Here is a 72089-nt window from a genome sequence, read left to right as displayed (position 1 = left end):
TAAACGATCTACAAGAAAAAAATTGTTGTTAAACAAGGACATTACATTCCCTCATGACTCCCAACAAAGCAAGCCCTTACTCTCAGCGACACCGTCAATTAAAGAATTTTTAGGGCAAGACATAATAATCGCACATTGGAAAACGATGAAACGGTTTCCGCTAGTTTACCTTTGGAGGCGCCGCTGTCTTCTTCCGCTCTGTGTTCCTTCTCCTCCTTCAATCTCTTCTCGGCCTTTTTTCTCTCCTCCGTAGCTTTGAGTTCCTCCCTTTTCTTCTTCTCCGCCTTCTCCCTCTCTTCGGAGGCCTTGAGCTGGTCTCTCCTCTTCTTACCGGCAGCGCGCACCAGCGACACTACCTGCTTCTCGGCGGCCTCCGTGCCCAGAAAGTCACTCTGTTCGGAGACAAATTCAAATACTTTCTGGAGGAAAGCGATGGGGTTTGATCGGTCGAAAGGGGAAGTGAAGGATGTAGAAGAAGAAGATGAAGAGGATTGGGATTGCGAGGAGCGGGTGGGTTTCTGCTCTTCTTCGTTGAAATCGGAGATGATAGCCATTGGAGAGTTGAGAGAAGAGTGTTTGCCGCTGTTGAATGGATCCCCTCTTTATTCTGAAACTTTGAAATCGAACTTTCCAGTTCCCTAAGTATTTATACAATTTTAAAATATGGGCCTTTGTTGGGCCATGCCAAAAATGTAGAAATCAAATTTTACAATTGCATTTCGGAAGTTGCTCCCTCCACCGTTCCAAGTCCTTCTGCACCTCTTCACTATTTTTTTTATTCCAAAAATATTCTATACTTTCTCATTATTATTTTTTATTCCAAAAGTATCCTCCCTTCCCTACTATCTTCAACAATCTTTCTCTTTCTCTCTGCATTAATGGAGCATTCATATGGCTTAGATTTAAACTTTGATATATTGCAAAATATAAAATTTAGAGGAAACTTCAATATTAGTGATTCTACCACTTTCATTTTATAAACTTAAAAATTAGATGCAAATACAAAATAATAAACATAATAATATTAATAATAACTTTATAATGACAAAAGAACTAAATAAATTCCAAATCTTTAACAAATAACTTTTCTTTTATATTTCAAGTATTTAATAATATTTTTATATTATTTATCTAATAAATTAAATACTTTATTCAAGTTATTTGAGTCAAACATGTCGATAAGTTAAAACATAATATAATGTTAAAAATTATAGATATTAAATGTAAAAAAAACACACATATACATAAACATTTTTCTAGAAATTTAGAACAAAATTTTACCATTTATTAAGTAATTTGAAGAAAAAAAAATATTGAACAGTGAAAATAAGATTAAATCAAACTTATTTAAGGGAAAGTGTAAATAAAATTTTGCAATATATTACAAATTTAAATCTGAGCCATGTGAATTGCTCCATTAATGTGGAGAGAGAAAGAGAAAGATAATTGAATATAGTGGGGAGGTGTAGGGTATTTTTGGAATAAAAAAAAATAGTGGGGAAGTGTAGAGTATTTTTGGAATAAAAAAAATAGTGGAGAGATGCAGAAACACTTGGGGTGGTGGATGGAGCAACACCCTTACATTTGATATTAAAAGATAAAGCTATTTACTAAAAACTTACTCATTAAAAATATAATTATTTTATTTAATATATTGAACTCAACTTTTTAATTTTTATCATATAATTTAAAAATATTGACCATATGAATTTAATATATTCTAACAAAAATAGAAATCAAGAGTAAACATGATTAACGTTATTATGATATTAAATCTTCTAAATATAACATTGATCGAATTCACCTTAATCTTAAATCTTTGTCAGAATATGTTAACTTAATTTTGTAAAAGACTTTTCTTAAAATAAAAAATTATTAACTTTGCAGATAATAAGTATAAATATATAAGTATTAATTATGGCAATTAAAACTACTATTTGTCTAATAAAGAAAAAGGTACGAGTATTTATTTTTCAGATATAAATATTATGTTGAATATTTAATTTATCTACCCATTATCCACATGTGTTGGTATCAAAGATAAAAAAAAAGTTATTCTCAATTTTGGTTTCAAATTTATTTGGAAAATTTTAATAAATTTATTATTTTTATTTGGTGTAATTAAATTCTTTAATTTTAAAAAATATTTAATTAGGTCATTCTATTTAATTTTATATTTGTACATATCAATCAATTTGTAATATTTTTATTTTTCAATTTAAAAAAAGGTCAAATTATTTTTATACAGTGTCAATAATATATTTATATAATGTCACGTGTCAATATTATTGTAAATTGAAAATATTTTAATTTAATCTAGTCATAATATTTAAAATTTTGAGTTAATTTAGTATAAATTTGTATAAAAATGAAACAATATTATCTTTCTATGAGTAGTAAAAGAAAATGGTAAATTATTGTTATATCTTGGAATTTGATGAGTTTTTGAGGCATGTATTTGTTTTCTCTTCTTAAGTGGTGACTTTGAATTCATGAAAAACCATTATTCTTTTAGTCAAGCCAAGCTTCAATCTTAGAAAGATCTTTTGACCTAATCAATTGTTTGTGAAGTGTGTGAGCTAGATGATGTGCAAAAGCTGATGAAATTCTATGATAAGGGTTTCAGTAGGGTTGAAATCCTTAATTCAAAACATTTAAAGTTGTCCACTCCATCATGCAGGTTGTGTTATTCTCTCTCTTCTTCTTGTTCTAGCCATGGGGGAGGGTGCTTGTAGAAGACACTCTGACGCTCAAGTCAGTGACTTTGTGTAATAATCTTGAAATAAAGATTAGTAATTAGAGTTAATTACCTGTCTTCTTTGTAAGACATATATTTATAAATATTATAATGAGCTTACCATTAGGTCTGACTCATTAATCACCAATAAATAGTTATTATTCTCCTTAACCATTAATTGCTATTATTACCCAGATTAATTACCAGTTAATGATTGTTGTGGACCGGTAAGTTCCTTGTTGGATGGTCGACCGCTTGGTTCTTTGGTTGACCGAGTGGTCATACAGTACACAAGCCCCCAAGCCCGAACACGATATAATGTGCGAAGGGTTTTTAGGTAGTATGCTTCCGATGCGGATTAATTTTACCTTCGACACGTGTCTTTGTGTGTTGTTGTACGTTTGACCAAGATTCTGAACCTCTTGACCACTCGTTAAGTAAGGCAGGAGTTGAAAAAGTTCTTTGACCACTTTTGAGTGACTGGACAGGAGTTAAAAAACATTCCCGTCAGTTGGTTGAAGGTAAGTCAAGAGTTGAAAAACGTTCCCTAACCACCTATGAAGGGTTCAACAAGAGTTGAAAAGCGTTCCCTATCAGCTGGTTGAAGGTAAGTCAGGAGTTGAAAACCGTTCCCTAACCACCTATGAAGGGCTCGACAAGAGCTGAAAAATGTTCCCTGCCAGCTGGTTGAAGGTAAGTTAGGAGTTAAAAAACATTCCCTGTTGGCCAGTTGCTCAAAGTTGGCCAAGTGATTTATATGCGGGAGTCCTCTCATTTGCACTTAAAAAAAATAACAATTCAATTTTAAACGTTCAGAAAAATGTAGCTAATAAAATTAAGCTATAGCTAATAAAATTAAGCTAGTTTAAGTTATAAGGTCAGATGGCCAGATAAGGGAGACCATTCAGTGGTTTTCGGTTAAACGTTTGAAGATAAAAATGAGCTATCCATATTAAGATGTGCCATGACTGAGATTAGTGCCTAATGCCTTGTGACCTACAGCATCGTGACTTGTATGGAGGTTCACCTCCGCTGATACTATCAGATTGCCGATAACCTCTTGAAGCAGACAAGTATAATATCATCAAGATTATCATGCTCTGTTGCCCAATAAAAGAGCAACTTATAAGAAGAGATCACGACGACCTGTATTGGATGATCTTAAATCTTTGAAGCCCAAGTTTGAATGTCGAGTGGAAAAATTAAAAGACTTGCATGTAAAAACTTCACTGCCCGAGGAAAATGGCTTCAATAAAGCTTTGCAGAGTTCTGTAAATTCATCTTTGGAGTGGCCGATTGTCACTAAAAGTAATAACTTGAGTGTTTATTTTAAACAGCCTTCTGGCTTCGATTCACACTCTTCATGGAGTTATAATAGTATGTCATCATCATATTCCAAGCCTATTGATAAGGAGACTTTGTCCAGGCACTCATTTTTAGGACCAAATGGCCTGCGCGGTCCCTGGCTTGGACCTAGTGTAGAAATAAAGGTTTAGAGACAATCAAATGGGCTTTGTAACTCTGAACGACCACAGTCGCGCCGCAAGCTGATCAGACCATGGTAGTCCACGTTGGAGTTGTCTCCCAAAGCTACCCTCTGTTTCAGTTCTTGAATCTTCGTGGTGAGGGCATAGAGTTTCCTAGGAATTTCTCTAGCGCACATTTTTGTGCTTCCAGGCAGGACTAACGAGTTTGCAATCGTGCAAGATGGTGTTGTGGAGGAGTTTGAGGTCGTGGAGTGCATCTAGGGAGCAACAAATGGATTCTAGAAGAGAGACTCGGGCTTCCAAAGCTTGGATGAAGGTGGGATCCAAGGCGAGGGTTTTGTTACCATCAACGATAGAATCAGCGATTCGGCCGGCGGATTCGTGAGCGAAGGCCCTACGCTCTCCTTTTATATATATATATATATATATATATATATATATATATATATTTATTTATTTTATAGAACGAAGGAGGAATGGATGATGCCCTTGGAGAAAAGTTTTTCTTCACCCTCTATAAGTGAAGCTAAGAGCCCCTATGTGGGAATGATCTGTTTACGACACTCCATCTCCTCACGCACGACTTTCTCATGATGGGGGTGCAATGAGTTTTCATTCTCATGGCCTTTGAAATTTGAATTTCTATCAAATGGTGGTGATTTCATAATATCCCATCCATTGGACTTATTGATCTCGACGAACTCTACAACCTATTATGTTGTTTGCGCAAAGTATTAGAACCTAAAGCGACAATGTTGGGGTCAGGTGGCTAGGTGATTGTTTTTCATTGTACCACTCGTCTGGTTATTCGTGGCTACATGGGGATGTCTCTCAATCCCACGGTGGACGTCAAAATGTTTCTACTGAAATGAGACGAGGATACTTTCGTGCGGTACTCCTGCTTTGGATGAACGTGCGTTTCTTGTGCTCTTGGTGATCAATCGGTTTAAGGGGATTGACCTGCAGATGATACTCTGACGCTCAAGTCAGAATTTTTCTCTAGAGGTCTATAGTAAATCAATTATGGAAAACAGTGTCTTTACCTTGACTTTAACCCTCTATTTATAGAGTTTACAGAATCTAACAAATTAATTTACCTCATAATGGTCATTAATGTCAGCCTTAACCCATCATCAATGGTAGTTACCGTATTGATTGCGCTTTAACTCTGCTCAACTATTGTCTTGACCAAATGGCTACGAAGTCCTCCTTCAAAATCCAATTGTCCGGTCCATTCGACTTAGCGCGCAATCATGCCTGACCGGTCGAGTCTAACCCTATAGTAACAATGATTATTATTATAATATAATAATAATAATATAATATAATAATAATAATGACAATAAAATAAATTCATTATTTGTGAAAACACATTTTGTAAGAATATAGAAAATAGTGTATTAGAGTTGGTAGGTGTATTAAAATAGTGAGACCGAGTATTTTATTATAAAGTAACTTTATAATATAAAAACAATTTTTTAAACTTGTCTCATTACTTAAAAATACTCTATCTCTCTAAAACTATTTTTCTTCGTTTTCTCTCACTTCTTTTTAAGTGTTCTTGTTCTCAAGTCATCTATTTGACGATTAGGAGGTGCCTAGACGATCACGACGTCAAGGTATGCCTATTTGCCCGATCAATTTGTGGTTTAGAGCAAGTAAGTTTTCATCTCTTTTTCTTGGTATTTTCTTCATCCTTGGCCATGCAAAGAAAATCTGTTTGCATGTGTCAAGCTTCTTCCTTCTTTAATTCTTGACTCAACTTAGGTTCTAAAATTTGTCTCCAATAATCAATTTGTGATTTGTAGATGTTTTTAAAAGTTCCTTGCGGTGTAAGCAATGGTCGAGGAATCATATAACTGTAAAAGTTTTCTAGAGGTAAGGGGAGCTAAAATTTTCTTTTATTGATATTGGTTGTGCAAATCTGATGATTTCATGAGTATTGAATTGTTGAGCAAAATTTTTGTTGATGAATTTGATAATTCACTTGATTTTGGGGTATTTGGGTATGTAATGATAACCTGCTGTTATGAATATTATTGTATGCTGATTTGAAGTGGAATTGAATGTTGATATGTTAAATTTTTTGTTTGGAATGTGTATGAGGAAGTTGAGAGATTAAAGAGTTGAAAACTAGAATTTTAATTGGGTTTTAAAGCAAAATATGAGGTCTAAGGTAGTGAAATGGTGAGAAAGGGATGGTGAACTGGTTTAATGCAATTTTGGTCAGTTATGAAGTGTTTTGTGAGTTGTTCAAGTCTATAAAATGAAAGAAATATGTGATAAGAATGTATGGTGATAGATATGTATAATTTACCTTAGTTTAGAACTAGCTTTTGGGGAAGTGGACTAGTGAAAACTTGAATTAGGAGTTCTGTGAAAAATTGGTCAGTTTGGTTGGTGTTCATAGGTCTTTTAGGACTTGTTGGAGTCCCTAACTTGTTTAAAAACAAGCTAGAAGTAGTGGAATTCAATTTGAGTCCATAAAGTGAGCTTTGAAAGATTTTGGAGTTGAATCTTGTGAGTAAACACTTTAAAATGAGTTTAGGATGGTCTAGATACAATTGTTTAAGTTTAATTGAGTGTATAACACGATCTAGGAGTGTTAGAAGTTGGGAAAAATATATCAAATTAGTCATGAGTGGTTGAGAGTGCAAATTCTACAGTTTTGGTGTTGTAGAATTATGCAAACTCGTTGGGCGACTCCACTCACTCAGCGAGAGGTTAAAGGTCTGGACCACTATCTTCGTATTTGCACAGCGAGTTAAGTCGTTGAGCGAGAGATTGGGAGGTCTGGATCACTGTCTTTAGACTGCACAGGGAGCTGGGTCGCTGAGCGAGAGGTTAAGGGTTTTGTACCTCTGTTTGTGTATTCACCTAGTGAGCTTGATCGCTGAGCAAGAGATTGAGGGGTCTGGACCATTATATGTGCATTCGCCTAGCGAATTAGGTCATTGAGCGAGAGGTTGGGGATCTTGATCACTGTTAGTTTCTTCGCACAACGAGCTAAGTCGCTGAGCGAGAGAACTCGGTGGTCGCCTAGTGAGCTTGGTCGTTGAGCGACTAGTCTATGTTTTGTTTTATTCTTTCCATCCTTGTTTCTTGATAGCTTGAAGTTATGTTTTCATTGTGAATGATGTATAAGTATTTATGAGATTATATGATTATCAAAGTTATGTGTTGTGATTCAAAGTGCAAGTATGTGGTTTCAAAGTATGGTTTCAAAGTAATGAAAGTAGTTCCAAAGTGGAACCTCTTGGTGAGTTTTAAGTATGTTCAGAATGAATGCATGAGCTTAGTCTTGAGAGTCATTCTAAAACTCTAATGTCTTTCATTCTCAAGTAGAGATGATTGATCCATGTCGTGAATGAGTAGTAGGATGTCTTAGTCTTGGATGCTTCCAGTATGATCCAAGGCGTGGAATAGACTAACCTTGTGAGTGTGGTAGGGTGAAACCCATTGACAATGGCTTTGCAAAGCAGTAGAAGCCACCACAAGTGCACAACCCGCCATAGCTCGACAATCATTCTAAGTCCGGACAGTCCATTCATTTTAGTGTCATGCATAAAGTGTTTTATGATGGTGAATTACTATATATGTCGCCTGTAATGTAGTTGATGAGTTCTATTGATTGTCCTTTTATTTTAAACTAGCTTACCCTTTTGTTTGTACTTGTGTTTTGTATGTGACTATGTTATTTGATTGGCTATGATCATCCTATGGGTGTGAGCAGAGGGAGATGAAGTTTCACTGGAGTAGGCTCTTGATAGAGGGGATGCTGCCGTTTAGTTTCGTTTAGACTAGCATTGTATATAGTTTTGTTGATTCCGTATGTATATAAAGTTCAAAATTTATAGTTGTTTTTGGATAATCATAAGTTTATACTATATATTAAAGTCTATAACTGATCTATCATTGATGAATCATTATTTTCTCCACTTCACTTAGTTTATTGTACTAGAATTAATCAGGGAATTGTGCTTAATTGTCCAGTATTTTCCCGTTTTTACTAATTATGCTTAAATTGATCAGTAATTCTTATTTTAATTAATTTGAATTATCTGAAACTAATTATTTACATTGTTGAGCGCAGGAAAATTTTGGAAACATATTTTAGGACATTTGAAAGAATATTCATTTGCATATTGTGTTTTTCTTGAAGAAACTACACCTCTTAGAATTTTTAAAGTAATACTGGTTTGGAAATCATGTACACCACACGTATATTTGTTTGATTGGGAGAAGCATGTTTAATTGTTTTATGGCTAATTTGATGACCCATTCCACGTGGAAGAAAGAATGTTGGAAAATCATTTCATTCTTATTGCTAAATTAATTTAATTATGGGCGTGACTTATTGCACAAAGAACAATCAATTCTCATCCAATACATCACACAACCCATCTTTTGGTGAAAGGAATTTGGAATAAAACAAAGGAAGGGACCACCACTTTTTGGCAACAACACGTGATTGCTTGGAAAGAAGAAATGAATTTAATTTCTTCATACTGCACTCCACGGTCAGCATCCACTCCATTCTACAATAACAATCTTCTTTTAAGAGACAAGGGACCACGTTCATGATACACCACCTAAGATGGGAAGCATCACGGTAAGTTTACTCACAGCCTTGGCCTCGGAGAAAGAGCACCCAGCATCTGCAGCTACCGAGATAAGGAGTGGAAGCTCACGGCTGGTCCAGACAGCAGCAACTCCATTCCAGCAGCATGAGAGAAGAATCCAGCAAGCTTTCTTCCATCCAACTCCAGTTCAGCTTCTCACGTCTATCCAGCTTTGGCCTACAACATACCACACCACCCGCTCCATGTTGTTCAATCCAGCAAACCAGCAACAACACCATCCATGAAGCAACATCACAGCAGCTCCACACGTTCAGCAATGAGAAGATGCGTTCCAGCCAGTAGCCAACACGTTTCCAGTAGCTTGAGACGCACATAGTAGCAAAATGGAGAATGGGCAGCAGCTTGGAGTGGCGTTCACGTTCCAGCTGAAGAAGATTTCATGGATGGAACAAGCATAGAGGCAGCCACCCTTGAGAAGTGAAGAGCTGCCACACTCATGTACAGTCCACCTACTTCGAGCAGCATGCAACTCATCATCCAGGAAGCATGGGAGGTGTCAGCGTTCAAGTCTTTACACGTCCCTTGGGAGAAAGAAACCTTCATTTTGGGAGGAGGAGGCTGGAATGGGAAGCACAGTCACAGCTGGAATAACGTACAGCACTTCACCACAATTGAGCAGCAACCCTTCACGGCCAACCTCCACGACCAACAGTAGCTGCATAGAGCCCACACAAAGTGAATCATTTGTTTATTTGGTATGGAGTGTTTTGTTTTGTCTGCACATAGGAAATGGGGTGCAACTTTCGTTTGATTTTAGAAAGTGGATAACCCTTATTCATTATTGGAAAACAAGAGACAAAAACAAGTCACGGGAAAGGAAATCAAAAATGATGAATTGAGGAAGGATGTTCAGATTTTTGGTTATAAAACCAGCAGCAGCAGCAGAGAATGGGTATCAGATTTTAGGAATAGATTAGGAAGCACCATTTACGTTTCTGTTCTGAAGTTCATTTTCCCCTCCCATTGGGAGGTTTAGGGGTTTTGGTAATGAATTTGGTTTTATTTCAGTGAAGAATTTTATTTGATGGACTCTGCGTTTCTTAGTTGATGTTGTTGATTTTCATCTGTAAATTAGCTTCTGTTTACAATTCCATTGCATGTTTAAATCTTGAATCCAATCTCTGCCATTTTCCAATTCACTGCAAATATCATTTTTGCTCATTTAATTCAACCAATTTCCTGATCGGTTTTCAAGTTGCAAATTTTAATTCTGCCAAAATATTTCATTTTCAATTTACGTTTTCAATTTGTGATTGATGTTTCTCAGCTTTATTTTTTACTGCACTAGTTAATTTACGTTCAGCTTTATTTTTACTGCCTTAGTGATTTACGTTCTCTTGTGATGTTTAAAAAAATAGACAAATTGCGTTTTTACTTTTATAGTTTGTTAATTTTATTGTCTTCAGTTTTTAATTCTGTTTGCTGTTTTTAAAATTTCACTTTTAATTTAAATTTTATTTTTCTGCAACAAATAACAAAACAATCACAAACCCCCCACCATTCGTGTTTAAAAATCTAAAACTGAACCCACAATATTGGTCCTTGAGAGACGACCTAGGAGTCACATCCTAGACTATACTGCATATTTTCGTGCACATCAAATTTGTATGACCGCGACAGTCGTATCAAATTTTGGCGCCGTTGCCGGGGACCAATCAATAACGGTTCGGTTTTAGATTCTTGTTGTGTAAATTTTTGTTCTGTTAATATGTTTGTTTTTTTTTGTGTTTTGCCTTGTATATTTTTGTAGGCGACAACGACACCTTCAGCAAATTTTGACGGCGTTGTCACTTCAGTCCAGGTTCTTGTTTTAGATTTTTACTGTTTTTGTTTTATTACGTGGTTGTAATATATGTTTTGTCTTTTATATTTTTATTGTGTTGTGTTTTGTATTATGTCTGTTAAATAAAAAAATAAAAAAAAAATTAAAAAGAAAAAAAAAATTATTATGTTCTGTCTTTTGTGTGCGTGTAACATGTATAAATGTGTTGTGTTTAGTGGTTGTTTTTGGAAATTTCAATTGATGTAAATATTGGTTTTCCCCATGTTATGTTTCTATATGTTTGGCTTAATCTTTGTTGATGAGGAAGTCCAAGTCTGAGACATGTTTTGCACTACACTAGAGGAGATGACAGATTCTCAAGACTGGATGTATGATTTAGTCAAGTGTCTTCCCAAATTCCTTGGGTTGGCACATGAAGATCCATACAGGCACCTCAAGGAGTTTAGCTTGGTGTGTTTGTCTATGAGGCCTGCTGGTGTTTCAAAGGAAACAGTGTTGATAAAAATGTTTCCCATGTCCCTTCAAGATGAAGCAAGAGACTGGTTCATATACCAGTATCCTTTTAATAGTTGGCAGGAAACACAACAAAAATTCTTCGACAAGTTCTTTCCAGCAGCAAAGGTGACCAGCATTAGGATGAAGATCACTGCCATTGAGCAGTTTCAAGAAGAAAGCCTGGCAGATTATTGGGAGAGGTTTAACAGGCTCTGCACAACTTGTCCAAACCACCAAATTCCAGAGCATTTGCTCTTGACTTATTTTTATGAAGGGCTCCTGGACAATGAAAGGATACTTGTGGATGCAGCTATTGGTGGATGTTGGATGGATATAACCCCAACAGAAGCGAGGAAGTTGCTCTGCAAGCTGGCTGGTGAAAGTCCAATTGAGGTAGCAAAGGAAGAACCTGAGCAGCTTGTTCTGGATTCTGACACTGATAGCCCTGAGGATGCAGCTGATAACTTGGAGTTTGGTAAGAAACTTCTCAGTGAGCAAAAACAGGTTTATTCTGAACCTGAGATTCCAATTTTACCTGATTTGCCTACACATTCAAATGCATGTGATTTGACGCACATTGATTCTACAGGGTTTATGACTGATACTGATACAAATTCGATTGATCATTCTAAAATTTTTAATTCAGTGTCAGCCATTGAACCCATTGGTCAAAGTCACGTCAATATTGATTTTGAAAGAGAAATTGTGCAATCTGATGATTTTATAGAGTTAGGACTAAACTTTGATTTAACACAGTTTTCTGAAAATTTTGAATGTGATTGCGAATCTGGTTCTTGCTCCATTTGTGCTTAAATTGATTATGCATTACAGCCAAACTCTAAGTTTATTACCGATGCTATTAATTGTGAGTTTGATGACAAGGATGCAGAGTTCAAAAAGAATGCAGGTGATGACATTAAGGAATGCATGATTAATGAAGAAGAGATATTCCTGCAACAGTTTGCTATGAGAAGAAAGAAGAAACATCCTGCTATGGATGATAAAGCTATACTGATGAAGCAGTTCCTCTTAACATTTTCTCTGCTGAATCATGTGATGGAAAGCATATCCCTGATTGTCCAAATTTGGCAACTGCCACCATAACCAGGGAAGTTTTCCTATTCCTTCTTCCCTTTATTTTCTTAGTTTATGAATTAGGGGAGAATTCTGATTTTCTTAGTTTACGACTTGTTATTTTTTTTTTATTTAAAAAAAAACAAAATTTAAAAAAAAAATGTATGTTCTCTTTCACGTGTGTTATTTTCTTAATGTATGTATTGTAAATATGTGTTTTGTCTGTTGTTTTTACATTTGCGTTTTATGTGTTTTAATTTTTTGTGTTCGATATTAGGTCTTTTGTTTTGTTAAATTATGTGTTCTGTTTTTATTTATTTATTTAGTTTTTTTTTTGTTATAATAAAAAAAATCGGAGAGTAAAATTGCAGTAAAAGGCAGAGAGGTGTAGTTTGAGCAAATTTAATCTGAGTGCATTTATTGAAAATAACCAAATACGCCGATAACATTCTGTCTTACACTACTAATAATAAAAATAAAATGCATAAAAACTTAATAAAAAGATGTTCGAGGTTCGATCATTTCTGATCGTTAAATATTACAGACCATATAAAAACATAAAAAATAAAAACATAAAAAAAAAATTTAAGTGTTCATATTACAGTCATCATTAATATTTTGGCCACACTCGGCCAGCAAAAACATTAAAAAAAAAAAACAAACATAAAAATTTAAAATTGGAAGAATTCTCGAGCTGGTTGTGGTGGTCTAAGGGAGAGCTCCGTTGAGGGAGCTCTGGTTCGGAATGTGAGAAGCATGGGTGGAGGGATTTGTCTCTCATCTCTATCATCGTCAATGATGATCGGAACGGGGAACAGATTCAGCAGCCTCGGTGCCCTCATTATCACCCAGTCGTATTCTTTCAACAAAAAAAAAAATTGTGTGTTAATAATAGAAGAGGAAAGGGAATATTTCAATAAAATGGAGATTTGATCAGAGTCTTACTGTACATATATAGCGGCAGTTGTGAAAACTGAGTGCCAGTGGGGTCTATCTCCGCTTGCCAGCGCCTGACCCGATTGCCGTGGTTGTTGAACCAGCAGTGCACGTTGTATTCGCTGGCATCTCCGAAGATCCTTAGTCGAGACGTGATCTCGACAACTTGCGCTCTACTTGGGTGTGTGACCCCAAAGTTGTAGATTCTGGTCATCATCTGGGTCTGATCTTCGGTAGGACGCCACCGCTGACTGGTGTATCTCTCTGATTCTATCTCACTCATCATTCCTCTCGATAAATTCTAAATAAAAAAAATATAAAAATAAAAAGAACAAAAACATAAAAAAAGAAAAAAAAAACAAAACTTAAAAATAAAATAAAATAAAAAAAAACATAAAAAAAAGAAGCATAAATATAATTAGATTCTTAGTTGAGTGTTTTCTTTATTTGTTCTTGTTTCCTTTTACATTTATTTGTCCTGTCTGTCTTTGATTGTTTCAGTGTCTGGTCTCAGATCTGTTTCACGGTCCTTGCAAAAGGGTCCTAAACGGATCTACGTCCAGTTGTCCTTGTCCATGTCGTTCATGTATATTCAGTTTCTGTGTTTTATTTTTAAGTGGGGTACGTGGCGTTGTTCTACCCGATTGTCTCTGCAATACCTTCAATCGAAGGGAGATTAACGTCTGGTTTCCAGCCTATATACCCCTTAAGTTTTTTTTTTGACAGATGTGTTTTATGTGTTTTAAAAAAATAAAGCAGGAAAAAAAGAGAAGAAAGAAGATAGATCGGGCAGCGGGAGAGGACAAGTATTGCAGAAAAGAAAAAGGAAAAAAATAATAAAGAAGGGCAGAGAAGAAGAATAATGAAAGCAGAAAGAAAGGGTGATCCTTAGTGCAGAGTACTTACCCGGAGTAGTAGGCTGGCAGAGAAGCTCCTCGCTGATCTCGGACACTTCAGATGGCACGGTGACAGAGCTTCCTCGCAGATCCAGACGCTCGAGAAGAGAGAAGAGAGAAGAGAGGAGAGCAGAGAGAGAGGCTAGGTCAGGAAATGGCGCTCTGACGCTGAGGAGGTACCCTTTTATAGCCAAAAATTCTGCCATTGTAGCAACAGTTCCAGTCGTTGTCACTGAAACTGTTGTCACAGTACCGGTCATCCTATTTCAAAAAAAAATAAAAAAAAATAAAAAATAAGTAAAATAAAAAAAATAATAATAATAAAAAAAAAATTAGCATCTACTGATGGGTGCTAGGTGATTTAGACATCTGCTGATGGATGTCATTAATAACATCTACTGATGGATGTTTCTAAAAATTTCTTCCCTTTTTTTCCTACTTTTTATTGCACTTGTCTATATTATTTGACTGCTTTGAAATTGATAATCTGATGATTGTTACCCACTGAGGACATTGTGTGATTTAAGTGTGGTCTATTGGGGAGAAATTTTGAATTTTCTGTTAGTTTCTGTTAGTATGTATTTTGTGTGTTAAATTTTTTGTTTTTTAGTGTTAAATTTTTTCTGTTTTAAGTTATTTTTATCGAGTTTTGTGTGCAATAAATTTTACATTTTTCTCTTGATTTCTGGATGACGTATAAGTTGTAGATTTTTCCTTCACTTACTTAATACTTATAGTTTGTAATCCTTGCTTTTCTCTGCTTGGAAGATAATTATAACGTTTAAGAGGTTGATTTGATTGTGACGAACACCCTGTGTGAGATTTGAGCCACTTTGTTTTTTTTTCTTGTGTGTGATATGTATCTTGATTGCTTGCACATATGCCTTGGCTTGATTCTTTTTGATAATTCTTGATGGATATGCATGTTTAGAAGTGATAAAGGCAATTTTATTCTTGAGCCTCTTTAGCCAAATAAGCCTACCTTGTTATTATCCTTTGATAACCCCTTTGAGCCTATACTGTATCCATTTCTTTGTTTTGAAGCTCATAAACTGACCCTAAGTGAAAAACCATGATTACCTTAACCTTAGGAAAGTCTGGAGCTATAGAAGTATTTTGTGAATAAGTGTGGTCTCCTTGGGAATTCTGATAAATTGGCTTGTTGGTTCCTCATCATGTTTTGAAAATATGAATTATATCCTGTTGTGTGACAAAAAAAAAAAAAGAAGAAACAGGATGAAAAAAAAAGTGATGAGAAAAAGAAAAAAAAAGAAATAATAAAAATAAATAAATTTTGTGGAGAATGGAGTCGAGAAGAGGATTGAATTAGAGGTTTGGGCGTAATTTCAATGTATTTTCATTTTTTCCCTAGTGCACCTCTATTTCCTCTAAGCTATAGCTACTTATCCAAATTTATCCTCCCCTGTCCTTGGCCCCATTACAACCCTGAAAGACCTTTAGATCTGAACATGCATATGTTTTAAGTATTGATAATTAGAGACTTGCCAAGTCTTCTTGTGTTTGCTTTCTTGAGTGCATTGAGTGACATTGATTTACCTTAAACACTTGAGAGAAACACTGTTAGTGCATCTGTGAGGTTATGTTATTTTTAAATCACCTCTTAAGCTGATTGATTTTTTTTTCCGTGTATTGAATTGCTTGGAAGATTTCTGTAAGTATCTGCTTTATTTGATTTGTGTTGGATAATTTCTATTTCTTTTATCTATCCAGAATTCTTGAGAACTTTGTAAATTCTGTTTATTTTCTCGTGAGTCTTTATTTTCTGTCTGGTGCATTTGTGTCAGTCTTCCTGAAAGTCCTTTGAACCATTCCCTGATTTGCGTCTTGATTTTGCCCAAGAGTGCATAAGACTAAGTGTGGTCTATTTTGATGAATCATTATTTTCTCCACTTCACTTAGTTTATTGTACTAGAATTAATCAGGGAATTGTGCTTAATTGTCCAGTATTTTCCCGTTTTTACTAATTATGCTTAAATTGATCAGTAATTCTTATTTTAATTAATTTGAATTATCTGAAACTAATTATTTACATTGTTGAGCGCAGGAAAATTTTGGAAACATATTTTAGGACATTTGAAAGAATATTCATTTGCATATTGTGTTTTTCTTGAAGAAACTACACCTCTTAGAATTTTTAAAGTAATACTGGTTTGGAAATCATGTACACCACACGTATATTTGTTTGATTGGGAGAAGCATGTTTAATTGTTTTATGGCTAATTTGATGACCCATTCCACGTGGAAGAAAGAATGTTGGAAAATCATTTCATTCTTATTGCTAAATTAATTTAATTATGGGCGTGACTTATTGCACAAAGAACAATCAATTCTCATCCAATACATCACACAACCCATCTTTTGGTGAAAGGAATTTGGAATAAAACAAAGGAAGGGGCCACCACTTTTTGGCAACAACACGTGATTGCTTGGAAAGAAGAAATGAATTTAATTTCTTCATACTGCACTCCACGGTCAGCATCCACTCCATTCTACAATAACAATCTTCTTTTAAGAGACAAGGGACCACGCTCATGATACACCACCTAAGATGGGAAGCATCACGGTAAGTTTACTCACAGCCTTGGCCTCGGAGAAAGAGCACCCAGCATCTGCAGCTACCGAGATAAGGAGTGGAAGCTCACGGCTGGTCCAGACAGCAGCAACTCCATTCCAGCAGCATGAGAGAAGAATCCAGCAAGCTTTCTTCCATCCAACTCCAGTTCAGCTTCTCACGTCTATCCAGCTTTGGCCTACAACATACCACACCACCCGCTCCATGTTGTTCAATCCAGCAAACCAGCAACAACACCATCCATGAAGCAACATCACAGCAGCTCCACACGTTCAGCAATGAGAAGATGCGTTCCAGCCAGTAGCCAACACGTTTCCAGTAGCTTGAGACGCACATAGTAGCAAAATGGAGAATGGGCAGCAGCTTGGAGTGGCGTTCACGTTCCAGCTGAAGAAGATTTCATGGATGGAACAAGCATAGAGGCAGCCACCCTTGAGAAGTGAAGAGCTGCCACACTCATGTACAGTCCACCTACTTCGAGCAGCATGCAACTCATCATCCAAGAAGCATGGGAGGTGTCAGCGTTCAAGTCTTCACACGTCCCTTGGGAGAAAGAAACCTTCATTTTGGGAGGAGGAGGCTGGAATGGGAAGCACAGTCACAGCTGGAATAACGTACAGCACTTCACCACAATTGAGCAGCAACCCTTCACGGCCAACCTCCACGACCAACATAGAGCCCACACAAAGTGAATCATTTGTTTATTTGGTATGGAGTGTTTTGTTTTGTCTGCACATAGGAAATGGGGTGCAACTTTCGTTTGATTTTAGAAAGTGGATAACCCTTATTCATTATTGGAAAACAAGAGACAAAAACAAGTCACGGGAAAGGAAATCAAAAATGATGAATTGAGGAAGGATGTTCAGATTTTTGGTTATAAAACCAGCAGCAGCAGCAGAGAATGGGTATCAGATTTTAGGAATAGATTAGGAAGCACCATTTACGTTTCTGTTCTGAAGTTCATTTTCCCCTCCCATTGGGAGGTTTAGGGGTTTTGGTAATGAATTTGGTTTTATTTCAGTGAAGAATTTTATTTGATGGACTCTGCGTTTCTTAGTTGATGTTGTTGATTTTCATCTGTAAATTAGCTTCTGTTTACAATTCCATTGCATGTTTAAATCTTGAATCCAATCTCTGCCATTTTCCAATTCACTGCAAATATCATTTTTGCTCATTTAATTCAACCAATTTCCTGATCGGTTTTCAAGTTGCAAATTTTAATTCTGCCAAAATATTTCATTTTCAATTTACGTTTTCAATTTGTGATTGATGTTTCTCAGCTTTATTTTTTACTGCACTAGTTAATTTACGTTCAGCTTTATTTTTACTGCCTTAGTGATTTACGTTCTCTTGTGATGTTTAAAAAAATAGACAAATTGCGTTTTTACTTTTACAGTTTGTTAATTTTATTGTCTTCAGTTTTTAATTCTGTTTGCTGTTTTTAAAATTTCACTTTTAATTTAAATTTTATTTTTCTGCAACAAATAACAAAACAATCACAAACCCCCCACCATTCGTGTTTAAAAATCTAAAACTGAACCCACAATATTGGTCCTTGAGAGACGACTTAGGAGTCACATCCTAGACTATACTGCATATTTTCGTGCACATCAAATTTGTATGATCGCGACAGTCGTATCAATCATATTAAATATGTAATGACTATTATATAGTTGAATGTTATATTTTGGGATGTCACACATTTATTAATGTTCAGTTTTTTTATGATAATTAAAAATAATAAATTCATTATTATTATTAATAAATAGTTTCTTTAAAAATATTAAATTAAAGAATGTTTAAATTAAAAAAATATCAAATTGAAAATTTAAAATAAACAATGATTAAAAATATCTAGTTAAAATCAATAAATATATTATTTAAAAATAATTAATATTTATTTAATGGAATTCATACTGATTAAAAAAATTAAGTCTTAAAATTTTGGTGTAAGAATTGATGTTATAAAATGTTATTAAATAAGCGATTAATGATAGGAAGATGTTTGTTGGAATTCAGGAAAGAAAGATGGAGCTGAATAAAAATTTCTCTGTTAGTATTCCCATGTCACAAAAGAAGAAAAACAATTTCTTTTATGGCTTAGAATTAGAATGCAAAATTTGGTTGGCTGAATTGATGAGAAATTCTGACGAAGATGATATGTTTTTGACTTTTTTTTTATTGTGTCACATGTAGTGATTGGATAGGAATTTATGATTATTTTTTTATAAATTCAATGGGTGCATAAACTGACAGGAAGAGCAGAAGAAAAATAAAAAAGTACAGTGATTTGATTTAAATTATAGTAAAAAAATGAAAATTTTAAATCTAAATGCTTTCATTTTTCTAATTTGATTTGATGCCGTGAGAGCAACTAATTTGATTTGAAACAATGCAGAATATGCACCTTTGCAAGGAGACCATGCTTCGCAAGCAGACCGTGTTCCTTCACAAGCTGCCTGTACTCCTTCACAAACAGTTCGTGTTCTTTTCAGCTGTTGTTTATAGGGCCACGTTGTCGGAATTGTTTGAATAAGTTAACAACTCAACTCATTTAATCTGTAAGTTGAATTGAATTTAAATTTTTTTAACTTGTTAACAAGTAAATTGAGTTAAAATTTATCACTAATGATTTGTTTTTTTTAGTGATTTGGGGGGAGATGATTTGAATGGATTTAAGGGTAATTTTTTTGTTGTTTTTTTGAGTGGATTTGTGGGTAATTGAGAGTGGATTTGGAAGCAAAGTTTGTGAGAATTACGGTAGGATTTGATTGATGTGACAGATTTAAAAAATTAGTTTAATTGGTAGAAATTAAAGATTACCAAAATGTCCCTAGTTATTAAAGTAATATAAAATGTTATTTATTAATGTTATATTTAATTGTAAAAATGTTTATAAAGAGACCAAAATTATAAATAATTTTTAAAATTAATTTTTAAAAATTATAAAAATTATAATGTAGTAAAATAAATTTATTTGTAATATAATTTATTACCAAGTAGTATCAATTTATTTGTTACGGAAGTGAGATTGATTAATTTTAAACAAATATATAATTAAACGAAGTTATAATATTACATGACCTAAAAAAAAGTGCCAACATAATAACATACAAATATATTTGTAATAGTTCATGATGACCTTGCTTCAGTGAGGTATCGTTGCAATCTATTGAAACGATATTGTATTGGCATCCCTACTAGACGTCTTGTATGGGATGAATGCGAAGATAAAAAGTCGAAGCACTGTCTGAATTAATTCCGATCTTCAATGTTCATAGTCCGTAATAAGTTTTCAATTTCTTCTGTAGTTGGATTAGATGATTGAATCCTAGCATTTACCAGGGATATTCGACGCTCCATGGCATGTGTATGTCGTTCAAGAGCAGCACATAGTCTTCTTCTTTGATTATTTACTTCTTGTAGTTCATCTATGATTCGAGAATCCATCTGATTTGTATTTCATTAAGTTGACCAATAAATAAAAGTATGTAAACTGAAGTTAAAGATTCCTAACATTCAAAAATATGTAATGCAAGTTATCAAACACATAAGTCAATTTAAGCAAAAAAGTCATGTAATATATTCTCGGAATAGTAATAAACTTAATCATCTAAATGGTGAAGAATTAAGTTAACATTTTGATTCAGGTGAGCAAATTGGCGGTTCATGTCGAGGGATAGGTTTGCCAAGTTATCTTCAATACGTTGAACCCACACTTGCATTTGTTCCATATTCTGCATTATGTGTTGCGTCTTGTACCCCCTCCCACATTTGAGTCATCATATTAGGATTTGCAAGATGTGGAGAAGGTTGCACAGGGTTGTCATGATGGTGTGGTTGCTCTTCTTCTTCATCATCACCGACAACGTGTTGCCAAACACCGTTAACATTAACAATATTCAACCTCTTCAAAGAATTTATTGAAAAATGATGTTTGGTCCCAATATGAGTGCTGGCATCGACATCAACATGTACTCCACAATATTGCATGATTTGTGTGATAAGGACACCGTATTGTAGGGGTGTGTTACCGGCCGTGCATTTAAGCATATGTTGCATGATGTGATGAGGCCAATTGATAACTATATTATTTTTAAGCGCCCATAACATAAATATATCCTCCTGCAATAACTTTGCAAAATTCCCAGGTCGTGGAGTCAACATGTGCACAGTAACATAATGTAGAAGTCTATCATTAATATTCAAACAACCAATCGTTTTAACACGATGACCCTGCATTTCTGGTTTAACCATAGTAGCTAATGTCATCTCCTAGTCATATGGAAAGTCATTTGGGATATTTGAATAACACAATTTTTGACCCTCATACTTCATATTAGCAACATTCAACCAATCAACAAGTTTCAATCTAATCCTTCTCTTGTTGACCTCACTGAGCAAATATCCGTTTCCATAAATCTTCAGATTTGAATAAAATACTTTGATTAAGTCCAGATAAAAGGGTCCCTGCAATGTCAGAAATTCGACGACCCCTTGAATTAGAAGATGATGTTGGAAAAATAACCCTAAACCGGCAAATGATTCGAAATTCATTATTTTTGGAACAACAATATTCCTTGTGTAGAAATCAGCTGCATAGTTTTCCTTCTGATGGCTGTGACTGAAGAAACGACGCTGATCTAATTGTTCTTCAAAAGATGGTCTAACATAGGCTGCATCTTCTGGCTCAGTTACGGTTTCGTTTCCCTTACGACTTTTTCTAGGCCTTTTGGTTGATGATGAGGCCATTTCACAATTTCTTCAACAAAACCATAAAAGGAAAACAATAACAAGGTAAGTGATTACAAATTATTGAATATTAAAAATAACAACAACCAAATCCAAACCACCACATCATAACCATAACCATAACTTAAAAATTGATAGTGGATGAAAACCATGAAGTCACTATTACAAAACAGGTACATGTAATAATATAACAGTAATACAATCTAATCATTTAAGACATCTTAACAGTCACCACCAAATATCATTTTACATAACTTATTCCACCTCTTGTGTGGTGGAAGTCCCATCAACCTCTTTGTACATGTGGGGTTTGCACATAAAAATCATAACATTACTCGAGCAAGTTTTCGTCAACAATGTTCATAACACTCAACATGTCATAAATGTCGCCCTCTGTATATGTGTAAGTCGGAGTGCGACAAAGGATCTCAGTTTGGGAACGTAGTATTTGATTTCTATCTTCCATCGCTGAGACTTGACGTAGGGCTGCATCAGAAATTACACCAAAATGAACATTTGTAGAGCAAAGGACATTTGTGAAACCATCCAGACCGGTCGTCAACTTATCAAATTGAGAATCGATGACATCGACCATAGGTGCCTTCCTTTTGGAACCTCGTGAGGATGAAGTTCCTCCGGATGGGACGGAAGGCACAAATTGAGTCTGCCCTGGACTATACTCATCAACAGATGGAGGAGGTGATGGTGGAATTGGGTCTCTATACCCAGGATAGATAGGCTCTTCTGGAATGTACTCCATATTCTGATTTAGATCAACCTGTACACGAGGCCCAACCCGCTGTCGGCGTGCTTGACGAGCGGTCCGAACACCACTCCCAGTAGCTCGATCAACCGCCCATAAGTCCACCATTAAATCGTAGTGCTTGATACTATTAACTCTCCACTTTGCCACACTTGACCTCGACTGAAACAACATACATTACAAATATTACCAACATATTATGTATTATAAGAATCAACCAAATATGAGTATTTAACAAATACCTGAATGAGGTCGTCCCAAACTTCGTCCTCAGCTTGAAATCTCATACTTACGAGGTTCTAGGCAAATCCATTCAATCCACCAAAGAGGTCATGTACCTCACGCCATTTATCTTTCAACACTTTCTGACGATTTTTGACATTATTTTTCGAAATGGCTACATACCTAGAGCTATGAAGATGATCAACTATGTTACTATATGCTTGGGAAGTTCAGCTTCCGTCAACCCTATTACCGAGTTGTGATTCCTCAATCATGGTGTGTATAATACGTGCGTCCATGTCCTCTGTCCACTTTATGAACTCTCTAGTAGGACCAGACGACTCAATGCCTACTCCCTTACCTCGGTTCATTGTAAACCTAATTGATAAACAATATGGTAAGAACTTAACATTAAATAGACATAAAAGGAAGTTCTTGTCATATTCAAATAAATTAGTCATACAACACAATAAAATACAATAACTAAGAGTTTTGATAATCTCGCCACATATGATCTGCTATAAAATCCCTGATACTACTACCAATCCTTTGGTCCTCTTCTCTAACTTGAGATGATGAAACATTATGCTCTGCCCTTTCATTCAACTCATTATCAACTTCATCAAGTAATGAGTCATCGTTATCCATGCCACGAAGGAAGTTGTGTAAGATACAACAAGCTAATATAATGTCTGTCATTGTCTCCAATCCATAGTGTGGTTCAGTGCCACTTGCAATGATAGGGAATCATTTTTTCAACACACCAAACGTTCTTTTAATAACATTTCTCAATGATGAATGTCGATGATTAAACAACTCGCGTGGATTTTGTGGTCCTCTACGTGTATATTCTTTAAGGTGATATCTTACGCCTCTATATGGAGTCAAAACTGTGCTTTTCAACATAAATCGAACATCACCGAGGTAGTATTTTCCTACAATTTTGCATATATACAGGTAATTAGTCACTACTAAATAAAATCTTTATCATCGCAATGTAGACACTAACCTTGGGGGATAACCAACGGATCATCTCGATCAAGAGCATTTTTAAAAATTCTTGAATCAGATGCAGTGCCTTCCCACCCAGCAAGAACGTATGTGAATTTCATGTCAAAATCACACGCCGCAAACACATTTTGAGTTGGCCAATCTTTTCTTCTCGAAATCTCGGAGCATCACATTTTTGCACCTTTACACGAACATGAGTACCGTCTATGGCCCCTAAAAAATCCTAAACATACAAATAAGAAGTCATCATAAAACTCAAAATTTATTATCATCTCCTTTGATCAAAGAACATCTACAAATATGTTGAAATGAGTACCTTAAAGTACGGGTAAAATCGATTGTTGTTCAAGACATATGGATGAACCTCATTTCCTGACGGTTGAATTAGAAATTTAGATTCCAAAGTTAAGATAGCATCTAAGACATTGTGAAAGTGTCTGCTAACCGTCGAACCAGATCGATGAAAGAAAAATGCGACACTTCGATTCTTAACATTATGGCCAATTATATGAAGAAATTGAGCAACTTGTTGCTCCACTGTCGACCGAATGGCATCCTTAACTAACCTAGTTGATCTTAGTCTCTCACAAAGATTAATAAATGCCTATGGACCCATCTTAAGAATGTCGCGGCACCAATTAGTATGCACAAGATATGACATTAATTGCTCCCTACGACGGTCTTTTTCTGGTAGGTAATTGCTTACACTACTCGAATCACTCGAGTAAATATTCAAGATACTCAACGCGTGTGCAACAATGCATAACATTGTTAGTGCAGCCAATGAAGTGGTTATTTGTAATTGTTGACGTATCATTGCGATAATATTGAAGTCTACACCAACCACATAATCATCTATATCTTCACGATCCAAATATGATAAATCTATTTCTTCTTCCATCTATATTTACTTAAACAAATATACATACTATAATTAAAATCATGCATTCATATATTCATTAAACATAATTCATATATACATTAATACATTCAACTAATCATTACAATTAAACAAAAATAAATAGCCTAACAGAAGAACAACATTTCATACATTTATTATGAACAACATACATATATATAAGAAATCAAATTGTTAATTATAATATTAATACCTCATATATTCAACCTCATAAAGCTACAAATAAGCACCACTCATTCCATATTCATATATTTATTGTAGCCAACTTATCTTCAACACTTACCTCTTGAAGACGTTCAAGACGTATAAAGAGTTGAAGCTGGATTAACCAATAAATTTCCAAAAATGCCAGGCAGTAGGATGTGTTCTCCAATCAGATTACCAATTTTTCCGTGTGTAGATGCTTAGGTCAAATCTCAATTTACAAAGGTATCACTCTAAAACAAACCAAACCTGCAAACATAAATATATGAGTTTATTATATAACAAAATACTTGTTCAATGCACATAAAGCTTGAAAAGAAGTTTGAATGTTACATTCAAATGTACCACTTCGCTGCCCTCATGCACGACAATCCCCCACTTTCACAACCAACCACACAACCACCTCTTTCCTACCAATGCAAGTGTATAAAAACTGGTTAACATCTCATACTGTGGAACTCATCACAATTTCCTTTCATTATGAACAAACAAAACAAAAGACCAATTAACACACATACAACACATCAATCACCTACTGGAATCAGAATAAACAAGGATAACTTTGCAAAGACTCCACGGTATTGACGAATGCATCAAACTCCTCTCAATCTCCAACTCCACTATATGTCATAACCTGCAACATTATAATAGCTTGTTAACAATTTTTCACAAACAACCATGTTCATGGTGACCTCATCAACATCCACCACCTTAACACCGTCGTCTTCTCTGACAACACCTCCACCAGCAACCACGGTCGTCTTCAACACCTTCACCAGCTAACCAAGCATGTAGTTATCCTTCATAAAACCTGCAACACAATGAAAACGTTAGGGGTGATGACATACAACGAACTCCTTCCACTGCCATGGCCGGATCAGTTCTCCGCCTCCTGCATGCACTACTTCATGGACCTCTGGATGTCCATCAAGGTTCTTCACGCCCACTCAACACCAACCATGTTATATATCAAATCACCCAATGGACGAAGCATGGAAGAACGATCAAGCTTGGTGGAGCACAATAACGCAACCCGTAACCGAATCCGCCTCTACACCACGCTCACCCAATAACCTGGAACCGAGTACAACCTTCAAGAACCGAATACACCACCCATCATTCCTATAACTTTGCAGCGTAACCGAATACGCAGTCCCGTAACCGAATACACTACATTCCAAAAAAAATTTCTGACAACGTCTGGAACCGGATCTTCAATCTTCATCTTCAACCTTTGCTTCTCCATCTTCATCTGCTCTTCCTGCTTCAACCTTTCCTTGCCCCACTTCAACACATCTTGACATTCTTCTAATGGCAACAACCAAGGTCCACGATCACCACACACCACTCTCTATTCGTGGTCTATATCAAAACGCTACATCCATGCCTCCAACCTGCAAATATTGAACAAACCTTACAACTACATTTACTAAACTGATCTATGTCATGCACCTCCGCTTGTCAATGCACTCAGCACACAAGAACGAACACTTCTCAACCAAAATGAACAGCTCAGGAATGATGAAGGACAGTAGAGATGAGATATATTGAGCTCAAATAATACACGAACCAACTTGCACTTAAGACACGAACCAAACATACACCAACCAAGCCTCATTTTAATAAATGGGCTTGGGTCTTCTACGGTCTTCAAAGCTGTTTGAAATTCAAACCAAACACTGTATTGCCAGGAATCTTTCCTGTGTTGGCTGTGCAGGTTGTGAAGGTTTGTGTAGTTGTGTCAAACCACAAAATCAGAGAATGAAATCTCTACATTCGTATCCTGCCAAAGCAACAAAGTTGGCCTGTTAAAGTGAACAAAATGCACTACTGAATAGATAAGCCAAAGCCACCCAGCCACAGTAACATACTCGTGATGTACGAAGCAATGTCTCAGATTAACGTGCATTATTATATATTTGCTCTGGAATCAATTATCACATGTAAGAATCAAATATGTTATTTTTCCCTCCTACCTTTTCTGGTATTATCAAATCTATTAAGGGCAAAAAGGACATTTGCTTTACAATTACCGCAAATCTTCTCATATATGCGAGTGACCATAAATTGACGTATCCCGCAAATTCACTCATATCTATCCTCGCAAATTGGCGGAAGCGAACACAACTTTACCTTCAATTCTGTCTTCACTAATCATTGGCTACAGTGAAATCCGTAGAAGCGGACACACGCTAAGTGATCAACTTGTGATGGAAAATGTTAAACCAATGACCCAATTTGGATAACACTAAATCTAACCTTAAATATTTATTAACTTTAATTTAAATAATCAATAAATTCAAAAATTATCTAATTTGAAATTTTTTAATTTTAATTGTTATAACTTTTTACTGCAAACTAATTTTAAAATAATAAAAATTTACATTACACTATAAAAAATTTTAACTTAAATTTAATCATTTTCAATAAATAAAATATACATTTCAAAATATTTATTAAAAGAAATTTTTTTTATAATACTCAAACTTCTTACAATTAAAAAACAAAGTTGCATAAAAGATCCAAATTATATTTTTATATTTTTTCCAAATAATTGTTAATTTTTTTTCTATTTTATAAATTTCAATTAAAAATAAATAAATAAAAATGGATTATAAACACTTCACTAATAAAATAGTAATAATAAATAAATAAAAATGAGATTATAAAGCCTCATTAATAAAATAAAAAGAATAACAATAAAAGAAATAAACACCTCACTAATAAAATAATAATAATAAATAAAAAGAATGAAGTTATAAACATCTCACTAATAAATAAAACAATAAAAATAAATAAAATAAAATAAAATAAAAATAATAACACTAAAATAAAATAAATAATATTAAAATAAATTTAGAATTCCATTACCTTAAAACAACTTGTCTAAGTAAACTTTTAGTTTTTCAATAGATTAAATAATTTCTCTAAACTAATTTTGAATGTTGACTAATAGAGAAAGAAAATGAAAAAGAAGAAAAATTACAAAGAAAGATTGATAGATACAACTACCAAAATTTTCTTATTTCATTTCTCCTCTTAACCTTATATAGAAATTTATATTATTATTTTAATATTATTTTTTTCTATATATTCACATGTAATAGTAAAATCATCATTTACTATTTAAATATTATAATAGAATTTTATGGTATTTGATAAAAGACTTGTTGATCTTTTAGAAGAATTGTTCTTCGTACTAAATATGAAAATGATATTTCTTATAACAGATCTCTAAATATAAATTTGAACAGTTTCAGTGAATAATATTACTTTAATAACATGCTGAAAATTTTGAGTTTGATCCAACTGTTAAATAAACTTGAATCAAATTGTTAATGAAATAACTCCGAAATAGAAAATAAGTGACATTAGTTCAAAAAACAAAAAAAAACACATCTTTAAATGAAAATCCTGACTATTAAAATTATTTCTCTTTATATAAATCTTTAATTATAAATCTCACCGGTCATAATGAAAAATTATATTTCAATAATATTTTATAAAAAATACAATCTTCATAATTTTATCAAGACAATTTAGAAGTAGAAATTAGTTGACACTTCAAAATTATCATTTAATTTTTACAAAACTTTTTTTTTATAATTTATTTATAAAAACATATTTAAATAAGAAACTAAAATATAGTTAACATAACAAAAAAAGAGAGAGGAATGTTACATGAAATAACTTCATCTACAGGAAGAGGGTATTACGAAGAAATACAATGCATATAGGTCTAATGATGGTAATAATAATAAATACATAAAAAGAGATCACGGGAGGAAAAGGGCCAAAAATATGATATCAAATTAAAACTTTTTAAAATAAAACCAGATTTTAAAAAATAAATAACAATTAAAAGGATAAAAAGACGATTAATCCAAATAAATAAAAGGTTTAAACCTTCCTATTTTTTTCGGTTTTTCTCATTTTGATCTTCTATTTTTTAGAATTCCCAATTGAGTCCTTAAAAGTGCTAATTTGAATCAATTGAACCCCTACCGTTAAATTTACTTAACAGGATTAAAAATATTTTAAAAAAAATCATCCTTCATTACAAGCACCACCCAAAAATCCTATGTATTTTTGGCAAAGCCCCTATGTATTTTTGTGAAGGAGCAACATCAATGGCGTTTTCTAGAAAGAAGCAACAACAATTCAGATTTTTTTCTGAAAAGTAATTTTTTATTAAAACCAGCCGAAATGAGGGTTTTTCTGGATCTGAAATATTCACATCACCTCTTTGGCACATCCAAAAAGTAAGGATTTTAAACATAATAACACTGCGATGTTACGATAATCCAATCCCAAAATTGGTCACCATTGCCACAAGATGTATACCAAACACAGTAGATTGGGCTAATTTATGATAACACTTTGAACGATGAAACAACAAAATCAACTGAAAGATAAAGAAAAGAAAACTTGTTCTTATCATAAACCAGATTCATTGTGTTTTATTACAGTAAGAATTATCAGAGCACACAAACTTTTTTAAGAAAAAACAAACAACGCAAAAAAAGAGTAGGAAGTAAACAACAACATTGGATGATTCACAGGAAGAAAAAGCACCGGCAGTAAGAATTACCAGAAAATTCTATTATTAAATCCTATTTCAGAAATCCTATTATTAAAATCTAATCTTTTAAGAAATGCCACGTATAAAGCTTTCAGCATGTCACGTCTAAAATTTTTGCCACGTCAATCTTCCACTTCATCAAAAACTTAACTCAGTTAACCAAATTTAACGACAAGAGTCCAATTGATTCAAATTAGCACTTTTTAGGACTCAATTGAAAATTCCAAAAAATAAAGGATCAAAATGGGAAAAATTCACAAAAATAAAGACAACTAAAGGGTTTAAACCTAAATAAAATAATGACAACCATCACCCTCTTTGATGTCATATATTATGAAGAACAAAAATATTTCCTCAGTCCAAAAACAAAAGTACAAATATTAATGAGTTTATGATCCAAAAAGGAACTACCATTTAAGACAGCCACAAAATCTGCAGTCCGCGTTTACTCGTCTAACAATTGAAAAAAAAATTACCGATCAATATATAAACTATTCTAAAGCATTAACAAGCATGTACTGTACAAAGATAAAACAAAATCATAAGCCTAACTTCTGCATTAATGAGAAAACGTTTATATATTTATCTCTTTCTTGCTTTCCTTCTTCTCGACTCTGCCTTTTGCCATTTCTTTGTAGGAACCAATTTACTCTTTGGTTTCAATTTTAACTCGGGCGAGAACTTGTAATTTGGATCTCTCATACGCGCTTGTATGTCCTTGAAAAACTGAATATTTAGTTGTTTAGGCCCTCCTTGTCTAAGCTCTTCATATTCTGGTCCTGAAACAACATTTTCAAATGCTCCTATTAGAATATCTATATCGCTCATAACCTCCCACGCATTAGTGTACCTTCCATCTGGACCTTTCTTTAATTTCTTTAAGGCATTCTCAACAGCAATCTTCCTAGCTTGCTTTCCTGGTGACAACTCCTCAGGTTCTTGTTCAGCTTTCAACATCTCTGAGATGGTTCTGTACTTAGGAACTTCATCAAACTCAAACAATTTATCTATGTACTTGTCACTACTTTCATTTGGGTAAGCTTCTGTAGGAATATCCTCATCACTATCCATTTCATCACCAGTCCACAGTGTCTTCTCTTCATCACTGCCAGACCAGACACTTCTTAACTCATCACTGTCATCTGCATCAATCAAGTCAGAATGCTTTTTAGCTTCCAGTCTTGCTTTCTTTATCTCCTTATCTAGATTACTCTTAGAACCCATTTCTTCATCGTTTTCATCCTCACTTCCTGTCCATAGAGTGTTATCTTCATCCATCTCCTTTGCCCAGGCTTTCTTAAATTCTTCATCTCCTGGTCTTCCACGGCCAAAGAGATCATAGCCTCTACGTGTGTCACGTGCATATGATCTTAATCCTACAAATCCAATTCATTAGCTCAAAGGAACTGATATTATATAACCGATACTAACTGAATGTGTGAAGCCTACAAAGAAACCCTCTTGTGAAGATTAAATTCCATGTTTTACTAAAAACAATGTCCATAAGATAAAAGCAATAAATGAAACTAAGATCTAGAGAAATGAATGAAAAAGAATGTTTTTTTCCTTTTCATTTGCTATGTTTAAAGAAGACATGAATCCCGCTCATGATATTATACAAATAATTTACCAATAGATAACTTTAAATGACAACTGATCCAAGATTTTACATGGGAAAGAATAAATATACATTCCAAAGTCCTCCTCACCTAAAGGAAATAAATAGATACATTTTATTTAGTGCATAAAATCAACAAATGGTTTCAGCAATTAAATTAAAACAGGAATGTTGTTTTCTATCAGAAATTCAGTGATGAAATTATCCAATCGTACTTTGAATTACCACCCTAGCATAACCAGTTCAAGCCGGCACCGGTTAAAAAATTTCTAACGCAAGATTACCTTGAAAGTTCAGCAAAGAACCACTTTTGCAACAATGTTGTAGTACGCTTGGACCTGAATCATAAAAATAAAATGCTTTTGACCTGAAACAGTACCAGAGATGAGTTAATTCAGCTATTGTGACAAAAAAATATCTAGTACTTCAAGAAAATATAAATCACCAAACCGGCACAATGATAGAAGGGAAAATAATCCTAACCTTTGAGAGAGTGGTAGACAATGTGACTTTGCAACCCTTAGAAGAGATGGAAAGAGACTATTGTAGGAGAATGACCTACATCCCATCAGGAAGAACTAGATCTGTCATCAATATTTTCTTCAGACCACGACATTTGGCCACAATTAAAAAGGAAGAAATAATTAAAAATAAATATAATACTAGGCAGTCCATGGCACAATTTTCAAAATTAAAATCACGGGTGCTATCTTTCAAGGCATGTTTGGATGAAACCATTGGTTAAGTTTTTTGCAGAATGGAGCTGACATTTTGTCAAATAGATTGAGGGCATTGCAGTTAAACCACTAAATCCCACATTTTCAGTAACAAGAATGGGCCCATTGTAGTACATTCTTCAACTGAGAAAACAACCAACAAATAGCAACCTAAATGCGAAAGGCCACCGCAATGCAGCAAGCACAAACTAATTAAAATAGCAGATACAACACAACACACATCGAGAGAACCACACACACCAGCGAACATGAAGGCCAAAAGAAAAATCAACTCGGAAAAACCAGATTGTTCAAATAGGTGCTTGTACAAGCACGTTAACAGCGACTCAACAGAAAAGCAAGAACAGAGCAAACGCATTATCTGATTATACATCATTATCCATTGCAAATAAACTCAGGTAAATTTGAACCTTGAAAGGGGGCAAATCCTTCTCTGCTGCACCTCCGAAATCTATCACGAATTAGGGTTCAGATGTTGGGATGATCTGCTAGGGCTCGGTCCGGCGACGAAACCAGTGGTGCAACGGTTGCGAAGGCCAGAAACTCAAACAAAAAAATTATCTTTCAACCTACAAATTATTTCTTTCAACCTAAAATAAACCAAATGAATACAATTTGATTTCAATTAAAATATAGAATGAAAAGAGAATTAATGATTACAAAATTTCACTATCAAAAGGGACCTGGTTTTACATTTTTTTTTTAAGTTTAATGGTCCTCAATCGATGATGTTTAATCAAAGTGGTCTTATTTTTTAAAATTATTTTTTATAAATCTTTCAATTTGTGTAAAAACAGTTACTCTTTTTTGTTTATGGTCTTAAAAATTTAAGGGTACAAATGTCCTTCATCAAAACTGAATCAGGTGTCTAACTATTAATTACGTGGCTCGCTGAGATTAATTATTCTTTACCTTAATCAGAGTTTATGTTGAAGTCAATTATCCCTTATCTTAACTAGAGTTTTAGAAAATCTTGACTTGTATCTTCTCTTCTCGAACAAACCCAGCAACATGGGTTCTTCGTCGCGCAATGAGATACCCTCCTCCTTCTTCTCCTTTGTTTGTGGATTGGCATCACTGAGAACCTTTCTTCTTTCCTTCTTCTTGTTCTAGTTGTGTTCGTATTGTTCAAATTAGGGTTCTATTTTTTGAATTCTTATCTCACGACGTTAGGTTTTCTTCCTTAGATTGTGTTTCTGTTTTGTTTTATTTACAGGTTGGTGGCACAATGGTTGGGGTTCTTCGTGATCTTATGATTTGAGAACTTTAGGATTTTCGTTTGGGGGTTGAGGGTTCTGATTTGAAAATTTTCTGTCTCTTGTTTCTCCTTTGCATATTGTTAATGCGATTTGGGGTCAGGATTTTCAAATTGAGGTTTTGTTTTCTGATTTCACGTTTTAGAATTATCTTCAATTGTATTATGATCTTGCACTTTTGAGGTTTTTGGAATTTGCCATCTTGCATTTTTGGTTCTGTTTTTGAAATAAAACTTTGATGGTGAATTGCTTCTAACCTAATTGTAATTTCCTTTAACCTTAACTTTAACTTTTCCAAATCATTAACTTTTATGTTTAAAATTTACACCTCAATTGATATCAAAGTGCCACCAATCAATAACTAGACATCTCATCCAGTTTTGCCCAGGAGACCATTGTACCGTTAAATTTTTAAAGTCGTAAGTAAAAAGGACTAACTTGAACTGAAATAACTAACTTGAAACGTTTTTACACGAGACATTTGTAAAAAAATTTTAAAAGATAAGACCATTTGGAACAAACAGATCAAAATAGATATTAAGTATTCTTTTTAAAAGGAGTAGATCTAACAAAAAAGAAAACAAACGGACAAAATGTTTAATATTTTTCTAGTATCTTATTTATTTCATGTTATTGGATCGGGTGTGGTGATTTTATTAAATTTTTTTTATGATTATAATAGTTTAATATGGCATCCAAAAATATTGTTTAATAAACATAATAAGTAATATTTACATTTTTTTAGTGAATATATTATTTATATGCATAAATAATATATATATATATATATATATTAATTCAATGAATTAATTAAAAAAAATTAAGTTTATTTAAGGTGTAAGTTAAAAAACACTTAATGATATACCTATTAAAGTTTAAATTAATTTATAGTTAGAAGTATGATTTTGAGAATTTAAATGAGAAAAAAGAAAATAGACAAATGAAATAAAAGTGCATATATTTTTATTGATCTGGTGAGTCTCATTTAGTTTAATGAATACTACAAAAAAAAATTTATATTTATATTTTCATGTCGACGACAAGAGATATATAAGCAGTACGCTTTCCGCGTGTAGTAAACCCTACCCGTGCTTGAAAATCATATCAATACCATCATAGTTAAAAGAAAAATCTAGAGATAGCTATAATTAAACAATGGAACAATATATAATCAAGGATCACCATTAATAGTCTTGTCTTTATCATCTTCAAAATCCAATTTCACAATAAAAGTATTCACCTGGTCAAACCTTAAAATAAAAAGTTGCCTTATATTTTAAGTTTTTCACTGTGAATAAATATACTTTTTAATTAAAATTTTATAATAAAACATTTTTTTCGGAGTCTTTTACGTAAAAATACTTCCTATGTGAACTTAGAAATTAGTACAAATATCTCATTTAATTATGTAACATAGGTTAAGGTTACAAGAAAAAATGTAGCGTATCAAAAATATGATGAAATTTTTAATCAATATATTGTTAAAAAAATTAAATATAAATAATAATAATTATTATTATAAGAATAAGACAAAAATATAATAACAAAATATTTGTAAGGTCAAACAAATAATAATAATAATACAGGACAAAACTATAAATAAAGTAAACTAAAAAAATTCGAGTTAGTAAAGCATTAAATTTAGAGAAAATATCCATATTACATAAGACAAAAAAAAATATTATTTGCTTTTCCTTTCAAATATAATATGTCAAATTGATTGAGTGTGGTAAAAGATTTTTAAATTTTTAAATATTGTCAACATTAATGTTTTAAAAGATAATATATAAATAAAGTTGTAAAGTTTTATATTTGTTGTGTCTTTTCCTTATACAAATACAAATAGGTCTTATTTATTAATGGAGAGTTGCTCCCTTCACTTAAGTGTTCCCTACGTCTTTTCAGTATTTTTTTTATTTCAAAAATACCTTACACCTCCCCCGTTATTTTTAATATAACTATCCTATGTTTCTTTAATAGTATTTTGAAGTTCACCCTGCACATAATTTAATGAACAGACTAATTTAAATTAAGAGTTTAATCTCCATACATACACTCTGTGATTCGATTAAATATAAACTATTAATGAAATTATCACAAAATTACGTGTAGTTGTAGTAGTAGCAGTGTTGACATCCAATTTGCAATTGAAATAAGTTCATTGCATTTAAATTGATTAAAAGCGAAAATAAGACAGTGACTTGGGTGGTATTGGTATCCCAAACATTAATGTGATGATCGTATGACCCAGTGACGAACAAACCGGTGTTAATGGGATACCATATGGCTGTGGAAACGACATATTTGTGGGCCTGTTGGTGCTGCTTGTCAATGACAAATAAGAACCTGTGTTTGCAGAAGGCGGTGGAAGCTTCAGAAGTGGCGGATCGTTGAACGTCATAGACGGCTACAGAGGCATCGGAGGTGGCAAAGAGCATATATGATGGAATCTTGCCTCGCGTACCTTCTTCAGTGTTTTCTTTTTGTATTTTTACATTTTATTGTATACGTGTATCAGCTTGCAAGGAGCATGAGTTATTATAAATACCAACTCCTCTCTTTGTAATGGTCACTTTTGAGATTAATGAGAATTGAATTTATTCAATCAGAAATTATTCTCTCTTGAAAGTCAGGCTAGAGAGTCCAAGGACCTCCTTTAGCCACCTTCCAAGCACATTTCCCTCCATTTTCATTTTCTTCAATTATCATGGTGCTTCTCTCTCATTCACGCTGGTCCAATTCTTCGCTGTCCCCTCTAACGCACATCAGTGCTCCAAGCTGCCTACACCTTCAGCAGCCACGCGTCCTCTTTCACATCATCAGCGCATCACTCTTCTCTTTTTCACTCGCACATCCTCATTTTCACACTTCGTCTTCTCGCGAGAACATTTTCCTCTCGAGAGGATCTTCGTGTCTGAAGTTGTTCATCATCACGGTAAACCTTCTTCACTCACAGACTTGCCCTCTACCTTCATTTCTCACCTATCATCCTCTCCAAATCTCGTGTTGCTCTCCATTTTTCGAGTTCCTAAACCCTAGAACACCTATTCCTTAGGTTTTCACCATTTCCTTTCGATTTGACCAGTTAAATCCTCTTTTACTCCGTTTAAACACATTTCCACCGATTGATCTTCGATTTCACCGATTAAACCTCCATTCACACCGATCAATCGGTCCAGAATAGGTCTCCTTCTTCTTTTAGGGTTTCTATCGAGTTTATTCTCTGTTTCGAGTTTTTCTCGGTTTCCTTCGAGCCAACTCTCGATCTAGAGCTCCGTCTACATTCTGATGCGTATTTCTTTGTCGGAGAAGCTTCGAGGAGGTCCGGTTCGTGTTTGCGCAGCTTCAATCGGCCTCTCCTTGGAGGCTCTTCCATCAATATACCTTCCCTCTGTCGAATCAATCTGATTTGACGGTGAAATTGGAAAGCGTGGAAAGAAGGCGGGGATTTGAATTGACGGTAGTAGAAGGAGAGTGAGAGGAAAATACCCTACACTTTTCTACTATCTTTAACATAGCTATCACTCAACATTGAAATATGAAGAAGGCCATATGTGAAAGCACCAAAATCAACAAAGGCACCAAATGGCTGGAGAGTATTTACTTAATTGATTGAGTGTTGTGGACGAATATTGACATCTATTTGCCCTTCAACGGATGTAGATATCCGTGCACGAATGTTGACATCCGTTTAAGAATTTAATGCATACTCACATCTATTTAAATATTACTAAAGGGCAAAAGAGGAATGAGGAGGTGTAGAGAGTAGTGTAGGGTGGTGGAGGGAGTAACTCTCTTTTATAGATATAAAGAGCATAAAACACTACTACAAAAGAGTGCAAACACAACGTTTTTTTTTTCTACATAGACAACACTAGGGATGGAAAAAAAATCGCGCCCGCGGATAAAATCCACGATGGGTAGTTACTACCTGTCGATATTTATTACCCGTTGGTAATGAGTAGCAGATATTTTAATATCCGCTTCTAAACGGGTCGAATATTGGTATTATACTATCCGACCCGCAAATACCTATTACCCGCAAATAATAATAATAATAATTTAATTTATATTTTCTAAAATTATTTTTTATTACTCTTAAATAAAAGGAAAAACATTTCAATTAAAAATTACTTAACCCTAATTAAAAATCCCAATTGCCTAATTATTTGATCTCTCAAAAACTTTATTTAGAGTTTTTTTCCGAATCTCTTCTCTTTTACATTTATCGCGAGCAAACCCAAAAGCTTCAAGCTTCTTCTTTATTCTCTATCTCCTTCCCTTCGTGCTTGCGCAAGGAGGGAGATTTCCTCTCCTTCACGATTTTGGGATTGCGTTTTCTTTATTTTTCCTCTGCAGGTGGTTACGAAATATTGGAGGTTCTTATTCGGGATTGAGAGTTTTAAAATTGGAAATTTAAGGTTGTTGATGCTCGTAATTTAGGGTTAGGGTTCTTGCGATTGGGGTTTTTCCTAACTTTGTAGCGAGTTTGGAGTTTATGATCTTCTTTTGTGGTTTGAGAATTTTTTGGATTCTTGGTCTTGTAGTGTTTTGGGGTTTTCCCTGCATTTTTTATGATCTTGGGGCTCTATGCTTGTAATTTTGATCCTTCAAATTGGGGTCACTTTAAAATTTAATTAAAAAAAATTAAATTTTAATTTATATTTAAATTAATTTGTATTATATTATATATATATATATATATATATTATAATTTTATTTTAAAAATGTATAAAATATTTTTTAAAAAATTTTGTGGGTATTTGCAGACACCCACGTGTTTTAAAATATTCGTGAGTATTTTTTAAGTGGGTACCTAGGCGGGTAGCGGACAGGGTGCAGGTTGGATTTTCGTTTTGAAGGACTGATTGCGGGTAGACACTACTCGTGCTCGACTCGACCTGTTGTCATCCCTAGTGTTGTTTATGTGAGCGTTGTTTGTTAATAGACATAGACAAAGCTTCTAAAAAAACATTATCTATTGTTAGGTACCAATAGAAAACGCTTTTCTAGATATAACTTATTTAAAAAAGTGCGTTCTATTCTCAGCCAGCAACAAACAACGCTTATTTAAAAAAGTGCTATCTATTGGTAGCTAACAATACATAGTGCTTATTTGAAAAATGATGTTTATTCTCAACCACCAATAGACAACGTTTTTCTAAATTAGCGTTGTCTATTGGTGACTGAGAATAAACATCACTTTCTCAAATAAGCGTTCTCTATTGGTCCAAATTTATTTTAAAAAGTATTTTTTTAATTTTTTAATAAACATCGGCTTTTCAAACCTGTCCTATCACTACAAGAAAACTGGCATTTATATACGGATAATTATATACAGATCTGTGAAATGGACTTACATACGGAATAATCCGTATATAATGGGGAAAAAATATTACACACGGATTATCAGTATATAATATCGGTGTGTAATATTGGCGCGTGTTGGCGGGAACTTTGCCAAGGATATGTCTGTATGTAAGACCGTATGTAAGTAGAAAAAATATTTACCCCCTGATATTTCATATGGATATGGAAATAATGATTAATTAAAAAATAAAAGTAAATAATATAATCTGATTAGAAGACTCTTCTCAAACTTTTCTCCCACCCTCCCTCGAGCAAACTTTGTCCCCCTTCTCGAGCCCTAGCCTCTTTCTCGACCCCTCTCACTACATCAATCCATCATTCTCAATCACTGCAACCACTATTCTCGAGGCCTAGCTTGTCGCACTCGTTCTTGTGTTGTCAACCTCGCTGAGCCTTCTTCTCCCTTATCGACCCTTCTTGTTTGTGCTACTATTCTTCTTCGTTCTGTGTTTCTATTCAGTCGAAGGACCATTCTCCTCCGTCATTGGAACCGTAGCTGTCGTTTTCCCTCAATCGAACCAGAGTCGTGTCCCTATTGGAACCCTCGTTGTGTGGTAGTGAAACCCTCATAGTGGCAGTGTGGTTGTTGTTGCAGAGTTCTTGAATTTGTAAGTAATGTTAATTAATTGCAAAATACGTTAATTTATGAAACCCTAATCTCATTTTTTTGTGACGTCCATACAAGTCCTAAAGTGGTTGAGCAATCTGGGATACTTCATTGGGAAGGCTTAAGTGTTGTAGAGTCAAGCAAAAGATCAATCGAAGCAAGGTATGTTTGTTGGTGACTTTTCCCCTCTCTTGTTTTGTTTGTTCCATGTGTGTATGGTGTGCTTGTCCTGTCTGTGGTCTGATTTCTTAGGTCTCCACTAACATATGTTCAGTAATATGTGCTTTCGGCAAAACTGTGGTTATATGTTCTATTTTATTCGGTATTTAATGAGTTGTACATCCTGTGATTTGCTTATGATGTTCTTCATGATTAGAAATGGTTACATTTGATTTGCTACTGTGGAGGATTTATAAGCGGTTTGAGTTTTCTTTGTTAAAATGTCTTTTCCATTATATTATTGTTCATGAGCCCTGGATAAATGGACCAAAGTGATCGAATATAAGAAATACTTTTTTTTCGTAAATATTTATGCTCTGACTTGTGTTTTTGACCAAGCTTCTGGCATAGTGTGGCATAGTGTTAAGAGAGTTTGATGCTAGAGAAATCATTTAGACAACTCTTGATTAATATTGATTTGTTTTATAATATTGAATATTTAGTTATCCCAAAAAGAATTGTAATCTAAGAAACCTTGAGATTAGTTTTTCGAATGCCATTATGGTAGTTTGATGAATTAGAGGTATAGATTGGTTGACCCTTAATCAAGTGGTTGTTCTCATGCTTCAAATTTGTTTTGTACTTGTGTTGTGGGCAGAAATTGTGTCAAATATTCTAGTTGTGTTTGATCTGTACTAGGATGACATTATGTCACATGACCCGATCCCTTTCAAACTCCTTCAAAGACTAAACTTTATGGCCCTTGTGCTCATTATGCATTATTGTGCAGTTTATGTCTTAAATTTAGTTATGCATTAGTTCTTTTTTGGTGTACTTATTTTAAGCACTAATGTGTGAAATGGAATAGTCATTGGGATGAAATTATTACTTTCACATTTTTAAGATGTAACATGGGGGAATAAATTTTATAGAGTTCGATATTTACTCTTGATCTTGAAGAATATGTTTTATGCTACTAAAACTATTTAATATGAGAAGGTTGAAGGTGAATGATGGAACATTTAGAGAATGGACATTTTCTCATAGCTACGAATAAATATAATAGTCAGTTATAGACTCTTGTTTGTTACATTATTGATTTCCAAACGCGTTGAGTCATTCTTAAATTGTAATTGCTAAGGATTAATTTGATCAAAGAAAATTTAACTTTAACTATTAAATGAGCTAATATAATGCATGGTATATTACTTTTAAGAGATAATATTGTTTTTATCCTAGAATACATATAGTAAAAGGGTTTGTCATTGATTGTAAGGGACGTCACAATGACCACCAAACACAACCAATCCAAAAATTCCACTTCAGTTGAAACCTTGTTTTGAATAACTAAAATCAATTATCTCCAACACGCACATTCTTAATATTTATGCTTCTGTTATGTAGCCTAATTAGGGGCTTCCTTAGGCACAACCTCACCATAATTAATGCTTCATCTCTCATAGGTCAAGTTGGTGTTAGTTTCACATGCATCTACCCTTACTTGAATATAAGTTAGATGAACAAACTATTAGGGATTCTCCCAAATTGCATTCCCTTTCATGCCCTTACCAGCCTTAGTCATGCCAACACCACTATCAATGATAGTGAATGTGTTGTTCGTCTTGTCAAGAATAATGTGGATGAACAACTCTGGCTGAGCATCAAGCTTGCTCTTGTCAATAAGGCTCTCAAATCGAATTTTGTCCAAAGCCTGTACAGGTAAAACATGCTAGAAATCAAATATAAACAAAACTCCAGTCAAGATTAAAAATAATGTTATAGGTTTATACATAATTAAAAACTAACTATCATACATGAGCATGTATCTTAAAGATTGTTATCTTTATTTTGTTTAAGTAATTTATGTATGCCTTCTTTTTTCTGGTTTGTTGTGAACTAAGCTTAAATTTTACCTGACACAGATAGACTAAAGGCTGAATAAAATTATTATAGTACTTATTGGCTTTGTGACAACTGAATAAATTCATTGTCTTGTTTTTATAAATAATCTATCTTTGAAGCCTGTTATTTTCTTTGTTTCTATATATGCTTAGATTTACAAACAAATTCAATCACCAATGACACGAAAACAATTTTTAGATTATTCCATTTGCTTAACGTTGTATTTTTTGTTGGAATCTTATTTGTCCTCTATTGTCACTAACAAGGAAGGGTTTTTAGAACATGATAGTCTGTGTTCTGTTGGCACTCATGGAATTTAGGTTTGAGATCAATTCAACCTTCATAGCTAGTTCTGATAGTTGTTTTCAATTGATACATACACCATCTTCAGTGTATTACTAATGAATTAAGAGATCTCTAGCATTTGCAAGTAATTTTGTAATGACTCACAACTATTAGGATAAGTGTTGACTTCTAATAGTAGGTTTGAGTCATACTTGGTTCGAAAAATTTATCATGTAACTTTTCTTAATTCTTAATATGAACATTAATAAAGATATCCCCCTTCATAAAATATCTATTTAAATTTTATTAGTTTTGTATTTAAGTTCGGATTTATCAAGCAAAAGATATACAAAAGGACACGTCCAACTATGTTTATTTAAAAAGAAAAGAGTTATTTCAATTACATTGATGTCTTAAACCTCTCATGGTTTTATAGCCATGTAGTTACTGTTACTTCTTCTTCATCATCTCTATTATATTGTACTCTTGTACACCTCTATCGCTACTGGTCCATTTTATTAGCAATGTGATGTTATCTCTTTTGCAGTTGCACTTGGTACCTGTAATCCAGTATACAACAAGGTTCTTTTGACAATCAACCAAAGGTCATAGTAAGACCTGAACCAATAAATAATTGTACTTATGCAAATGTAGGCTTATACAACTGTACCTAAAATATTAGGAGGGTTATTTAGTTATTTAAATATTGATTTTTTGTATTAAAATTTTTTAGCAAAACAATTAAACACATCAACCATTGTGTAGCATAATTTGTTTTTTCTTTAACTATGTTTGGTTGTAGTTAAAGTTTTAGCTCAACATATGAGCTTTAAAACAACGTTGTAGGTTGGCCAATATCCTTATATATTCAAAGCTTAAAACAATATTGTACATAGTGATTTACATGTACAAAAAAAATTGTAAGATAGAGTGATGAGGCCCAATTTAACTTGTTAGTCGTTGCTAGGACTCGGGTTCAATCCCCAAATCCTTGACAACGACACTAAAAACTTTTGAGGCTGCAGTCCTCCTTGTATGAACATCTCCCTGCATACACTTAGACACAACTAGGCTAAAGCCACAAATTAGTCCAAATAAAAGTGAAAATCTATTTACAACAAAAGAGTTAGTTCTATATACAAAATCAAGTCTACATAAGTTAGAAACCTCACAAAAGTCTAGTATTGACACGAGTCCCCGGCAACGGCGCCAAAAACTTGTTAGCTCAAAAAATACTTGTTGGGCTCGATTTCGGCAAGTGCACCGAATCGTTCAAGTAATAAACCGGTAAGACCTGATATCGTTTTCCCAAGAGACTCGTAATACTAGAGAATTGTGCGATTAACAACTCATATAGACTCAATAACATAACATCAATATACAGAACAAGTGCAGGAATGTAAATTCATATATAATTACAAGGTTGGACTTTGGTATTGAAGACACTTGGAAATGGAAAAGACTAGAAATGCTATGAAATGACATTGTTAAGGCTGGTTTTCACCAATGCACTCTTGTGTATAACCAATTTTATCTCCTCTCTATCAATTTACTAAAGTCAATCCACTAAAACACTCTAGCCCTAATTCCTTAGGTGAAAGAGCCTAGGTTTTCCTTATCAAACCCCAATTCCTTGGCAATCTAACAAGCAAAACCCGCATTAAAGAGCTAGGATCTAAGACAACATGTGAATCATCTTCCATTCCTAGAATCAATGACCCACAAGGACTCCTATTTTAGTTCCAGGTTTCATCTTACGTTCCCATAATCCATAAAACCCCAAAATCAAGCCATGAACGTTCCCATTACATGCAAGCTTTAAGATAGGAAACAAGAATACTAGCAATTGATAGAAAAGGCATATATATATTCAAATCATTCAACAATTACACAAGAATTCAAAGGTTACAACTAATCCCAACAAAGATGGGTTTGGTTCTCCATTTCCATGGAGAACCCTAAAGCTTACAAGATGACCATGGAAGAAGATGAAGAACCCAAGAGGAAGAAGGGAGTGTTCCCACGAACCCTAGCAGTCCTCCAAGCTCTCCTCTGAGTGAAATCGCGCCTCCAAATGACCAAAGACCCAAACCCCTTCGCGTTTCTGGGTTAAATAAGCTGGATCTGAGACATCAGCAAAAGTCGCGCCCGGGCGCCCTCTCAGTCGCGCCCGGGCGCGAGCCTCTCGGAAAAAGTCGCGCTTGGGCGCCCCATTTCTCACGCCCGGGCGCAAGCTTCTCGCAAAAAGTCGCGCCCGGGCGCCCCTTTTTCACGTCCGGGCGTGACCAGCACACAAAACTGGCACCTGGTCACTTTTCTGTGCAGAAACTGACCCTGGTGCAGTCGCGCTTGGGCGCCCCTCAGCCAGGGGGGGCCCGGGCCTGACTTTTCAGCACTGCATCATTTTCACTTTTTCTGCAGATCTGCTTGCTTCTAGTGGTTGGTTCAGCCTTAGACATTGTTGGAGAGTCTTCCAAGCTCATTTTTAGCTACAAAATAAGGGATTATTGATGAAAGTACATTAAAGTAGCCAAAAACACAATTATTTAGAAAATAAGACAAAACAAGAGGATTAAGCAAGTTATAAGTAAGAAAGGAGTTGATTTTGCCATTAAAATGATGCTTAAAATATGGTATAATTTAGCATTATCAAAATACCCCCAAACTTACAACTTTGCTTGTCCTCAAGCAAAAGTACTTCTCTTAGCAAACAATTCAATCACAATGGTCTAGCAACTCAAGCATAGTTTCAATCAAATAAACAAAATCAATCATGCTTGCTCAACTTATAAATCACATTCAAGAGACAATATAGTCTTAGGAAGCTAAACTTCAATTATGGTGCTCACAAATTAAAAATCACAAGATAGATGCAAATGATAGATCAACAAACATGGCAAGTTGTTTTCAATGAGTGCATGGAACCAATCCTCACCAAGGAAAGTGTTTCACTCAAGCACAATGGTGTATAAGGATGTGTGTCTAACTCTCAACTATCACAATGTTACACAAATCAACTTTGTCTTTCGTTTCAACAATTTCAAACACATTTACAAGCAAATTACATCACAAGGACTTTGATTGGCTTGTATTGCTTCTAGTGGTTGGTTCAGCCTTAGACATTGTTGGAGAGTCTTCCAAGCTCATTTTTAGCTACAAAATAAGGGATTATTGATGAAAGTACATCAAAGTAGCCAAAAACACAATTATTTAGAAAATAAGACAAAACAAGAGGATTAAGCAAGTTATAAGTAAGAAAGGAGTTGATTTTGCCATTAAAATGATGCTTAAAATATGGTATAATTTAGCATTATCATAGAGACATGTAGAAAAACATTGTATGATAGAGAGAAGATGACCTAAATTAATTTAGGTTATTCTTTAGGAAGCCATTTGATAGGGAACGTGTCATAATATAGAGATGTGTATTAACCATTGGCTAATTGTTTTGTAATCGATTTATGTACATAACATGGATCATGCTCCACCAAATCGTTCATGGATGTACGATAGGTATTATAGAGGAAGAGTTGCTTTGAAAGAGTCTTTTGTATTGGGTGTTGAGGAGTTTATAAGTAAAGCTTGTGAATAAGAACGTTATCGTAGAGATGAGGGTCTTCGATGTCCATGTTTAAAGTGCGATTGTACAAAGATTCTGCACGAAAGAGTTGTGAAGGTTCACCTCTACAAGAACGATTTCAAGCCTAATTATTTCATTTGGGAGGATCAAGGGGAAAGAATGCCAGAAGATGATGTACAAAATCATGAAAGTTTGATGGGTGTGTAGACAAAAGGTGGTCAAATTAACCAATTTATGACAATGGAAGACATGGTGCATGATGCTCTTAGGGAAAATGAGTCGTGTCAAACATCTACTTCAAATAACATTGAAGAGGCTCTGAATGAAGAAACACAAAGGTTTTATAATCTTTTGTTGGATGTAAACCAGCAGTTGTATGAAGGAGCATCAGACTCGAAATTATCAATGTGTGTCAGGCTATTTTCTTGCAAGTCGAATTGGAATATTCCTAACCAATGCATAGATTTTATTGCAAAAATGATTAGGGATGCAACACCCATCAAATCAGGTTTGCCTAAAACATACTACGATGCCAAAAAGTGTGTATCAAAGTGGGGATTACAATCGCAGAGGATTGATTGTTGCGTGGATGGTCGCATGCTCTTCTATGATAATGAATATGGTAAGAATGATATCACATTGCTTAAATGCAAATTTTGTGGAAAACCAAGATATCAACCACGTAAGACGGGAACAACTACTACAAAACAAGTTCTTGTGAAATTAATGTTTTATTTTCCATTAATTCTCAGACTACAAAGAATGTATGCCTGAATACAAACTGCAGGACAAATGACATGGCACTATAAGAACATGTCGACGAATGATGTTTTGCGTCATCCATGCGATGGAGAGGCTTGGAAGCACTTTGACAGAGTATATCTTGAGTTTTGTATCAAGCCACACAATGTACGACTCGGTTTATGCTCTGACGGCTTTAACACATATGTACAAGCATCAAATATACCATATTCATGTTGGCCAATTATAGTCACCCCTTACAATCTTCCTCCAGAAATCTGCATGTCTAAACCTTACATGTCTCATTCCCGGGCCATTCAATCCAAAGGTTGGCATAGATGTGGATGGGTGTGATAACATATGATATTAAACAAAAATTCACCTCTTAACATGAGGACGAAGTAAGCATTTAAGCCAAAGTAGTTTGGTACCTTCCAATTGTGCCTAGACTTAAGCGTTTGTTTGTGAATCCCAAAGATGATAAAAACCTTAGATGGCATGCAGATGAGAGAAAAATTGACGGGCTGCTTCGTCATCCAGCTGATTCAAAGCAATGGTAAAATATTGATCAACAATTCCCCCAATTTGGTAAAGAGTGTAGAAATCTTAGGCGTGGTTTAGCCACTTATGGAATGAACCCATTTGGTAATCAAGTACCAATCACAGTTGTTGGCCAGTTATATTGATAATTTACAACTTATCTCCTGCATTGTGCATGAAGAAGTACATGATGTTGTCTATGATGATATCCGGTCCAAAGCATCCTGAAAATGACATAGATGTTTATCTAAGCCCACTAGTTGAAGACTTGAAGTTATTGTGGGTTGATGGGGTTGAAATATTTGATGCATTCGCTTCTGAAACTTTTGTGATGCGTGCAATGGTATTTTGCACCATTAATGACTTTCCAACTTATGGTAATTTGTCAGGATACAGTGTCAAGGGTCATAAAGCATGTCCTATATGTGAAGAAAACACTGCAACTCATTAATTGTAACACGGAAAAAAGACGGTGTATCTGCGTCATCGGAGATTTCTAAAATGTAATCATCCATATCGAAGGTTAAAAAAAGCATTCAATGGATATCTGTTGAGACTTTGGCAAGTATACCAAATCGTTTCAAGGAATAAAATTGGTAAGACCAGATATCATTTCCCAAGAGACTTGTGTCACCAAACAATCATATAATTTCCAACTAACTCACACTAAAGAATGCTTCATAATTTGGGTTTTAGTGCAACTAAAGTAAACATGCAACATAAATGATAAAAGTGATCTTTGATACTCAAACACTTGGAAATGAGAAGATTTGAAATGATATGGAATGGTATTGATGGGGGTATGATTTCACCTACTTCACTCTTTTGTAAAGAAAATCACTTCCTCTTCATTAATATGTCAATGTCAATCTACTAAATTACTCAAACTCAATCCCTTGGTAGAGAGAGCCTAGACTTCTTTATTAGACTCCAATCCTTTGGAAGATCTAACAATTATTTTCGCATTAAGAATTTAGATTTAAGACAACCAAAGGTCCTAGTTCTATCCCTAGATACTATTTCCTTTAAGTGTTTAATCCAAGTCCAGATTTACCCAACATTTCCCAATATTAAGCTACTTCACAACAATCATTAAGAAAAGAAATTAAACACTCACAATCAATGAAAGAGGCATATATTCATTCAAAACAAAGTAGTTTACATAAGATTTCAGTGGTTACATCAATCCCCTAACAACAATGAAATTAGTTCTCCATGAATGAAGAGCTTGAGCTTACAACAATGGTGAAAATGGAAGAAGGAAGAAGACCCAAGGAAGAAGATGGATTGTTTCCACATCTCCTAGCTCACCTCTAAGTGCTCCAAAAGAGAGAAATTGTGTCTAGGTGCCAAAAGACCCAAATCCCTTCGAGTTTCAGCCCTAAATAGACCAAATTTGCCACATCAGCATCGCCACCGCTCAGCTTCACCCCAGCAGCAGCATTCCAGTAACAAAGCGCTCAATTGCACTCCAACTGAACCCCAGCAGCAGTAGTCCAGAGAGCAGGCGCTCAGCTGCACTCCCGCTGCACCCCAGCGCTGCACCCCAGCGGCAACAAGTCGAGATGAATGAGGCTCAACTGCACCCCAGCTACATCCCAGCCACATCATTTATGTTCAATGTTCTTCTTTTCACACTGCTTCTTGCTTCTGTGGTTCTTTGATTCTTTGGATTGGCACACAAGCTTCATGTGAGTGATCTCGAAGTAAAAAGTAGGGATTAGTGATGAAAATAAATTAATACAACTCAAGATGTAACTACTTAGAAACACAATGAAATGGGGCATAAAGAAGGTGTAAAGCTAAGAAAGAGCTGATTTTGTTTACTTATTCATAAAAGAAATATAGGTAAAATTCAACATTATCAATATCAAGAGAGGGACGAAGCACCAAATCCACTTACTGACCTTCAAATTATTGAAAAAGTTAATAAAATACATCATGTATTTGGGAAAACATCCAAGAAGTCAACTGTAAATATTGACTATTATGTTGAATCTGTTGAATCTGTGTTGTTATGATATTGTTTGTTATGCAGGTCTGTTTTTGTGATAGTGGATATCACAAAAACAAACCTGCCATTAAAAAAAATTGCAGGAGAATAGGCCTCGGTTGTGGAAAAACTGAGGCCAAAGGTTACATGAATTTTTTTTAAAAAAAAAAAACAGGGTTTTGACCGCAGTTCAAGCAAGAATCGTTGTCATATCCCTACGTTATTACCTCGGTTCAACCGAGGTAATAACCCCTCCCCCCCCCCCCCTTTTTCTCTTCTTTACTACTTTGGTTTCTAAAGAACCGAGGCACTAGCCTTCACGGTATTATCGCGGTTGGAACCGCGGCCTAAAGTGTCAAACCTTTTTACCTCTCCTGTATATGTCGCGGTTCTAAAATCGAAGCGTATATTAAAAAAACAACTGTTGTCATTTCCCTTCGCTGCACTAGTCAAAGCCACTATTAGGTAGTGGAAACTGGCGTTGGGCGCCACCTAATGCTATAGAAATGACATTGGAGGTGGAAACTAGCATCAAGTGCCACCTGGTCTCGTATAGCTGGCATTGGGCGGTGTGAAAGTGACATGTCAAAATGGGTATTTAATCATGTTTCTCTTGAGGGTTTTGATTCATTCCTCATTTTCATGACTTCTCTTCATCTTGGATGCTTGGAAGAGGCCTTGGAAATTTTTGGAGTGCTCGGAAGACCTCCTTCTCCTCCTTGAGTTTTTTCCTTCATCCATGGTTGTTTTATCTCTTTTGGGATTGAAGAGGAAGATGTGTTGTAGATTAGAGGTGGAAATGTGAAGAAGATGTGTGACTAAAGCTTGGAGTAGGTGCTAAGTGCTTTGGAAAAGGGCTTTCATCTTTTTTATAGTTTCAATTTTTTCTTTATTTCTTCAATTTGTAAACCTTAGATTCTATATTATGGAGAATTAAATCTTTTGTTAAGATTATATGTAATAAACTGAATTTTTATATTTTGTGATGTTAATACACATGTGTTTCATTTACTTTGTTTTTTCATGCATCCAAAAGTATTATTTGTTATAATATATTAATATTATATTATTGCAAAAGTTAATGTGTGGTTTAAAAACATTAAATTGTGAGCTTGATTTTTGGAACGTTGGGTGGCAACGTTCATTTTCTTTCAACGTTCAATTTTTTTTAATTAAATCTTTTATGATTTTTTTAATTTCTTTTATTTTTTTGATTCTTTCTAGCTCTATAAATCGGGAGCTCCTCCTCCATTCCAAAACACACTAAATTCAGTCTTTCTCATTCTCTTCTTTTTTGAGTTTCATTCTTTAGCTCTTTCTCTCTTCTAAAATTATTCTGGGTCATTTTTATACTCTTTTGAGAGATACTTGCTAGTTCTGAGATCCTCGGAAATATTCTGGGAAGTTCCTGTTGTATCCTTGGGGACTTGCGCAACACACCGCGGATAAGTCCTTAAGGACAGTGACTCTACACGTCTCAGGAAATTTTGTTCGTGATTCTGTCAGCCCTTTTACAACAATCTTAAGGACTTATGGATGACATCAACAACATGCCTTCAGAGAGCCAAACCATTGCTTCAGGAACCCAGACAGTCTTCGCAAAATCGCTTCCGGACGTGTCAAAAATCGAGGTTTTCTTTGGACAGAACTTCAGACGTTGGCAAGAACTTGTATATACCCTTTTAGACATGTATGGAGTTGCTATTGCTCTTTCATCTTCGAAGCTCGACTCCACTATTCCTTCAAACTCAAAACTAGGTTTAGAGTGGACTTACGCGAATAAGGTATGCCGACACACTCTGCTTAGTGCACTTTCTAATGATTTGTTTGATGTGTACTGTTCCTACAAGGAAGCAAAAAACATTTGGGACTCGTTGATTCTCAAATACACTGTCGAAGATGTCGTCAGACAAAGATTCGTCATAGAAAACTACTGCCGTTGGGAGATGATTGATGACAAGGACATAAAAACTCAAATGAATGAGTACCACAAGCTTCTGGAAGATATCAAAGCAGAAAATATTCTGTTATCGGATGAATTTGTTTCAGAACTTCTGATCGAGAAATTGCCGCCATTTTGGACAGATTACAAACAACAGTTGAAACACAGGCACAAACAGATGTCTCTGCCAAAACTCATTACACACATAATAATGGAAGATACCAACAACAAGGAGTCTACTACTGTAAGGGCGAAAGCTTTATCTACGAAAGCAAATATGGTAGAAGAAAAACCTGCTCCTAAAAGGTACGAATACAAACCTGATCACAAAAAGAAAAATAATTTTCTTATATCCCGTCCCAATGAATCTAAACCCTCCTTTAAGAAGAAAGGAAATTTTTTCGTATGTGGGAAGTCGGGCCATCATGCACCACAGTGCAGGCGTAGAGGGAGAAATGACAATCCTCCTAGGGCTAATATAGCCGAAGGGGATGACATTATTGTTGCGGTCGTTTCTCAAGTGAATCTGATGACCAATGTGAGCAAGTGGGTGGCACACTCTGGTGCTACCAGGCATATCTGTGCAAACAGAAGTGCCTTGACCTCTTATACTAGTGTAGGGGATGGAGAAGAACACATCTACCTCGGTGATTATAGGACCACTCATATTCTGGGAAAAGGAAAAGTTCTTCTCAAACTCACATTTGGAAAGACTCTGGCCTTGAGTGATGTGCTACATATGCCATAAATTAGGGTTAATTTTAATCTCTGTAGCACTATTGGGAAAGGTGGGGGTTAAAGTGTCATTTGAGTCTGACAAGATCATTATGAAAAAATATAATGTTTTCATGGGGAAGGAATATTGTGATCAAGGACTCTTCATTCTAAATGTTTCTGAAAATATTAATGAATCAAGTTCTTCTGCTTATATTATTGACTCGTATGATATATGGCATGTTAGATTAGGACATGTGAATTCTGTTGATCGGTACCAGACAGAGTGTAACGCAGCGGAATAGAGCTTAGAGTAGCAGAAAGCGTGTTCGATCACCTTTTTAAAATAAATTGGTCTGTTTTGCGAAAATCAATTTTCTTTCAGAAAATTTATCGAACAGTTGATATGCGTAAAAGATAAAAAATGTAGGGAATAGAAAATCACATGAGTAATTTTTATACTGGTTCGATTCAACACAATCTACGTCCAGTCGTTAATCAATATAAAAAGTGATTAACAGTTCCACTAAAAAGATGTTTCACAGATTACAACAAATAGTGAATAAAACAGATAAATAAGCCTTCCTTCGACGAACGAACCGGAAGAAGAACACTCTGCCAACTCGAAGAGAACCGCTCCGACTATCGACAAACGAAACGCGAGCTTCTCCTATTCACGAGACCAGGCAGAGCACCTTGCTAACTCGAAGAGAGCTTGCTCCGACTATCGACACACAAAACACGAGCCTCTCCTGTTCACGAGACCAAGCAAGGGAACTTGAATTATAGCTTCTGAGAACTTCCTCTAACAAACAGTATTCTGCAAGAGCTTCTGTTCAACAACAACTTGTTTTTGAACTTCACAGAAACCCAATATATAGCCAGTTGTTCTGAATATCTAAGGTTAAGTCCCAACTGCCACGAATAATCGATTATTATAAGTGATAATCGATTATTCAAGTTCGTTACAGGTTTTTCAAAAATGTGATAATCGATTATATGTGGTGATAATCGATTATTCCTGGATGACTTTGTAATAATCGATTATTGTCATTCCATAATCGATTATTGCAGTTAAAAATGGAAGTTTTACAAAGTTTACAAGACTTTCCTACTATATTTAATTTCTACAAATTGCTTTTAAATAATTCTAATATCTTCTTCAACTAAAACTTCTTGCAGCATCATCAAAACAATTTTCTTCAAGATTTACCAATACTTCTTATTGGTAACAATCTCCCCCTTTTTGATGATGATCAAAAAATTCAATTTTAAAAGCAATTTTGGCTTACCTGCAAAACATACAAGCTAACAGACAACAACAAAGTTAGCAATACCTGTATTAATTTATACTTCTCCCCTTATATTATTCTTCTCCCCCTTTTTGATCATAAGCAAAAAGATTTGATGTAAAAAGCTCCCCCTAAATATGATCTCCCCCTCAATTAAACAAAGTATGCATATAATCAAGAGATCATTTTATTTATGAAAAGAAGGATTACATTATAAGAAGAAACATAAAAGACAGAATTATAACATAGATGAAATAGCAAGCAAACAACAAAACATGCTAACATAGAACCTATATCTAAAACTCAGGACTAAGAGATCTTTCTAGAGGTTGAAGGTTGAGATGATTCTCGATGTTAGATAGGCGAACATCAAGATCAAGAAATTGATCAACCATGTACTCATCAATAGATTGTTGCCACTCATAAATCTCCTCAAAGTGTGTTCTTTGTGCTAGACTCATATCCTCTAATTGCTTAGATAATCTAGCAAAATGTTCTTCCATGAAGAGTGAGGAGGATGAGGGCATGGTAGATGGACCAGCATCAAAAGGAGCAGCAGCACTAACTGGTTCTGCCATATGAGTATCGATGTCATCATCTTCGTCTTCATCAGGATGGTCATCATCTTTGTGAATGAGAACTCTTCCTCTAGTAATGAATCCCATCTGACGAAAAGTAGTATCTCCAATTTTTGAGCCAACAGCTTGAATGGCTTGGACAAGTTCTCCTTCAACATTTACACCTTTGTACTCCAAAATCCTAGAAATAAGAAGAGCATAGGGAAATTGATAAGATGGGATTTCTTAGCTTTTACCATTGTGTCAGCAATGAGAGCAGGCCAATCGATGTGTATGTGATTTAGGATCCCATACAGAAGAAGTAGATCCTGCTCAGAGCATTGAGCATGATTGGTTGCTCTAGGACATAGTATCCAGACAATCAAGTAGCGAATCATCCTTTCTTCAACCTTGAAACCTCCAACAAGCAATTTCCTTCGATTAGTCTACTGTTCAGGGTAACGCAAGAAGGATTGGAAAGTCATCAACCTATTGAAATCTTGAAGTCCTAGATGAACTTTTACAGCATCATCCTAGATGGTAAGTTGGGCAACGTTGGTCCACACATCATCATCTAAAATTATGCGGACACCCTTTACTTTAGTGGATACAATCCCATCTCGATATCTCAAGTTGAAGTAGAAAACTCTTATGAGATCGGGATAAATGCAACCTTTTTGCTCCACCAGATTCGTGAGTCCTTAAACAGCAAAAAGATCTGGAAATTGAAATCCATAGAAACGGAAAAAATCAAGGAAAATATACTTTACCGCCATGATTCTTCTTTCTTGCCAAGAATTAACATAGTCCGCATGTTTTCCTTGATCTGAAATCCACCCATCAATGGTTGCAGGACATGGTTGAGAGGAAGACGATGCTCTAGCAGCTCTGCGGCGATGTCTTCTTGAATCCGCCATGGAGAAAGTTTGAGGTAGTGAGATTTTGAGAAAGTGAATAAAAATGGAGAGGTTTTGAGCTCAAGATTTGATTTCAGCAGTTTCTGGGTGCAAAGAAGTGTCTAATAATCGATTATAGAAGGTTATTTATAAGAAGAATGGAAAAACTAGCCGTTATGGGATGCTCCAACGACTTTATTTTTGAAACTGTCAGCGTGATAATCGATTATGGCTCAAGAATCACTGCCCAGAAATTGCATGATAATCAATTATGCCTGATGATAATCGATTATTCGTTCAAAATTTCCCAGATTTGAGTTTTAAGTTTGAATAATCGATTATTGCCTTGTGATAATCGATTATGAAGCGTTAATTTTACGAAAAAGTGAAAATTTTAATAAGCGTTGATCCTAAGACATGTTTAATACTCCTAACTCTCTTCTAAGCTCAAAAAATCTATCCTTAGGTAGCGCCTTGGTGAAAATATCAGCTAATTGATGTAAGGTATCAACATATTCAATTTGAGAATCCCCCTTTTGAATATGGGCTCTCAAGAAATGATGTCTAATCTCAATGTGCTTAGTCCTTGAGTGCATTATGGGATTCTTAGTTAAATTTATAGCACTAGTATTATCACATTTTAAAGGAATATTATCAAGGAAGATATCAAAGTCTTCCAGTTGCTGTTTCATCCACAAAATTTGGGCACAACAATTTCCAGCACCAATATATTCAGCTTCAGTGGTAGACAAGGCTACACATGCTTGTTTCTTTGAATTCCAGGATACCAAAGAACAGCCCAGAAAATGACAAGTACCACTAGTACTTTTCCTATCAATTTTACAACCACCATAGTCTGCATCAGAATAACCTATTAAACTAAGTGAAGCATCAGATGGATACCAAAGTCCAAAAGAAGTGGTTCCCTTAAGGTATTTTAAGATTCTCTTGACAGCAGTCAAATGAGATTCTTTAGGATTTGCTTGGTACCTAGCACACACACATACACTTTGCATAATATCTGGTATACTAGCAGTTAAGTACAGTAAAGATCCTATCATGCCTCTAAACATAGTTTCATTTACTCCTTTTCCAGATTCATCCTTATCTAAAAAGCATGAAGTACCCATAGGTGTACTAACTTCTTTGCACGTATCCATACCAAATTTCTTAAGAATTTCTCTACAATATTTTGTTTGGGAAATAAGAGTACCTCCATTCATCTGTTTTATCTGTAGTCCTAAAAAGAAATTCAGCTCACCCATCATAGACATCTCAAACTCACCTTGCATTATTTTTGCAAATTCTTCACATAAGAAGTCATCAGCTGACCCAAAGATAATATCATCTACATAAACATGTACAATCAAGATGTGTTTTCCTACTTTCTTTATAAATAAGGTTGAATCAACCTTACCTCTAGAAAAATCATTACAAGTAAGAAGGTACTAAGTCTTTCATACCAAGACCTAGGTGTCTGTTTAAGACCATACAGGGCCTTTTTCAACTTATAAACATGATCAGGAAATTTGAAATCCTCAAAACTAGGAGGTTGACTAACATATACCTCTTCTTTTATGAAACCATTTAAAAACATACTTTTCACATCCATTTGATACAATTTAAATTTCATCAAAGATGCATATGCAAGCAACAATCTAATTGCTTCTAACCTGGCCACTGGTGCATATGTTTCATCATAGTCTATACCTTTCTCTTGACAATAGCCCTTTGCAACTAGCCTTGCTTTGTTCTTTGTGATGTTTCCATCCTCATCAAGCTTGTTCCTTAATACCCATTTGGTTCCTATGACTTGATAATTATCTTGCTTTGGAATAAGTTCCCAGACTTCATTCCTTTCAAATTAGTTTAGCTCTTCTTGCATAGCAACGCACCACTTATCATCTTGAAGAGCTTCCTTTATATTCTTGGGTTCTATCTGAGACACAAAAGCTACAGTTAGACAAAAATTATTAAGATTATGTCTAGTAGTTACTCCTTTTGAAATGTCTCCAATGATGTTGTCCAAGGAGAGTCCTCTTGGTTGTTGATAGCTTTTAGAATCAACAACTTGAGGTTTTTCTTGAAGTTCTGGAGGATACTTCTCATTTAGATACATCTCTTCAAGAGCTTCCCTCAAATAATCCTCATCACCTGCAATAGGTTTTTTTAACTCAAGAGGGTTTTCCTCAAGGTCCACAATCTCATCAAAGACAACATGCATTGATTCTTCAATTATCAAAGTTCTTCTATTAAATACTCTATATGCTTTACTGGTCAAAGAATATCCTAGGAAAATTGCTTCATCAGATTTTGCATCAAATTTACCTAGATTATCTTTTCCATTATTCAAGACAAAGCATTTGCATCCAAATATTTTCAAGTGAGATACATTTGGTTTTCTACCATTCAACAGTTCATATGGAGTTAATTTCAGAATTGGCCTAATAAGCATCCTGTTTAACACATAACAAGCAGTACTAACTACATCAGCCCAAAAATATTTTGGCACATTAATTTCATTCATAAGGGTTCTAGCTAATTCTTTTAATGATCTATTTTTCCTTTCAACAACACCATTTTTTTGGGGAGTTCTAGGTGCAGAAAAGTTATGTGCTATGCCATATTCTTCACAAAATTTTTCAAAAGATTCATTTTCAAATTCTCCACCATGATCACTTCTCCATGTTTTGATTTTCAAGTCTTTTTCATTTTGAATACGTTTTGCAAAAGATTTAAAGGCTTTGAAAGCTTCACTTTTCAAATTTAAAAAGAAGGTCCAAGTGAATCTTGTGTAATCATCAACAATTACAAGAGCATAGTAATTTCCACCAAAACTTTTAATTCTAGATGGGCCAAATAAGTCCAATGCAAAAGTTCTGAAGGTTTTGATGTTGAAATCATGCTTTTGGATGAAAATGAAGATTTGGTTTGTTTACCTTTTTGACATGCAGTGCATAATTTGTCTTTCTCAAATTTCAGTTTAGGCAAACCAATCACAAGATCTTTTGAAATCAATTTATTCAAATGTTGCATATGAATATGTGCAGCTCTTTTATGCCATAGCCAAGGATTTTCTTCTTTAGCAACTAAGCATGTTATACTATGATTAGATGCACTTTCAATATCAATCAAATAAATATTCTTATGCCTAACACCTTGCAAAGCAATATCAGTAGAATCTTTAAAGTAAACAGTGCATTTATCACTTTCAAAAGTTACCTTGAGACCTTTGTCGCATAATTGACTTATGCTTAAGAGGTTATGCTTGAGGCCTTCAACATATAGCACATCTCTTATAGTCAATGTATTTCCTCCTCCAATGTCTTCGGTACCCATGATTCTACCTTTGTTGTTATCCCCATAAGTCACAAATCCTTGCTTTTTCTTCTCAAAAGAGATGAATCTGTTCTTGTCATCGGTCATGTGTCTTGAACATCCACTGTCAAGATACCACAATGACTTCTTTGACTTAGTAGATTCCTTCAAAACAAATTAGCAAGAGTTTTAGGTCCCCAATATAATTATGGGTCCTTGGGGTTAGTTCATGCGAGTATAAATCATTTCACAACTTTAACCCATGCATATTTACCATTTGGAACACCAAAATGTTTAATGTTGCATTTGTTTGATGTGTGTCCATGCTTCATACAGTAAAAACAACAAGCATTACTTACTTTGTTTTTAACAAAAGTCCCTTTTTCAACCCAAACTCTACGAGTTCTTCTTACTTTGGACTTATTTATTTGATGCATATTTCTATTTTCAACATTGCTTCTGTTAAGGTTTGTCTTAGCATGTGAATTAATCTTGGTTGCCTTTGCAAGTAAGTTTTCAAGTATGTCAATATCAAACATATGACTCTTACAAGACAAGCATTCAACAGGTTCAACAGTAGCATTTGCATCAGATAATTTTGTTTCTAAAGTACTAACTTTATTTCTTAAGACAACTTCATCATCAAGCAACTTTTCATAATTCAATTTTAATTCATTGTGCTCTTTCTTAAGTTTTTTATGTGCAACATCAAGTTTTTCAGATTCAATCAACAATTCAAAGAAGGCCTTTCGCAAGTCTAATTCACTAGATTCAAAGCTGGAATCACTTACTTGGCTTCCAGTATCTTCTGAGTCAGCCATTAGACATATATTGGCTTCTTCATCTGAATCACTTGAGCTTGTTGAGCTAGATGCATTGTCTTCCCAAGCTATGTAAGCTTTCTTCTTCTTTGGGAATTTCCTTTCTTTCTTTTCTTCACTTTTCTTGTTCTTTGGACATTCAGTTTTCATGTGCCCTCTTTCTCCACATCCATAGCATTTAACACTTGAAGGAAATTCTTGATTTTCTCTCCTTTCTTTACGAAATTTGTCCTTTCCTTTTGCCTTTATAAACTTGGCAAATTTCTTTATCATGAGGCTCATGTTCTTCTCACCATCAGAATCATCATCTTTAATCCTTTTAGAGTTCTTTCCTTTGGAGATCTCGGACTTGAAGGCTAGTGTCTTTCTTTTGCCTTGATCTTCTTCAGCCGTCAATCTTCTCAACTCAAGCTCATGCTCACGGAGTTTCCCAAACAAAATTGGCATCGACATTTGAGTGAGATTTTGAGACTCAGAGATGGTAGTCACCTTTGGTTGCCATGACCTGTCCAATGATTTCAAAACTTTTACATTCAATTCATCAGTATCAAAAGTCTTATCCAAACCTGTCAACTGGTTCACTATGTGAGTGAAACGCTTTTGGACATCAAAAATTGTTTCTCCAGGTTGCATTCTGAACATCTCATACTCCTGAATGAGAGTGTTCTTCCTTGCACGTTTTCACGTCCTCTGTTCCTTCATGTGTGACTCTGAGAACTTCCCACATTTCCTGTGTTGTCTTACACACTGAAATTCTATAAAATTCATCAAGCACAACAGCAGATGAAATAATATTACGAGCTTTAATATCAAACTGGGCTCGTCTATTTTATTCATTAGTCCACTCAAAAAATGGTTTTTCTACTTCTACCCCTTCAACTCTGTTTTTAGGAATATAAGGACCATTTTGTACAGCTTCCCAGATGCCTTTGTCAACAGACCCCATAAAAATTTCCATTATGACTTTCCAGAACGCATAGTTATCACCAGTAAAAAGTGGTGGTCTGTTAATAGAAGCACCCTCGGCATATAAAAGGTGTTGGTTGTGACCGACCATTTTCGCAAATTTTGAAAAACTATCAAAGCAAGCTCTGATACCAATTGTTGATTGGTACCAGACAGAGTGTAACGCAGCGGAATAAAGCTTAGAGTAGAAGAAAGCGTGTTCGGTCACCTTTTTAAAATAAATTGGTCTGTTTTTAGAAAATCAATTTTCTTTCAGAAAATTTATCGAACAGTTGATATGCGTAAATGATAAAAAAATGTAGGGAATAGAAAATCACACGAGTAATTTTTATACTGGTTCGATTCAACAGAATCTACGTCCAATCGTTAATCACTATAAAAAGTGATTAACAGTTCCACTAAAAAGATGTTTCATAGATTACAACAAATAGTGAATAAAACAGATAAATAAACCTTCCTTCGATGACCCCACCATATTCACCTGAGTCTAATGGTGTAGCTGAGAGAAAAAATAGAACCCATAAGGAAATGATGAATGCTATGCTTGTTAGTTCTGGTGCACCTGATAACCTTTGGAGAGAAGCCTAGCTTACTGCATGTTTTTTACAAAATAGAATACCCCATAAGAAAACCAGTAAAACTCCTTATGAGTTGTGGAAAGGTTACCAACGTAACCTTAAATATCTAAGAGTGTGGGGGTGCTTAGCTAAGGTGATGTTACCCGATCCTAAGAAAAGGAAAATAAGATCTAAAACCTCTGATTGTATGTTCTTAGGTTATGCTGAACATAGTGCTGCCTATAGATTTCTAGTTGTTAAAAGTAACATACTTGAGAGAAATTCTATAATGGAGACTAAAAATGCTGAGTTTTTTGAACATGTGTTTCCCTTAAAGGTTAGTGAGATGTCTCAACCTGTTGATGATAATGATAATAGTGATACCATGAATGAGGATTTGAGAAAAAGTAAAAGACAAAGAAAGGAAACTTCTTTTTGATGACAAATTTATGAACACCGAAAACGGCGCCACAAACTTGTTTAACAATCGGCAAGTGTGACCGAATCGTATCAAGTAATAAACTCGGTAAGACCAAATATCGTTTTCCCAAAGGACTCACGGCCTAGTTAGTTATCTGATTTGTTGATTATTTAAGACTTGTGAACGATTGATTGTAGTTTTAAATGCAAAAGACAGTAATTAAACATGTATGCATGAATGTGATCAATGGAAAAAAGAGTAAAACAAACACGGGATGAATTATATGGATGAGTATGTTGTTGGGGTTATCAATTTCATCTTATCCACTCTCATATACTTCAGGAATTCATCAATCTTTTCATCAATGTTAATGCCACTCTCTAAATTACCTTGTCAAGAAGGCATATCCTTAATTACGAGTTCATACAATTCCTAGCATTCCTAGTAATTAGTTTTGAAGTGCAGGAGCTTAAAGGCAACCACTATACTATTGGGAGAAATTCCCCGGATTTAGACTTCCCCGTACGTTCCCATATCGACAAAATCAATAATCATGACATCGAATGAGTTAAACAATGCATGCTTTGAGCAAAGAGGAAAAACCCTAACTAATGATGAAAGAAAGCATGTATCTCAATTAAGATGTTTAAACACAAATTCCATATATGAGAGTTTCACAAGATTACATTGATCCCCCAACAACAATATAAGGTTTAGTTCACCATATTCATGGTGAAACTAGATGAATAACAATGAAAGAATGAAAGAAATAGAAAAACCCTAGAAAGAGAAGAGGAGAGTTGTCACCATCTCCCAGCCAAAGATAGAAACCCTAGGACGTGCAAGTCCTTAAATAGGGCATAAAAATAACATAAGACAAGTCCAAGCCCATAAAAACAAAAGAAAATCGGTCCAAGCCCACTTAGAATGGCGCTCAGCGGTATTTTACCGCTGAGCGGTAATACCGCATGATCCATTTTGCCCCCAGCTGCTGTTTTTGCCCCTCAACGGTGATTTTGGTACCTGAAAAGTGTCGCTCAGCGGTATTTTACCGCTCAGCACCACTCGGTCACACTTTTTCTGCGTTCTGGTTGATTGAAATTCTATGTGGTGAAAGAATTTTAGCTTAAACAAAGTTTTTAATGATTTTCATATCCCTTATGGGTGGTGTATGATTTGCAACATACACTTGATGAAATCACCTATATGAGTGTCGAGTGGGGCCGCTTGCATGAGATCGTGACATCATCTCTAGAGCACTCATGAATATCGGACACGCGCATGGCCTAGTAAGCGCAATACAACGATAACAACAAGGATTGTAGGGGTGTATTGTGATTGATAAACCTCTAACACACGTCAAGTGTATTTGGTTCATATAGTTTGCTATACCAACTACACTGTGTGTTAAGTATCTCAATCTAAGACTTGTTCATATAGCTTGCTATACCACCTCTGATGCATTACATCCTATGAGACCCAGAATAAAAATTTCTTATCTTTCTTTTAGTGTTTGAACTATTTGAGTCAAAGAATTTTCTTTCAACTTCTTTTGCAATATGTGGGGAATTGTTATAATATATTAATACTATATTATTGCAAAAGTTAATGTGTGGTTTAAAAACATTAAATTGTGAGCTTGATTTTTGGAACGTTGGGTGACAACGTTCATTTTCTTTCAACGTTCAAATTTTTTTTAATTAAATCATTTATGATTTTTTTAATTTCTTTTATTTTCTTGATTCTTTCTAGCTCTATAAATAGGGAGCTCCTCCCTCATTCCAAAGCTCACCAAATTCAGTCTTTCTCATTCTCCTCTTTTCTGAGTTTCATTTATCTCTTTCTCTCTTCTAAAATTATTTTGGGTTATTTTTATACTCTTTTAAGAGATCCTTGCTAGTTCTGAGATCCTCAAAAATATGTTTAACACACCACGGATAAGTCCTTAAAGACAGTGACTCTACACGCCACAGGAAATTTTGTTCGTGATTCTATCAGCCCTTTTACAACATTATTTAAGCAATAATTTAAATATCTATACTTTGTGAATTATGAAATGAAATAATAAAACTAACAGTGGTGTTTGAAAACGACAAATGTGAAGAGTTCATACTCAACACGGTATGTTTTGAATTTGAGTTTTTATTTTCATCAATAGTTTTCGTTCCATGTCCTCTTAAGAAATATTTAGAAGTTCTTAAAGGTTAGGAGTTATTTTAGACGTTATAAATCCTTTAGAGTGACTTGATTTGAGTTTTTCAAGGATAAAAAATATTATAGATCGTGTTAAATGTATAATTTACCAACTTGTTTTTTAAAAGTTAAAACAATTTGCATATTTAGATGTCCTTGGTAGGATTTCTTTGATTTGCATCATATAAATAATTTATAGAAAATACTTTCTAAAGTCTCTCAGTTTACTACCTAGGATGCTCTGCTCTTTATCCAACACTTTGTCTTTGTTTTAGCAAGTTACATTTTTTTAAACTTTCAAAGAAAACAACGTATGATACTTCGAATAATAATAATATATATTTAATGAGATTAAAAAAATGTTGAATCTCGCTATCTTATTAATTTCATGATTTTAGATATACTTAATTTACTGAGACCTTAGATCATATTTATTAGTTTAGACCATATTTAGTGTCTCAAAATATGTTTATTTACAAGTTAGTAATGATCTTAATATATTTTTCTAATATTTTTATATAAATAAACTATCATTTTTCTCTTTTTTATCAACTAATTACTTTTTACATCTTTTAATATTATTTTGTTTAAAACATGAGTTTACTTTTTGTATTTTGTTATATATATATATATAATTTATTTTACATGACTAAAATTTACAAGAAATAATTATTTTTGAGTGAATTTTACATTATAAAAAACATAGTATTTAATCTTAAATTTAAATCATGAAATGCTAAGAATGAGTAATACTCAAAATACACTCCAACACTCATTGGACATTTACATAGCATAAAGACGATAAACCACTTGATAGAGTCCATAGATATTTACACAGTAAATCGCTTTTTTTTTTTTATTGTAAATAAAGTAAGATACATTTTTTCTCTAGTTGGTTGATTATTTGGGTTCTTGATAATTGATTTATATGATTCAATTTCAATTAAACATTTTGATCACTTAATCACATTTAGAAATTTGATTTTATTTTTGTACAGAGAAACATTTGTTGAGAAGAGCAAATTATTTAAATAATTTCAGTATATTAGAATTAGTGTTTAGTTTTTAACTGAAATATAAAATATTTAAAAATAGTTCGTATTCACAAATGTAAACCATTTTCACATTACTATAAAATGTAAAGTGGCAAATATTAATCAACAGGGGTTGTAGCTCATATGGTAGAGCGCTCGCTTCGCATGCGAGAGGCACGGGGTTCGGTTCCCCGCAGCTCCACTCGACTTTTTTTTTTGCATTTTAATTAAAATCATAAATATTTAATGTATGATAAAGTTCTACACAATCAATCTTTTGATTTAAAAATAAAATATTGAATTATATAATTCAATTAAAATTTTAAATTATAAAATTAAAAGTATAAACCAACAACTATAAAAATTTAATTTTACAGAAACCTATTACTATCTAAAAAATATAATTAATAAAAAATAAATAAAATGATACAACATAATAAGATTCATTTGAAATAAATTTCAATGATCTTACGTTCACAACACTTATATAACGGAATGTTTTTATGATAAATATTTGAACCTTTTGCATTTGTTTTTTGTACTTTGATTTTTATTTTTTAATCATATTAGTGATTACATTCACCATTTTTCTTTTTGTGGATCTGTATTACAGATAAGAATGAGAATCCAATAATTTGTGATATTGTTGAAGACTCACATCATCCATGGCCTCTGCTGCTTCCATTCCCTCATCATCACAACCAGAATCATCAATGGTTCGTTCATCTAATATTTTTAGCATCAAAGAATTAGCAGAATCAAAAGGAGATTCTTCTCTAATCCCTTCCACCTACCACTCCATCTCACAACTCCACGAGATGATGATGATGATGATGATGTTGCAGAATACCTTGCATCTTCCATCCCAGTCATTGATTTTTCTCACCTCACTTCGCACCACCCTCAGACTCACTCCAAAGCGGTGCACCTACTCGGTAAGGCCTGTGCCGAGTGGGGTGTCTTCATGGTAAGAAAGTTGGAAACTTTCTCTTTCTAAATCTTATTACAAAAAAAATCCCAACTCAGTAATCTTATTGATCATTCTCACTCACTTGCTTCTCAGCTCACAAATCATGGAATTCCGGAGAACCTGGTGGAGAAGTTGATGGAAAAATCTCGCGAGTTTCATGATTTGCCAATAGAGGAAAAAAAGGAGTTTGGGGACAACAAGAGCCCTCTTGAACCCATTAGACATGGCACAAGCTTTTGTCCTCAAGTAGAGAAGGTTCATTATTGGAGAGATTATCTCAAGGCCAACACGTTTCCTCAATTCAACTTCCCCCACAAACCACCGGGTTACAGGTATTTTAATTAACTTCCACTACTAATAGCTTCTTCAATCAATTAATCAACTGAACTCAACTCTGCATTATTTTATGTTCTGCGTGATTTCCCTGATATTACTGCAGGGAGGTTGCTTATGAGTATAGCCAGAAAATCAGAGGATTGGGTAGGAAGTTGCTAGAAGGAATATCAGAGAGTTTGGGATTAGCATCCAATTCCATTTTTGAGTCCACTGAGTTTGACTCTGGCCATCAAGTCTTCGTTGTTAACATGTATCCACCATGTCCACAACCACACCTTGCTCTAGGGTTGCCTCCACATTCCGACATTGGCTTATTGACCTTGCTCACGCAGAATGGAATTGGAGGGCTTCAGGTTAAGCACCATGGGAAATGGGTCAACGTTAATCCCGTTTCTAACTCCATAACTGTCATACTTGCAGATCAACTCGAGGTATGCCATGTTAAACAGCTTCAAAAAGCATACTTTTTAGAGAACAAATTAATATAGTAAAGAACGAAACTTGTAGAAATCTTGATCTAATGCAAGTATGCAATCCTTGGAATATAGGTTTTGAGTAACGGGAGGTACGAGGGCGTGTTGCACCGAGCAATCCTGAACAACGAGGAAACTAGGATTAGTGTTGTGTTGGTGAATGGACCTGCTCTAGGTAAGGAAATTGGGCCTCTTGCGGAGCTATTGGAGAAGGAAAAGCCATTGTTCAAAAGCATGAAATACCAGGATTACTTCAAATTTCATCAGAGGACACGGCTAGATGATAAAAATACATTGTACGAGATTCGACTAAATTAATGCTCCACAATCATACCATAAACTAAAGTAAACCAGTTTAAGGATATGGGTATGGTTGATGTTAATGTTGTGTTCTCAGTGATGATAAACTGATTGTGTTTCTGGATTTGGTGTTTTCGTTTAAATGAGATAAGGTTACATTTCACGCTGGTGTCACCACCTAGGTTCTTTGGAACTTGGAAAAGTTTAAGGTACTGTAGAAGGTAAATATTTCAGACTTGATTTGTTTTTTGCTGTCATATTTTTCTATTATGTTGTTTTTGTCATCTTAGTTTCCCAGTCATGTGTATGATTTGTTGGTTGGACATTGTTTCTGAGCTATTTGTTGTTGCACTTTCATGACTGGATAAAAATGTAAATTTTTATTTCACGTATTTGAGAGGAGGTCAAAATAATATTTGAAGACAGAGGAGTGTCAGGTAAAACAAAAATTTACATTTGTTAATGTTATCAGGCATGTGTTGTGTGATAGTGTTATGACAAATATCATGGTGTGAGATCCCTCATACGTGATCCATGTATCTATTACTCGTTGCAAGTAAATTAGGGAACATTATTATTTAAAAAAATTCTTAATGTCCACGCGTTGTTTATAAATTTTGATATTGTTTTTTTTTTTTGAGGATTTTGATTTGATATTGTTGAATCTATTTTTGGTGAACTAATTTAAATCTATTTTTGGTGACTTGATATACTTTTTTTTTCAGTTGAATTAACAAATAATTATTTTTTGATCTAAATTATAGAGTGTATCTATGATTAAGACAAAATTAATTTATAACTCGTTTATGCCGTGGATTAATTTCAGAAATGTATTTAATTTAATAAATTATCTTTTTATGTGAATATTAATAAAAAATTATATATTTCGTTTTAATGATCATATTTTTTTTTTTGTGTTTTTAAAAAACGATGGAGGGTGCAAATGAAAATTAAATGTAGTTAAGAAAAATGACAAAGATGAAGATGAATAGAGTAAACATGCGAGAAACATAATTAAAATGAAAAAAAAATGTAAATTGAAAATAAATAAATTACTAAGGATAGAAAAGAAATGGACAAAGGAAATCAATACAAATGGTGATACAAATTGTAATAAACATCATTACTAGATTTTTCACACTTTAGTTCAAGACGTTTTTAGAGAATTCATGTTATAAATATGGATAACCTATAATTTATATTTTCTTCATTTTTTTACGCCAAAAGAAAATAAAATAAAATAACATAATTTACAATAATTGTTTAAAATCATTCACGTGTAAAATTATGTCTATTAAACCTATGTTTACCATATGTTTCTAATTTTCTTTTGATCTTATGTAATTTATCTTTTTTAATTTTTTCTAATGAACGTCTTTCTCGATACATTTTTTTAGTTTCTTCAATTTCCAATTCTATGTTGGCCTGTTTCGATTTCCATTTCTTATTCCTTGTGTAACCATCACTCTCTTAATCTTGTCATTAATATCTTAGTCTTTTAATGTACTTATTTTGATATTCTCCTTCAATCTCTCCACTTTGTCTCAATTTTGATATCTTGAATAAATATAATATATGACAACCTTTTACACATTCACACACAAAAACTATCTATTAAAAGAAAAAATTCAAATTGTATATACAAATAAGTAAATCTGACTTAAAAGAACATAAAATACTATTGAGAATCGTCAAATGGAAAAGTATTATTTCCTTCGCTCTTTCCAACTTTTTAGAAAAAAAAATTCTCAAACCCTAACTAGTGTGAGAAGAGTGTTTCTTTTTCCTCTTTGTTCTTTTACCATTTTACACTATTGGATTGTGAAAGTGTTAGTCTGTTACTGCTAATAGCAATGTGTGTGAGAATACAGAGTTATGGTAGAGAGAATGAGCGTATGAATTTGAAAGTGAAGAAACTGTATTTCATTAAAAACTAAAGTGAGAATGGTACAGTCTGGTATATATACAAAAGGCAAAGTGGAATTGGTCAAATCTACATGACCGTTATTACAGTTGCAATTTAAACTACTCAACACAACCCTCCTAAAGTGAAACTGTTGAAAGATCTAATTCCAAGGTGTTCTCTCAATTTCTGAAATCTGTTTTGGCGAAGTGCTTTGGTAAAAATATCAGCAGCTTGATCCTCAGTTGGGCAATGTAGAAGATCAAGTTTCTTCTTATCAACTTGCTCTCTCAAGTAGAAATACCGTGTTTCTATGTGTTTGCTGCGTCCATGTGCCACGGGATTTCTGGCAAGGCTGATTGAAGATTTGTTGTCTATCATGAGCTTCACTGGTTTGCAATAGTTGATCATCAGTTCATCAAGCATCGCTTCAATCCAAGCACACTGACATGCGGTTTCTGAAGCAGCCACATATTCGGCCTCGCATGAAGACAGTGCAACAATGTTTTGCTTCTTCGAGCACCAACTAAATGTAGCCTCCATGAACTTGAGTACATATCCGAAAGTGCTTTTTCTGTCAAGCTGATCTCCAGACCAATCAGAGTCACTCCATGCTTCCAGCACTTCATTCATTTCATTGTGTTTCTTTGGATAAAATAGACCATAATCTGTTGTTCCCTTTAGGTATCTTAATATGTGTTTGGCAGCACTGAGATGTGATTGTCTCGGATCTTCCATATACCTGCTAATCAATCCAACACCGTAAGAAATATCAGGTCTACTGTTGCATACATACCTGAGTGAGCCCACGATCTGCTTATACAAGGTTGCGTCAACTCTTTCATCCTCTGCTTGCAGTGTCAGTTTTGTGTTGGCCATTATGGGTGTACATGTGTTGTTGCAATTCTCCATGCCAAACCGCTTCAAAATATCACTTACATACTTCTTTTGATGCACTAGGATTCCACCATCTACACGTGAGAATTCCAGCCCAAGAAAATAACCTAGACTTCCGAGATCAGTCATCTCAAAGTCTTCTTTCATCCTTGCTTTGAAATCATTGATTTCTTCTTCATTATTACCTGTTATTAATAGATCATCTACATACAAACAGATTAATACAATGCCATTGTTACTAACCTGTTTTGAGTAGACTCCAAACTCAACCCTGCATTTCTTGAATCCATTCTTTATCAGCCAGGAATTAATGTGTGTGTTCCAGGCTCGTGGTGCTTGTCTTAGCCCATATAACGCCTTGTTGAGTTTGAACACTTTAGCTTCTTCACCCTTTTTGACAAATCCAGGAGGCTGTGTCACATATACTTCCTCTTCCAACGGGCCATTTAAGAAGGCTGACTTCACGTCCATCTGACTGATTTCCCAGCCTTTTGCATTTGCTATAGCTACCACAAGCCTTACGGTCTCTAACCTTGCTACTGGTGCAAATACGTCTGTAAAATCCACTCCAGGCTTTTGGAGAAAGCCTTTTGCAACTAATCTCGCTTTTAGCTTGGATATGCTTCCATTTGGTTTTAGTTTAGTTTTGAATACCCATTTGACTTCTATCGGATGCTTGTGTCTAGGCAGTTCTGTCATCGTCCATGTGCCGTTCTTCTCAATTGCCTTTAATTCTTCTACCATACCTTCCTTCCATTTCTCTTCTCTGATAGCTTGTTCCCAAGAAAGTATCTTTGTATCAACAAGAAAGGCATCATGGAAAATCTCACCTGTTTCTGTAATCTCTCTATCAGTATAGACCTCATGATTCATTAGTCTTGTGGAAGGAAATCTGGTACGTTGTGATTTCCCGATGTTGTCAACTTCTTCATTTGTCGCCATCTGATCACCAGCCTCAGGTCTCCTATCTTCTAACCAGCTGGGAACTATTCTGTTAGAACTTGAAGTTGATTCCAATTCCTGCCAATTGTAGGGTGCTGTGACTTCATGATTAATTCCATTTCCTTCACAAAACCTGTTCATCTCGCCTGAGTTGAATTCTCCACCTCCATCAGTCCGAAGTATCTTGACTTGTAGGCCAGATTGTCGCTCAACAAATGCACAGAATTTAACAAAATATGAGTAAACTTCTTTTTTTTCTTTTAGCAAATATACCCATAATCTTCTTGTCCATTCATCAACAAAAAGGAGAAAATATTTATTACCTCCATATGTAGTTGTCTCAAATGGACCACAAACATCTGCATGCACGATTTCAAGCGGCTGTTTGGCACGTTTTGGAGCAGATTTCCCGAACCTTGACCTGGTTTGTTTGCCCAGAATGCACTCTTCACACAGTTTCTCTGGAACAGTAATCAGAGGAATTCCTTTTACTAAATCTTTGCTGTTTAACAGGCTTAAACTTCTAAAGTTTAAGTGCCCTAGTCTGTAGTGCCATTTCCAACTTTCATCTTCAATACTCATAGATGATAAGCATTGTATGGTAGAAGCATTTAGATTGACCTTGAAGGTTCTGTTCTTAGCAATTTGAGCCTTGATTATTAGGCGATCTTTTTTATCAAACACTTCTATTGAATTGTCACGCATGATCATGGAGTAACCTTTCTCAAGAAGCTGTCCAAGGCTCAATAAGTTGCTCTTCATACTGGGAACAAATAGCACTTCATCCATATAGGCAGTCTCTCCATTCTTGCATGTGAGCAAGACTTTTCCCACTCCTTCCGCCATCACCATGCTGTCATCTGCAAACCTTATCTTGCTTTTCTTACTTGAATCTAATTCAACCAGCCAATCTCTTCTTCCAGTCATATGGTTGGAGCATCCCGTGTCAAGATACCAACTCTGATCATTCTCCACATGTTCTTGATTGTAGTTTGTCAACATAACGCGTCTTTCTTTTATTTTTGCATCTGCATGTTGTCTCTCACCTGCATGTGACACAAATTTAATACATTCATTATGTGTACCTGATTGACAACAGCTGTCCTTTATTTCTCCACTGTCTGTCAAACGTGTCGTGTTGTCCATAGGTAACGTGTAATCCACATTCTTCCAGCACATGTCCTTTGACATCGAATCTTTGTCCATTTTTCTAATTTCACTTGCAACACCCATTAATACCACTAATTCTGATTCACAGTCATGGGCATCCTGTGCCAGATTTGCAGTATCATCACTTTTACCCTTCGTGGTTGATTCGTTGTGCCAGCAATCATAAGAATAGTGACCATACTTCTTGCAAATGTAACATTGTATGTTCTGTTTATCTGTGCCTTTCCTGCCTCTACCTCTCGGACATCTACCACCTTTGCTACCTCTATCTTCTCCGTTTTCTTCATCATTCTGTTCTGAGTATGTCGTATTTCTTCCTCCATTTCGTCCACCTCTACCTCTCGATCTTCCTCGGCCTCTACCTCGGTTCTTGTATTTTTGCTTCGTTCTTGCTTGAAGAGCTTGCTCCGTTGCTTGTATCGCAGCTGCTTTCTCAGCATTCTTTCTTTCAAGCAGTCTTTGTTCATGTGCGACGAGCGAATTCTGTAATTCTTCTATTTTCAACGAGTCGAGGTCTTTACACTCTTCAATGGTGATTACAATGTGATCATACTGCGGGGTTAGAGTACGCAAAACTTTTTCAATTAATTTTCTATCCTTAACAATTTTTCCGCAGGCCCTCATATCATTGATGAGATTCTGGATTCTGCCCATGTATTCTATCACGGTTTCTTCCGTCCCCATGCCCAGAAGTTCATATTGACGCTGTAACGCTTGTAGTCGCACCTTTTTTACTTTTCCCGTATTCCCATAACCTTCTTGGAGAATATCCCAGGCTTCCTTGGTAGTGGACGCTTTAGAGATCTTTTGAAAAATGGTTGGAGAAACGCATTGATGAAGAAGCATTCTGGCTTTGCAATCCAGGCGACGTTCTTCCTTTTGAAGTTTCTTCGCTGCTGTTGTATCGTCTTCTTTCATTTCTTTAACTCCCTGTTTCACGACTTCATCAACCTCTTGATACCCTAGAATCGCCTCCATCTTAACGCACCGGTCATCATAGTCTTTTCCATCGAAGACTGGAAGATTGCTGTGAACCATGTTTGCCATCGCACCACTCTTTGATCGTCACCAAAGATTCTGCGAATGTCCCGAATCGAAACGAAAGCTCTGAATACCACTGTTAGTCTGTTACTGCTAATAGCAATGTGTGTGAGAATACAGAGTTATGGTAAAGGGAATGAGCGTATGAATTTGAAAGTGAAGAAACTGTATTTCATTAAAAACTAAAGTGAGAATGGTACAGTCTGGTATATATACAAAAGGCAAAGTGGAATTGGTCAAATCTACATGACCGTTATTACAGTTGCAATTTAAACTACTCAACAGAAAGCATGGGTGATAAAGTGTAGAAAGAAAATAATAGGATGCTCGAAGTAATTGCCAAAAGAGAAATCATATTAATTGGGCAATTCTTTCTGCACCACTTCAAATTTCGACCTGCACTCCTATCAAATATATATATTAATTAGTGAAAAACATGTCCTACACGTTTATTTTTTTTAATAATAATAAAATTATTATTATTGCTATTATACTTATAAAATCAAAATGTAAATAAAAAATTTTATTTTGTAAGTAACTTTTTAATTAAAAAATAATTAAATTTAAGAAAACGATTACTTAAAAGTTGGTAAAATAATTATTTTAATTTAAAAAAATTTGTTTGAAAGATAAAACTAAAAAGCAAATGTTAACAAAAAAACAGAAAAATCCTCTTATATATATATATATATATATATATATATATATATAGAATCCTTTTTATAATGTATTATCATGATACGATTTTCCTGGTCTCTTCCGCTTTTATCAGTTCTTGACATCATACTGGTTGTTCTTCTCTGCCACTTTTTCACCAACCACCGCTTCTTCTACTTTCTCACTTTTCCACCGCAGTTCTTGCACACAACCACCGCTTCAGGTCTTTGTTCTACCACTTCTCCACTCACTTCTTTTTTCTTTTCTCTCACTTCACACAACACGATGGGTTTGTGCGTCTCTATATAATTGCTTCACTTATGCTTTGTTTTATAGTAAGTTGGGGAGATGATTTGAATGAATTTGAGTGAATTTGAGAGTAATTCTTTTTTGTTGTGTTTTGGAGTGGATTTGTTAGTAGGATGTAATTTATGTGACAGATTTAAAAAATTAGTTTAATTAGTAAAAATTAAAGATTACCAAAATATCTCTACTTATTAAAGTAATATAAAATGTTATTTATTAAAGTTATATTTAATTATAAAAATGTTTATAAAGAGACCAAAATTATAAATAATTTTTAAAATTAATTTTTAAAAATTATAAAAATTATAATGTAGTAAAATGAATTTATTTTTAAATGTAGTATTTGTTTGTAATATAATTTACTACCAAATAGTATCAATTTATTTTTTACGGAAGTAAGATTGATTAATTTTAAACAAACATATAATTAAACGAAGTTATAATATTACATGACCTAAAAAAAAGTGCCAACATAATAACATACAAATATATTTGTAA

At 34.5% G+C, this 72089-nt stretch overlaps 2 protein-coding genes, 1 long non-coding RNA gene, 1 other non-coding gene and 1 pseudogene across 5 annotated transcripts in view; 3 read left to right on the top strand and 2 right to left on the bottom strand.

Moving 5' to 3' along the window:
• The window catches only part of LOC108332132 (protein BOBBER 1), a 6133-nt gene extending 5514 nt beyond the window's left edge, over positions 1 to 619 (bottom strand). Inside the window, exon 1 of the mRNA XM_017567274.2 lies at positions 170 to 619. Coding sequence (XP_017422763.1) covers positions 170 to 554 — 385 coding nt within the window. The 5' untranslated portion in view covers positions 555 to 619. The remainder of the gene's footprint in view (positions 1 to 169) is intronic.
• A 28938-nt stretch (positions 620 to 29557) lies between these two features.
• On the bottom strand, positions 29558 to 32157 carry LOC108330949 (uncharacterized). 2 transcript variants are annotated; one of them, XM_017565550.2, is made up of 4 exons: positions 31863 to 32157; positions 31199 to 31299; positions 31000 to 31082; positions 29558 to 30473 (listed from the first exon to the last, which is right to left on the bottom strand). In XM_017565550.2, the coding sequence occupies exons 2-4, from the start codon at positions 31282 to 31284 to the stop codon at positions 29680 to 29682; spliced, it is 963 nt and encodes a 320-aa protein (XP_017421039.1). In that variant the 5' UTR covers positions 31285 to 31299; positions 31863 to 32157; the 3' UTR covers positions 29558 to 29679. The 2 variants fall into 2 exon arrangements, with proteins under 2 accessions (XP_017421039.1, XP_052731631.1); XM_052875671.1 differs by having other exon boundaries at positions 31199 to 31273.
• A 6139-nt stretch (positions 32158 to 38296) lies between these two features.
• Positions 38297 to 41820, top strand: LOC108330967 (uncharacterized). The gene is made up of 3 exons (XR_001832337.2): positions 38297 to 38686; positions 38764 to 38847; positions 41579 to 41820. It is a non-coding gene; the product is annotated as an uncharacterized LOC108330967 (long non-coding RNA).
• Positions 41821 to 62725: 20905 nt separating this feature from the next.
• On the top strand, positions 62726 to 62798 carry TRNAA-CGC (transfer RNA alanine (anticodon CGC)). The gene has a single exon. It is a non-coding gene; the product is annotated as a tRNA-Ala (tRNA).
• A 332-nt stretch (positions 62799 to 63130) lies between these two features.
• LOC108331126 (2-oxoglutarate-dependent dioxygenase 19-like) lies at positions 63131 to 64838 on the top strand (annotated as a pseudogene).
• The last annotated feature ends 7251 nt before the right edge of the window (positions 64839 to 72089 follow it).

The sequence above is a fragment of the Vigna angularis genome, chromosome 4 (assembly GCF_016808095.1).
Source record: "Vigna angularis cultivar LongXiaoDou No.4 chromosome 4, ASM1680809v1, whole genome shotgun sequence".
Lineage (NCBI taxonomy): Eukaryota > Viridiplantae > Streptophyta > Magnoliopsida > Fabales > Fabaceae > Vigna > Vigna angularis.
This window is presented reverse-complemented; position numbering and strand designations above follow the sequence as displayed.

Excerpts from the sequence above, each read along its gene's own strand:
- LOC108330949 (XM_017565550.2), bottom strand. The coding sequence starts at position 31,284 with ATGGGATGTAGGTCATTCTCCTACAATAGTCTCTTTCCATCTCTTCTA. Across the intron at positions 31,083-31,198 it reads TGTCTACCACTCTCTCAAAG|GTCAAAAGCATTTTATTTTT; the intron begins GTTAGGATTATT and ends GTACTGTTTCAG. Across the intron at positions 30,474-30,999 it reads TTCTTTGCTGAACTTTCAAG|GATTAAGATCATATGCACGT; the intron begins GTAATCTTGCGT and ends TTGGATTTGTAG.